Source organism: Paramormyrops kingsleyae, chromosome 3, assembly GCF_048594095.1.
Source record: "Paramormyrops kingsleyae isolate MSU_618 chromosome 3, PKINGS_0.4, whole genome shotgun sequence".
NCBI lineage: Eukaryota > Metazoa > Chordata > Actinopteri > Osteoglossiformes > Mormyridae > Paramormyrops > Paramormyrops kingsleyae.
The window spans coordinates 13,555,593-13,619,467 of NC_132799.1; the positions used below are offsets into that span (position 1 = coordinate 13,555,593).

A 63,875-nucleotide genomic window follows, 5' to 3' on the forward strand; every position below is an offset into this window, starting at 1 on the left:
GAGGCACATGCTACCGCGTGATTAGCTGTATAGCACACAACAGGCCTCTTCAAATACAGGTGGCAGTGTCTGGATGCAGCAGGTGGGAAACTGTTGTACAACTCAACCAAGGTTTGCGGCATCACAGTGGTGTGCCATGGCACAGCGGAACAACCTGTTCAGCCCCCAACCTGCTTGATTTGCAGTCATGATCCTGACTTGCATCGCCACACACCTAACGCATCCCATGCCACTCCAGTGGTGGCACCCCATCCAGATGTGATGTGCTGCTTGTGAAGAACACGAGCAATGGTGTACCTTTTACCAAGATCCTTTAATGAAATAGATATTTTTCGCCTAGTAGCCTTTTCATTTCCCGGAGCTCTCTCGTCATCTCTTGCATCGCTGTGATGGTGTCCCTCTGTGTCTGTAGTACTGCATCCGTAAGGACGCGGCCGCTGTTGGCGGCTGTTGGAGCATGTGGCAATGGGATCTGCGTCTCTCGTGAAATGTGCTCGGGATTGAGTACACCTGAGTCCTCCACAGCAAATCCTGCGCCAGGTTCCACAACCATTGCTACACAAAAAGAATTATTTTACAACAATCAAAGCAGTGCCATTCATTTGTTTGATCAATAAAATGCTTATTTGCAGATTTCTTTCAGAAGCGAAATGGCTTTACCTCACCTACCCCATCGGTATCTCCCAAATTCTCTGTCAAACAACTGCATAATAGGACACCCCCTACTATAGATGCCATACGCAAATTTGAGGGTGATGTGGGTTTGCCCATAACGATGGAGAGTCACACAGACCCTGTGCACAGCAAGGCTTTTCTTTCCCTCTGCCTTCATCCATTTTGTTTTTTTTTATTTCAGCTGTAGTGAGTTCTGTAGAGCTGAATCAAGCAAATATTTACCATAGTATACAAAAACAAACAGCCCTACCCCCAACCCTTCACTGAGACAGCCCAAGAAAAGCATACTTTCACACTGAAATTTAGCCCCCGGGACACTACCACAGAGAAAGCCCCCTCACCTTGGCCACACGGCTGCCTTTGGTCCTTCCTGGTGGTAAGATCCAACGCTGTATTTTCATCTGCCATCAGGAGTGCGCCGATGATGGGATTCTGTGCAGGGCCTGGCAAAGACGGCACAGGCAGACTTTGGTCCTTGGTAATAGTGGGAGAGGGTCCTGAGAAGAGCCGTTTTCTGAGGTATACTGAACAAAAATATAAAAGCAACACAACCATTTCAAAGATTTGATTGAAAAGGAATTAATAAATGTAAATCTTACAGTTGAAATGGGTTTATTAGGCTTTCTAGGTCACAGATCCCCAAACAATAAGATGGTTTGTAGAAGGGAATTCCTTTTGTGTCTGATGTGATCAGCATTTCCCTGTGACACATCTCCTTAGAGTTGATTGTTGACTGTGGTCTGTGGAATGTCGCCTCACTGTTCAACCTCTGTGTGAATTTGTCTGAGATTGGTGGGATCTGGAATACTGTGCTCTGGATCTGTATGGATCCAGATAATCCCAGAGATGCTGAATGGGTGACATGTCTGGTGAGTATGCAGCCATTGTGCAGGCCTATGACTGGAAGGGCTACCAAAAGCAGACGAGGCTAATGGTAGAGAAACGGACATTCATGATTCTGACTACAGCTCTACTGGACTGGATAGCCTGCAACCAGGATGTCAGTGGCATTAGGGACTTTGTGTTTCTCAACAAAAACTGCACGTTTTAGGCTTCCCCTTTATTGTGCCCATAAGCAACAGCTATATAGTGATTATGCTGCTCCGTCAGCGTGTTGATATAAAGTTTTTTATTTGGCAAAACCAGAAAAACATATACTCCTTGTATGCCTCCAAAAGTGTGGCAGTGTGGCATATACATTTCGTCCATTCCACAGCAATCATTCGCGGAGTTACTCTGGGAGCGAATAGAGAAACGTAGGGCTCAACGAAGTTTGTACTGTGCGCTGTGCAGACTGGCGAGGAACCTCACATTTATCACTTGTGACATTAATAAGGAGCCACGTTACAGGCGCAGGTTAACATTCTTAAATTTAAAACTTCCGCAATACACTCACTACAAAAGGTGACATTCAGAAAACCTTCCGCTTGCTTCTGCAGTCTGAATTATTCAGTTTTACGGCTTGATGACTATTTTGTCCCAAAAGACCAAGGCTTGACTTTTTGAACCAAAACAAGGCACCAGAGAATACATGCAGAAAAACCCGAAGGCCAGCACACGCTTAACTTTGCAGGTTTGCCAAAGCTTCTTCTCCAGATGCGTGTTTAACGCGCTTCGGTCTAATTAATACTTTAGGGAAAGCCGACTAGCTGCCGCAAGGGGGCACCACTGCTCCGTTCCTTCAACTGAAGATACGAGAAACGGCGTTGCTACCTATTTTATTATTTTGTTCAATAAAAGCGTTTGAATTGTAAAGCGGTGATGGCGTTTTAACGCTTCAAATCCGAAAGCATGGAGCCCAGAAAACGGCCGTCCTTACCGGCAGCGGCGGTCCGGGTGAAAACGCTCCGGATAACGGATCCACCGGCTCCTGCCTACCTGAGCGTCAGCGTGAATGGTATCGGCACGGCTGCGGCTGTTTTGCCTCCGCGATACTCTCCTACATTTTATGTTTAAAAAGAATCTGGGCCGAATGTACTCCGAATGAAAATGTGTCGAAGTGAAACGGCCGAACAACATTTCAGCCAGAGGCTGCAGGCGCGCAGGTCAGACGCCAGCTGCCGACTGGGGGCTTCGCTCAGTTCGCTGAAAGGCGGAGAGCGACACGTCCCGTTGTAGTTTTTAATCTTTAAGGGACAGCGTGCAGACGTGTATATGGTATAGGTTACTAGGTATTATATATAGAGAATCAACTTAACTTTTATCTATCTATCTATCTATCTATCTATCTATCTATCTATCTATCTATGTATCTATCTATCTATCTATCTATCTATCTATCTATCTATCTATCTATCTATCTATCTATCTAACCATCTTTAAATTGCTGAAAAATTAGGCCCTCCGTACCATAATGCTAATCTACAGGATATTTCACAGGTGATCATACTTCCGTAGGTTTAAATGAACACTGAATGCCTTGATGTTGGACAGGAGTACAATATTTAATACTAATCCGGTTCTCATATGTCACATTTGCTGGATGCACACGTTTTGGTACCATAAGCTTCTTTTCACAGTTTAAAATAAATAAATCGAACTTTAAACAATGCATGCCTTTGTCCTGCAATGCAATCTGAAAGAGCATTAGCAATGGCCTCCATACAGCAGACATTTGTGTGTCTTATACAGTACATCCAAGACAAGTCAAAATTCAGCTGCTTAACAGGAATAAATCGATGTCACGTTGGATTGTGCAGTACTGTATGAAGGCAGAACAAATGGGTTAGTTTGAATACTTGACTCATTTATATGCCCAAACAAACACAATTTATAGGATCAGACCACCACAGTTGTTACCCATTGGCATAGCCTCTGATTTTGAAAAAGTATATTTTGTAACCAGAATAAGTATGAAATACATTAATGCTTTGTATATGATGTTTAGTTGAAGTAGCAGGCTTTGACACAAAGACCATATCAGTTTGAGTCATGCTGTACAGCAGCCTCTCTGATGCATGTCTGCTGCTTATGCTGAAACAAAATAGTCTAATAAACTTGTAAACATAATGGCAGCAGCTCTGAGGACAGCTTGGACAAAATCACGGACATATCAAATTTTACTTGTCCATCTTCCATCAATTTCCTCGTAGAAGGCTGCAAGCAGGTGGGGACTGCAGCCTTTACACTTTTAATGTCAGTTTTTATGTTTTATTTATACAGTGAAGCACAGCTCATACCTGATGTTGGGTAAGAAAACTGCAATATTGAAAATTAAAGCAACAAATACGTATTTTTCCATTAACATTTGAGGCCCATCATTAAAAACTCATAAAGTGACTATATTAAAGTCAGATAAAAGTTTTAAAAGTTCTTTTTAGTCTTACAAAACACAGATTATCAATCACAAAATTGTTGTCTTTAAATCTTTACATTCAACTTTAATTTCCTTAAAAAGGATTTTTTAGATCAAACATTGTAAAACACCATAAGCTTAAAGTGTTTAAAAAGGACACAGGTACAAATGTCAAAAACCTACTTCCACAACAATCTTAAAAAATCTGGAGGAATTTCTACAAAACATAGCCAAAGGGGTTTTTTTGGAGAAACTGTACAAATTCTGCCAGACTGACAGCCAGCCCATCATGGGTCTGTCTCCGAGACCAGCTGCCCTCAGCCAGCTCCTACAAGGCTGTGCTGATCCCTGTGCTGATCCCGGCATCCTTTGCCATGCTGTAGAAATGCCCTTTCTTGTGGAGGAGGGCACTGGGGGTGTCAAACTCCACTATCCTCCCAGCATCCAGCACCATCACCCTGCAGAGTTACAGAGAGCATCATGTTTTAATGAGGTACAACACCCAGCCATGTGCTGTGGCCCTTCAGCTGCTTCTCATGTTCGTCTGCATCCCTTTACCCCCTAGTCCTGCTTCCCCAGCCTGGCTACAGTTTGCTGTATGGATGATGGCTAACTCTGGCCTCTGAGCCCCTGGTACAGTCTTCCCTTCAGACTAACTCTAGTTATATGCCTCTTGGTTCTAGGGTCCATGATATCCTCAGAGGTCCTGCAGGTGTCAACCTGAGAATCAATTTATTGCAACTGCAAAACTCTGCCACTAGATGGCACTACATATATAGTGAGAACCTAATACCCACGTAAACAAATGATGGAAGTAGAGCTTGTTAATAAAGGCCAAAGAGTTTAGATGACTACGTTAGATCTGGTGTACAGGTCCGTCTCACCTTGAACTGTCCATGATGGTGTGCAGTCGGTGAGCAATGGTGAGCACCGTGCAATGGGAGAACTCCTGCCGGATGGTAGCCTGGATGAGGGTGTCTGTTTCAAGGTCCACGGCAGCTGTGGCCTCATCCAGAATCAAGATGCGAGACTTTCTGAGCAGGGCTCTAGCCAGGCACAGGAGCTGTCTCTGGCCCACGCTAGACACACACACACACGCGCGTGCACACACACACACACACACACACGTTAGTATTAATATTGTTGTGGGGCCGTCCATTCATTTCTCTGGGTATAACCCTAATCCCAACAATTAACCATAAGTATCCAACCATAACCATAAGTATCCAAAATTGATCACAATTTTTTATAAAATTGAATTTCCTCTTGTGGTACTGAAAGAATGCTCCCCACAATGTCAAAATAACAGGTTTTTATCACATTGTGGGGACATTTGGTCCCCACAATGTAATATATGCATAACCACCCCTCCACACACACACACAATTAAAAACTGGGCCTCAACTTGGAACTCAATGATTTTCATTTGGAAGTGGAGTCCAGGTGGAGACACAGGTATCTGTTCAAAAGCCTTCAGGATGAAAAATTTGAATACAGAGAAGCATTGCTCTTCCAGAAGAATTCAGTGATTTTTGAAATACATTCCAACAGCGACCCCTACTGCACAACTTCACTCCAGTGTTCCAGGCAAATAAAGTTTTTAGCTGCTCTGAAAGAAGTCGGTACCAACAGGGGAAACTGGGGAGTAAGTTAGACACAGACTACATTCTAGAAGCAAATATAAGTGACTAAGTAAAGGTCTGCGATCAGGCCTACCTGGCCGGGCACTGGTTACACCTGGTCATTTGCTGGCATTGGAATAGTCTTAGGAGATCCAGAAGCATACAACCCCATACCTGAGGTTTTCTCCTCCTTCTGTGATCTCATGGTACAGTCCGTCCAGTAGCCCCGCCACAAACTCCTTCAGATGGGACAGCTCCAGCACCTGCCAGATCGCCTCATCGCTGAACTTCTCAAAGGGATCCAGGTTCATCCTCAGCGTCCCTGAGAAGAGCACCGGGTCCTGTGGTGCACCGAACACAGCATGTGCAGTGATGCTGGAAATGCGTCCCCCCTCCCACCCCCCCCACCAGGCAAATGTGAGTGCACGTGTGAGTGTGCACGTATGAGTGTGAGATTATGTCCCTTACCTGAGGGATGATGGTGAGTCTTCCCCTGAGGTCATGCAGGCCCAGCTTAGCGATGTCAACGCCATCGATGAGAATGCGGCCATCTGCGGCCTCGATGAGACGGAACAGGCAGTTCGTGAGGCTGGACTTCCCCGCTCCGGTTCTGCCCACGATGCCGATCTGAGACCCAGAGGTAAAGTGACTCAGTGACAGGCTGATGTCTCTGTTCTCATGTGTCCACACCCTGATAGCCACGTACACCATCGGATACACTTCACACACCCATACCTTTTCCTTGCCGCTGATGTCACACGTGATCCCTTGCAAAACCAGATCCAGCTCAGGCCGGTACCTTACTTTATAGTCTTCAATGTAGACCCTCCCGGGTTCGGGCCACGAGTCCGAGGGGTGGACGTCTGTGACCCACGGCGCCTAGAGAAGCAGCAGCAGAAGCGGGACGGTGAGCCGTGAGGAGGTCCAGTGACCGGAGTGATGGATAATGGTTGAGAGCCCCAAGCCCGGGGAGGCCCACCTCGTTCTCGATCTGCGTGTACTCGCTCACTCGCTCCACGGCCACTATGTTCGTTTCCAGCTCGGAAGTCATCCTCACCAGCCAGTTCAGTGTCTGTGTCACCTGCAGTTACATGAGAGGTACAGTTAGCTAAATCAGATTGATTTGAGTCTCGAGTCACTACTCCAAGACTCATGAGTCCTCTAAATTTTGCACGCTGTCTTTATGCCACAAGATCATCACTGGTCACGGGCCCAAAGAGATCGTAGTTGAATGACACAACTGCTGCCTTACATTGAGTGCATAGGAGATGGATAGTCCCACCAAGCCGCTGTCCAAGCTGTCTCGGGATATCACCACAAAGAGAGCTGAGAAAAACACCACCAAGTTGCCCAAGGACTCCAGGCGAATGGCCAACCACCTGGAATGTAAAGAAGACACGTATAAGCGAGAGAGCCCAATACAACCAGCAAGCGAGGACCAGAGGCTGGCTGGCACACCTGTTGGAGACGATCCAGGCGTAGACGCTCTTGTGGTTCTCATCGATGGTGCGCCTGTTGTGCCTGAGGAAGCGCTCCTGGTGCCCATAGGCCCGGATAACAGACAGGCCCGCCACCGTCTCTCCGAAATGAGAATAGATGGGCGAGCGCGACACGGAGTCTAAACGCCTCAACTGTCTAGAGGTGGCGACATAGAGCCTCTAAGGAGCAGAGCACAAACAGAGAGCGCTGACAGGCGCAATTCTCCTTCATGGACAACAGCAGTGGAGAAAAGCAACAGATCGAAAGAAAAAAACTGATTATTCCCAGTGCAACAGTCTCAGGTTATAACTGCCCAGTGCCAAAATTTTTAGGAGAGGCTTAGCAAGGAAGGCTAGCCACAATGCTGACTAGGAAAATGTACCCTTAATGGGGGGCAGTCTGTATTGTGGTGTTTTAAGGTTAAATTGAATTGCTTTGTTTGCCTGAGACCTAAGCACAATACGTAGATATGACTGTTTGTGTTGATCTGGTAGCCGTACACCGAGGATGGAGTCCCACCCATGTGAGGGAGACCATGGTGACAGAAGGATGCTTTTGCAAGGGGTTTCAAGAATATCACATCACCTGAGAAAAGGCTGCTTCTTAAATCACATCAAAACACATGTGGTCATACCAAACAGTGGGGCTTTGTTAGCATTGGTTATCACTGGTTAGTGATTTGGGCTGCCAGTTGGTGTCCTGGCATTCTCCTGTCATGTGACTCACCATGGATGTTACACGCTACAGGCACACAGAGGCCATCTCTTACCTGCACGAAGTAGTAGACCACAGCCAATGGGACAACTACTGCGGTGAAGATGGGCGTGGCCACGCAGATGACCAATAGGGTGCCGATCACTCCCATCAGACACAGCAGCCATGATCGGAAAGACATGGGGATTGACTCGTCCACTGTGAAAATGTCCTGCAGGGACAACACCACAACAAACAATGACACAAGGAGGATCTGTGCCTCAAACACAAGTCAGAGCTAATTCAAGTCAGTCAAATTGTTTCTCTGGTATGTTTAGTTGGGATCACAGACCTTGGCGAAGCGGTTAACAATCCGGCCCGAGGGTGTGGTGTCGAAAAAGGCCATGGGCAGTCGCAGAACGTTGGCCAGTAGGCGGCTGTGCAGGACGCGTGAGGCGGAGATGCAGCCGTGAGCCATCAACAGGGTCCCCACAAAGAGCAGCAAACCTGTCGGACAGGGCAGCACCCATGTGACAAGCAGTATGGAAATGCACCATCATGCAAAAATGAAGTGTCTGCTTCATTATATATCAGGCTGTGATGTTCTTGTTAGGGTGGAGCAGTGGGTATACCTGTGGCTTCACACTTGGTTATGGGTTCAAGTCCCCACCCCCCTGTCCACACAGTAGAAAACTATCCGGTGTTTTTACTGGCCCCGTGTGCCCTTCAATGGACTGGACACCCATCCATTGAGTCCCCTTGTGCCCTGTGGCTCCGGTCACAAGCTCCAGGGTCACTGGAACCCTATACTGGGCTAGCATGTATAGGAGATGGTGTTCTGATGGGCCATGGTGGTATTTCCCGAAGTCTTACCTTGTGCCACACCAAGGGCCCCAAAGACGCCCACTCTCATGTCACGGACAGAAGCTGGGTAGGTGGCATTGTAATACTTCACGGCATCATTGGTCCAGTCACTGAGCCACAGATTCTGACCAATAAAGGCCAGATTCTGCATGAAGAAGGCCACCAGCACCATGGTGGAGTAGCACCAGCCCACGGCACGCAGGTACAGCAGGTAGATGGAGAACTTCACCTGGGGGCAGCGAGCGTGTCCTCCTCAGAGCTGAAGTCTCAGCCACAATGAGCCTATCCTTAACCCTAACCCCACACCACACCTGCCCCCTGCATCCCCCAGTGCCTCTGTCTCCCGCCCGGCCTCTTGCTGGCCCTCAGTCTGTACTCTAACCCTACCTGGCCTTGCTCCATAGCCTCGTTCTCTATGAGCCGCTGGCCCGCTCTGGATTCCGGCAGCTTCTGACACTCCTTCACCGAGCTGCGGGTCCTGATCTTGACGCTGTCGTGACAGGCAGAAAGCGGGCACCCCGGTCAGCTATGAGGACCCCATGCCCGCTGAGCCATGCCACACCCCCTGAGCCATGCCACGCCCCCTGAGCCATGCCAATGCCTGTAGCCGAGTCACCTGCTGTGCCGCTGGCTCCGCCGCATGCTGCACTCTCTCTTCAGCGTCACGGAGACCACGTCCTCCGCCGGACAGTCTGCCTCTGTGTCCGGGGACTCCGGCAGCGTGTCCACAGGCGTGCCTGGGTCAGCATCTGTCCAGACGGCAGACCGCGTGTTACCCCTAACCTTAAAACCCTTCTGCAGGTATTTCCATCTGCTTACGGGTTAACATAACTATTTAATGACCAGTGTTAATTAGTGAGATGCAATTCACAAGCCTGAAATGAAAACAAAATTATGCATTATTTGCCACATTATTTAGTTTTCACATATCCCATCTTACTCCTTTTTGAGACATATACATGCACATGCATAGCAGGTGACTCAGGTCTGGGTACGACATGCGTCCGGGGGGGGGGGCATAAAGGGCCTTGCTCATTTGCATGAGGAAGGCATGATTAATCCTCTCAGACCGTGATTTGAACTGGTGACCTTCAAATCAGAAGGAAAAAGGGAGTTCATGGTACAGAGAGATCTTGGTCCTGCATCCTCTAGTTGCTTAGACCCACCTCTTCTACAATCTGACTGGTTATTTCACTGAACCAGTCATTTTTCTTTCTGCCCTCAGAACATTTTTGTGTAAGTTAAATTCCACAAAGCAAAACAGGAACCCTACAAGGTGCACATTGCAGGCAAAGAAAACCTAGTGTGAGGGTTAGGTGGACACACCCTGCTGACTCTTGTCGCTCTCCTTGGCGTAGGTGTTCAGGAACTCGGAGAAAGCCCCCCCACTGGCCTGCAGGCTTTGGTAGGACCCCACCTCAGAAACCCTGCCATCCACCAGAACCACTATCTCATCCACGTAGGGCAGGAAGCCAATGCCGTGTGTCACCAGGATGCGGGTCTGCAGAGAGAAACCTCCTTCAGGACGACCTCCTGCGTGGCCAGCCATGGGCAGCAGGTTGACAGCTGCTGCCCCGAGTGCTATGTGTCTGGTGTAAGGTGCATGTGGTCATTACAGAAACAAGAGGGACATCAACTGTAAATGCAGGATGACACTCGGATTAGCATAATAACTGCAGATTTCACGTGTTTTTCGTTGGTTTCCTGTCTTGAAAAGATTATTTTAAGAGCCACTTAAATGTCTATAGACAGAAAACTAACCATTGAATGCTAGTGAACCAGTTTGTACATGTGCATATGCGTGTGACTGTCAGGAATACAGGGGCTTTGCAGCACTGACCTTGTCCTTGAGCAGACCTCGTGGTCCTACCACCCTCTCAAAGAGGTGCTTCCCCACGTGGGCGTCCACAGCAGACAGGGGGTCGTCCAGCAGGTAGACGTCGGCCTGGCTGTAGACAGCCCTGGCCAGACTTACCCTTTGCTTTTGGCCACCGCTCAGATTAATGCCCTGGAAAGATACCATCGGTCATCATGCCACTAGGCGGCGTGGTTAACAACCTCCTGAGACCTCACACCATATGAGTCAAACCCAAAATGTCCCTCTCACCTTCTCTCCTATCTCAGTCATGTCTCTACCAGGCAGAAGCTCCAGGTCAGGTCCCAGAGCACAAGCATCCAGCACCTTCTGGTAGCGCTTGTCCTCCATTTGGGATCCGAACAAAATGTTGTCCATAAGTGTGGCGTTTTGGATCCAGGCTTGCTGGGGCACGTAGGCCAGGGAGCCCTAAAAGGAGAGGGTGGGCTGCCCTCAGGTGCAGAGGAAAACTGGGAGCTTCTGAACATCTGCACTGCTGCTGCAGAAAACTCAGCAGAGTGTAAACGGAGAACCTGACAATCTGACACGAGCTGCGTATGGGTTCTAGGTAACATTTAGCCAGTAAATGAGCAAAAGTGCTGGTGCCCAGTGTAGAAAAGCGTGCGTGTGGGACTAACCACTGTACCTGGATATTGATGTGACCCTTGATGGCGTGCATCTCTCCCAGGATGGCCGACACCAGCGATGACTTGCCAGCGCCCACAGCACCAACCACAGCCACCAAGCGGCCGGGCAGAATGTCCAGAGACACACTGTAACACGCAGGGGCACCAGCATCCCATTACATCAGGAGGTTAGCAGGATAACACAATTATTACTGTCAGAGAAGTAGCATCGGCCACATTTTCTCCAGGACCTTTTACTAACGGTTCACTCTTACAGTCTAGCTTGGTGTAATTGAGCAGAGTAATTAAGGTTTGATTAATAAATAAATGACTAGTGACAGGACAAGTTAGCCAGCCTGTGTGAATTATTATTATTATTATTATTAGTTAGCCAGGTGGTAAGAATAAGCAGGGGTCACATCAAAGGTCACGGCATCGTAGCAGAAGCAAACACAAGGGCGGCGCCACACTGGTTGTTTCTGCCAGCTGCTGTGACTGGGTACGCGGATGTTATATATGGGGGCATCTGCCACGGGTGCATCTGGGCAGCCAGTGCAACCAGCATAGCTGGGGATACAATCCGCTGGGCTCTCATTCTGCGTTCATGAGGCCCTAACCCTTTAACTGACACACAGACAAGACCAGCGTTATATAACCCAGCAAGGAGTACAAGGAGCTTACCTAAGAATGACTGAAGGACAAAAGACTGACCACAGCCATTGCTGTAAGGGAATGACAGATTATGGATGGATGTCTCCTGACAAGGAGAAAAGGTGCCCACTAATGGACAGGATAATAGTGCAGCTGTTGTAAGCACCTGCTTATCCAGTCACACCATTTGGAGGGAAGAGTCACCATCACAGACACTGAATCAAGGAGACCCACGCAAACATGAGGAGCAATGAAAGAACCTGCAACCCTGAAGTGCCACTCAGGACGGATACAGTCATTATTATACAGCATCTAATTGAGCAATTGCTAAATGAGAGTGTGAGACCATGGTTCTCAGCCGGAAACGGGTGGTTTGCCCTCTTCGGGTCAGGGAAGACGTACTGCCTCAAGTGGAGGAGTTTAAGTATCTCGGGGTCTTGTTCACGAGTGAGGGTAGGCGAGATCGGGAGCTGGATAGACGAATCGGTGCGGCGTCTACAGTTTTGCAGGTGCTTAACCAGTCCGTCGTGGCTCAGAAAGAACTGAGCCAAAAAGCAAAGCTCTCGATCTATTGGTCCATCTTTGTCCCTACCCTCACCTATGGTCATGAGCTATGGGTAATGACCGAAAGAATGAGATCGCGAATACAGGCGGCCGAAATGAGGTTTCTCCGCAGGGTGTCTGGGCTCTCCCTTAGGGATAGGGTGAGAAGGTCGGATACCCGGGAGAGTCTCAGAGTAGAACCGCTGCTTCTCCACGTCGAAAGGAGCCAGTTGAGGTGGTTTGGACACCTGGTGCGGATGCCTCCTGGGCGGCTACCCGGAGAGGTTTTCCGTGCATGTCCTACAGGGAGGAGGCCCCGGGGCAGACCCAGGACTCGCTGGAGGGATTATATCTCTCGGCTGGCCTGGGAACGCCTCGGTGTCCTCCCATGAGGAGCTGGTAGAGGTAGCTGGGGAGAGGGAGGTCTGGGTGCCTCTTTTGAAGCTGCTACCCCCGCGACCCGAACCCCGGACAAGCGGTAGATGATGGATGGATGGATGGAGTGTGGAGGGTGCATTAGGGAGAGCTCTCACTCGCTCAGAATGGGCTGGGTGTCCTTCTCCCAGGTCATCGTGGCTCCACACACACTCACGGCGCTCTCTGAGGGACAGCAGGGACAGTCGTGATTGGGGGAGGTGCCGGGGAACAGAGACAGGCATAAAGTCACTAATCAGAGACCCTGGCAGAGAAAAGCTTGCGGGGACCTACTGAAGCTACTGTCATGGTGTATCGCACTGGAGTCCAGGTCGTCTCCCCCCAGGAACTTCTCCAAGCGCCTGTTGGACACTGCTGCCTGGAATCAAGCATGCAGCTGTAAGGAGAGCTAGGTGCCTGCCTGCCTGTATGCCTGCCCACCTGTTTAGGTGTCTGTCTGCCTGTTTAGGTGTCTGTCTGCCTATTTAGGTGTCTGCCTCCCTGTTTAGGTGCCTGCCTGCCTGTTTAGGTGCCAGTCTGTCTGTTTAGGTGCCTGCCTGCCTGTTTAGGTGCCTGTCTGCCTGTTTAGGTGCCAGTCTGTCTGTTTAGGTGCCTGCCTGCCTGTTTAGGTGTCTGTCTGCCTCTTTAGGTGCCTGCCTGCCTGTTTAGGTGCCTGCCTGCCTGTTTAGGTGTCAGTCTGTCTGTTTAGGTGTCTGTCTGCCTGTTTAGGTGCCTGCCTGCCTGTTTAGTTGTCTGCCTGCCTGTATGCCTGCCTGCCTGTTTAAGTGCCTACCTGTTTAGGGGCCTGCCTGCCTGTTTAGGTGCCTGCCCACCTGTTTAGGTGCCTGCCTGCCTGTTTAGGTGCCTGCCCACCTGTTTAGGTGCCTGCCTGCCTGTTTAGTTGCCTGCCTGCATGTATGCCTGCCTGCCTGTTTAAGTGCCTACCTGTTTAGGGGCCTGCCTGCCTGTTTAGGTGCCTGCCCACCTGTTTAGGTGCCTGCCTGCCTGTTTAGTTGCCTGCCTGCCTGTATGCCTGCCTGCCTGTTTAAGTGCCTACCTGTTTAGGTATCTTTCTGCCTGTTTAGGTGCCTGCCTGCCTGTTTAGTTGCCTGCCTGCATGTATGCCTGCCTGCCTGTTTAAGTGCCTACCTGTTTAGGGGCCTGCCTGCCTGTTTAGGTGCCTGCCCACCTGTTTAGGTGCCTGCCTGCCTGTTTAGTTGCCTGCCTGCCTGTATGCCTGCCTGCCTGTTTAAGTGCCTACCTGTTTAGGTATCTTTCTGCCTGTTTAGGTGCCTGCCCACCTGTTTAGGTGCCTGCCTGCCTGCCTGCCTGTATGCCTGCCTGCCTGTTTAAGTGCCTACCTGTTTAGGTGTCTTTCTGCCTGTTTAGGTGCCTGCCTGTATGCCTGCCTGCCTATTTAGGTGCCTGCCCGCCTGTTTAGGTGCCAGTCTGTCTGTGCACCTGCCTGCCTGTTTAGGTGCTTGTCTCCCTCCCTGTTTAGGTTCCTGTCTGTTTAGGTGCCTGCCTGCCTGTACGCCTGCCCACCTGTTTAGGTGCCAGTCTGTCTGTGCACCTGCCTGCCTGTTTAGGTGCCTGTCTGCCTGTTTAGCTGCTTGTCTCCCTTCCTGTTTAGGTTCCTGTCTGTACAGGTGCCTGCCTGCCTATTTAGGTGCCTGTCTACCTCCTTGTTTAGGTGCCTGCCTGCCTGTTTAGGTGTATTTCTGCCTGTTTAGGTGCCTGTCTGCCTGTTTAGGTGCCTGCCTGCCTGTTTAGGTGCTTGTCTGTCTGTGCACCTGCCTGCCTGTTTAGGTGCCAGTCTGCCTGTTTAGGTGCCTGTCTGCCTGTTTAGGTGCCTGCCTGCCTGTTTAGGTTCCTGCCTATTTAGGTGCCTGTCTACCTCCTTGTTCAGGTGCCTGTCTGTGTGCCTCCCTGCCTGTATAGGTGCTCGCTCCCATAACAACACCATACCTGCACCATGGCTGAGATGAGCGCAGGCAGCATGGCCAGGGGGAAGCGCAGGATGTTGAACAGAGAGATAGCTGTGAAGGCTTTCTGGGCGTCCAGAACATTGTCAGGGCTGACCGACACAAACACGGCAAACGTGGCCAGTGACACCTGAGCCAATCCAGGGAGGCAGGGGTTAAATCATATCAGCTGAATGATCCAGGAAACGGCCGGTTAGTCATAGCAGAGGGGCCTTACCAGCGCAGGAGCACATGCAAATATGAACACTGAGACGGAGGATAGGTACGAGAACTTCTTCAGAACAGACAGCTCCTGGTTCCTGATGCCCTGGATCTGGGCCTGGAATGATGCCTCCCAAGCATACAGCTTGAGAACCTGAATTAAAAAGGCAGAACATAGAGTCATCAGAGACCAGAGAGAGTCAGGGCATGGAGTCAGCAGAGACCGGACAGAGTCAGGGCATGGAGTCAGCAGAGACCGGACAGAGTCAGAGCATGGAGTCAGCAGAGACCGGACAGAGTCAGGGCATGGAGTCAGCAGAGACCAGACAGAGTCAGAGCATGGAGTCAGCAGAGACCACACAGAGTCAGGGCATGGAGTCAGCAGAGACCGGACAGAGTCAGAGCATGGATTGAGTGGAGACAGAATGCAATCAGAGCACAGTATCAGGGAAGACAGGATGCAGTTCAGGCACAAAGTCAGTAGAAACAGGACAGAGTCTGGGCACAGAGTCAGTGGAGACAGGACAGAGTCTGGGCACAGAGTCAGTGGAGACAGAACAGTCAGGGCACAGAGTCAGCAGAGACAGAACAGAGTCAGGGCACAGAGTCAGCAGAGACAGGACAGAGTCAGGGCACAGAGTCAGCAGAGACAGGACAGAGTCTGGGCACAGAGTCAGTGGAGACAGGACAGTCAGGGCACAGAGTCAGCAGAGACAGAACAGAGTCAGGGCACAGAGTCAGCAGAGACAGGACAGAGTCTGGGCACAGAGTCAGCAAAGACAGGACAAAGTCAGGACAGGAGTGAGTGGTGACAGGACAGCACAATGAAGCTTGTGTGTTAATCCAGAGAGCTGTCCCAAGACTCAAAGCAGCAAAGTGCCTGTTTAAGTCTCCTCACATCCCACCCCCTCTCCATGATTCTTTGTTTTTTGTGTTGATTTTTTTATGTAGTATCCATCCCTTTAAGTGACCCATGCCATTACCTTAATGCCGTTCAGGATTTCATTCATAATTTTCAGGCGCTTGTCCTTGAACTTCATATTCTCCACCTGGAAAGAATCTCACTGATTATATGGTAATAATAATAATGGGGCTGCACTGTGGGTGTGGTCTCTCACTGTGCTGCCTGGCTGTACTCTCTGACAGTGCTACCTGATTGTACTCTCTGACTGTGCTGCCTAACTGTGCCAACTAACTGTGCTCTCTGACTGTGCCATCTGACTGCTCTATCACTGTGCTCTCTGACTGTGCTGCTTAACTGTGCCATCTGACTATGTTCTCTGGCTGTGCCATATAACTGTGCTCCCTGACTGTGCTGCTTGACTGTCCCATTGGACAGTTACACTGTTCATTCGGTGACTCCAGGTACAACCACGAGAGAACAAGAGCTCAGCATGACAGTGAGCTCTGGACCAACGTTGGGAGCAGGTAGGGCCCGGAGGTGGACAGCACCTGGAAGCCACGGCTCTTGGTGGCCAGGAAGCCATTGATGGGCACCATGAGCACCATGACGGCCAGGCCGGCCAGCACAGCGGGCCCCAGCTCCAGCCAGAGGAAGGCGATGGACAGGCCGATCTGCAGCGGGCACGACCACAGCAGGTGGATGAAGTTGGTGACATCGTTGAAGCGCTGAGCATCGGCCGACATCAGGTTGACGGTCTCCCCCACCGTGGACTCCTTCCGTGTGTCATTAGACACCACCAGGGCCTGGGGACACACCATGTGACGCAATGTAGCATATACTGGAATGAGTTCATGTGAAGGGACAGTACTGGGGGGTGCTCTTGGGGGGATGGGGTGGTACCTTCTTGTAGACGGCGGCCATGATGGCAGTGCGCACTTTCATGCCGAGCAGGAAGCAGCGCTGGAAGTACTGCTGCAGAAAGAGTGACTGCAGCATGGCCACCACCACCAGCAGCACTGCATACAGGTAGCCCCACCACGTGTAGATGAAGGAGTCCTGACTGAAGGAGATCATCAGCCTGCATGGACCCACAGACACGTTAGGGGGGGGGGGTGGAGCCTGGCTGTGGGGTTAGGGGTCGGGTGGGGGCACTCACTTCAGCAGCTGGGGGCTCAGGAAGGACAGAAGATCCTGCAGCAGCTTGAAGGCAGCTGACTCAATCAGGACCCTCCAGAAAGTTTTGGCCAGGGACAGTAAGAGCCATGAGCGAGGGTAGTCCTTGTCATCCACGCTGTCTCGGCCGGCTCTCTCTTTGCCTTTGCTCGTATCCGGACCCTTCTCCTCCTGTGGACCACAGAGAAGCACTGAAGACCCCTGCAGAGGGGAACAGATGCCTAGGGGCTGGGTGCAGTTAATAAGGAACCAATCCAACCACTTTATAACCCTAACTAATGAACTGTTTGCATGAGCGTACAGCTCATGTGAGATTTACTTACACAAAAATGCTCTGAGGGCAGAATGAAAAATGACTGGTTCAGAGAGAAAATCAATCAGATTGTAGAGGAGGTGAGTCCAAGCAATTAGAGAAGGTGGGGCCAACCAATCAGATGTCTTTGTCCTGCCTCCAGTAGTTGCTTGGACCCACCTCCTCTGCAATCTGATTGATTATCTCTCTGAACCAATCATTTCTTGTTCTGCCCTTAAAACATTTTTGTGTAAGTAAAACTCCCACGAGCCAGCATATAGCTGCTCGTAAGTTAGCTGCTGTATCTCGCCCTGCAGGAGCACTGAGTGTGGTGCAGGTGAATGTAAAATAGCTTATGAACATGTCTACGCAGGCACCCACCATGACCAGCACATCCTGGCTCACGCCATTGGCCATGCCGCCTCCCGGAGCCCTTTGCCTCCGCAGTGCTCGCTCCTGCCGCATGCGCAGGGTGGCCCTCGCTCTGTGCAGATGCCGCTGCACGTGCGTTTCGAACGTTCGGCAGATGCTCCGAGTGGAGGCTTTCTCGCTCAGCTCCCACAGGTCGTCCTGCACCAGTGGTCGTTTAAAGCCCGTCGCCACCATGCTGCACAGAGAGGAGAGGACAGGGGGGGCATCACATACACACGGGACCGTACGCCACCCTTACCGCGGCGGCCGGGACCCAGCCAGAGCCTCACCTGTTAAACCAGTGAAACGTGATTCGGCTCAGGAAAGAAGCGGAAGCCTCGGGGTTCTGAGGAACAAGCCGGTAGAACGTGGTGAGCTGAACATTCACCTGAAATCACACTGGGATGTGCCTGCCCTCCCTGTGGCAGACATCTGTCTATGTCCAGTAGGGTGAGGCTGCCAGGCAGCAGCCTTAAAGCCTGAAGCTGACCTTCTTTTCCATGCCAGTGGGTCTCTGTGGGACGTCTGGGACGGCGGACAGCACAAGCGCCACCAATTGCAGACCATAGGACACGTAGAACAGGCAGAAACGTGGCAGGTCCGATGCCCCGCCCTGAGGTGACACAAGGGAAGGTTGATGAAGAAGATGAGCGAGAGGAAAGAGCGAACGAGAACAAGAAGGGAGGGGAGAATGGGAGAGGAGAGGGAACAGGAGTGAGAGGAGAGGAAGAAGGAGAGAGGAAAGGTAAGAGGAGTGAGAGGGAGAATGGAAAAGGAGAGGGAAAAGGAGTGAGAGGGGAGGAAAGAGGAATGAGGGGAGAGGGAGAATGGGAGAGGAGAGGGAAGAGGAGTGTGAGGGAGAATGGAAAAGGAGAGGGAAAAGGAGTGAGAGGGGAGGAAAGAGGAATGAGGGGAGAGGGAGAATGGGAGAGGAGAGGGAAGAGGAGTGAGAATGGGAGAGGAGTACTAATGCTTCGATGCTGACCTTCTCAGCCTTGGGGGTGAGAAGAGTCATGAAGAAAAGACAAGTGAAGTGAAGGTGAGTGTGGAAGGGCACTAATATCAGCATTGAGGGTGGCCCCCTGCTTCAGGGACAGTCGCCTGGGGGCCCACACCTGTGCCAGCGCTTGGCGTAGAAGCGTCTGGAAGGGGAAGACTCCAGAGAGCACCAGCAGGACCCAGAAGAGGAAGAGCGCCCCAGAGTCCACGGCATCGGCTGTCCTGCGCACACCCTCCTGGGACAGCAGCACCAGCAACTGGGGAGGGGGCAGCAGAGAGTTAGGCTCTCACGGGGGGGGGGGGGGGGTTGCAAAGCGGGTGGGCACTGCAGAGGGGCATCTGCAAACCTCCTACACACACATGCAGTTAACTAGTGCAACATATATCAGCTTCATCTTACCCATGATGCGGCAAACAGGACGGGGTTGGCGTAGAACATGGGGGGCCGGAGCCCCTCACTCTCTCTGTCCCTCAAAGGCCCATAATCCTCCCCCAGAGTGACAGCAAGGCCAGCGACGGCCGTCAGGAATAAGAGGGCAACCAGGCCCTGAAGAGTCAGGGTAGAATGGGGCAGAAAGGTGAGCAGACCCTGTGTAAGCTCACTATAACCAGGCACCTCCATCCGGGTACCAGTACCTGCTTGCAGATGTAGAGCCAGGAAAAGCCCGATGAGGGGGCGGCTCCTCTGAAGAGCCTGGATAGGAGCCAGGGGGCACAGAGCCACAGGAAACCCAGGGGTAGCCAGACCAGGACAGTCTGCTCCAAACACACAGGCAGGTCCGGGTCTGGGCGCTCCAGGAAGGAGGAGTTCTGCAGCAGAAACAGGGAAAACTGAGGGCATGTGGGGACACACCCCTTCCCAGAGAGCCCATTTAGTGAGTAATAACACAGGCAGATCTACTCTGGCAGCATCAGATGTCCAATCATTCATTAAACTTAACTGCACCACACACCGTAATGGGCCAGTACAACCTCTATAAAATTTCTGCAAATACCAGTAGGTTTTCAGCTACAGGTGATATTCCATGCATTGGTCAAATGAGTGAGGGGCTGCAGACACACTGAAACCCTCATAAAAGCGACTGACGGAGCCCATTCCGGAAGATACCATCCCCCAGCCAGGATGATGACCTGCCGCCCTGCTACCCCTGACTCACTGCAGTTAGATATGTCACTTTTATCAGCATAAATTCTGAAGGACACAGAATACACACATAACATGTATGCTTAGCTGTGCGAGGACACACAGAAGACACCATATATCCGCTACAACATACATGCGACATCAAATACAGAATTATAATATTATAATTTTTATATTGTAAGTTATACACTATATATAGTTTATAAGTTTATTAACACAGGTATCTATGTTTTGACCTCGCTATATTTTAGGAATTCCTCTATGGAAAACAAAACAATCATAATTATATACAGATATAATTATAACAAACATAATGCTGACTAGCATCATTCTTGCTTTTGAGACAAGTTGTTCATGCATATAGAGCAGGGAAAGTCATTTAACACATAGTTGATGGCCCCTCTAAAAGACCAATCTGATTAAACGTGACCCATCAGTTAAAATATATAATGTCAGCTTTCCCCAGAGGAAAAGGCTCACCCAGAACACAGAGCCACAGTAGCGATCCAGCACGGCCGACATGGGGAGGCCGGGCGGAGTCCAGAAAGGGGGCGATCAGGAGCCGGAGGGGCACGCTGCCTTATAGTGGAGGTCTCTTCAGTCGCGATCGCTCATTAACGCCATATCGTCATAACGAGCTCCTTCCGTTCCCCAGTATCACGATGACGCAGCATGTCCCCCTCTCGGCCGCCACTCTGTTTATTCCTTTCTTTTAACAGCACCAGTCTAAAGTCCAGCAGGAGACAGCGAGTGAGAGAGGGAGGGAGAGAGGGAGGGAGAGAGGGAGAGAATCCCACGTATGAAGAGGTCGGGGAAGCAGCTCGCCACAAGCTCGGGGACCTCTTTCGTGTTTGTAGTGTATTAGCCGATTATTGGCGTAAGTCATACAAAAGCAGGAATGTTAGAGAAAAGCAGAAGAAAATGCAAAATCTTTCTATAAGAAAAACCAGGAAAGGACACAAGTTTGGGGACAAAGCAGACTTCAGAGAAAAGCTCTAACGCCTATCTGTCTGTCTCACAGAGAGCCAGGCTCAGGAAACCCACTCCTGAACACTGGGAGCACTGGGAGCACTCTTCACTGCCCTACTGGAGACCAACAGAGAGGCCTTCAGTCCCCGTCTCTCTTTGCTCATCTGCCACATCTCCTGGTGCTCAGAGCAGCAACAGAACCTAAGGTCTGAATACACATCAGCATCATCTCCTGCTGTGAACGACAAGGAAACACTGACCACCGGCATCCCTTCAGAAATGACATCACACCAATACCAGCCACTTCACAAACTACTAACTAGCATCACTAAATTATTAAGATGAAAGAACTGGTTACACCCCTCCCTTTTTCCGTAGCCCCTCAGCAAAGATTGACAGTGAGCCTGTAGCCTCTCTCAGGAACTTAGGGCAGGGGGCACCCTGGATGGGATGCCACACTATCACAGGTCATGCACTCACAGAAACACTGAGAGACACCAAACACTAGGGCTGCACGATATCACATGATATAATCGCGATATTTGTGCATGTGCAATAATCACTGGGGTTTTAGATGACGGACATAAGAATTTGTCTGGACGCCGGATTTTTGGTACCACATGGTGTTTACTAGATTAATAGCACACCTAAAATATTAATGAGAGGCATATTGTGACCCCAAAGGTTAGTAATCTGCATACATTCTGAGTATCCTTATGTTTATTAAAATTCGGGGAAGAGGAGATATTCTGGTTAAACAAGGTAAAAAGATGTTGGTGGTCTGGCGGTACTCTTTGCAGTTTAAAGTAAAAGTTTGTTAAACACAAGGATACGGCAAATTTATGAAGATTACTAACTTTTGGGTGTCACAATATGCCTCTCATTTTAGGGGCACTACTAATATGCTTATGAAATTATAAGCATAAGTAAATGTCTGGATAGTACCAAAAAGTACCAAATTTAGTACCAAAAGGGGCTCAAATTTAGTACCAAATTTTTACGGCCCTTATAATCAACTTATTTGACACATTCTGTAGGTAGACAACAAGATCTGTTTGGGTATAGTTTATTTTGGGTAAATTTCATCTCCTTTTTTGTTTTATACATACTGTATTAAGCACAGATATTAAGCACAGATATTTCAAATAATCATGATGTGACCACATGTTTTTATACTACTAAGGAAAGTAGGCCTAGATGAGCTCAGAGGACACCTACAGTATGCAGACACTGCGAAAATATGAAATCCACACACAAGCAGGAAAAATTTGAGCCCCTGAACACTTCAGCACAAAACACAGCGAATACCCCACCCAATGATCAATAACAAAACAATAGTATTAAATCACAATATACCCCCACATTGTTAAACCAGATTTCATTAAGACACCAGTATACAGTGGGTATTGTAAGCATTACCCCCTGTCAAAAAATCAAGTTTCATTGCTTTACAGCCTGAAATGAAAACACAAAAGAACTGAATTTGTCCAGCTTTATTTACTCAATGCAGTAAAACTTTATGTGAGGGGGCACAAAGTGCAGTATAATGCTATTACACATGTATTAATTAACCACAAACCAGGTCTTAGTTACATGATTTCATGTTTGTTCATCATTAATGAATCATGACACATCTGTTATCTCAAGCAATTGCTATATTTGGGGGAAATAAGTATTGAACACATCAATGTTTTTTCTCTTATATTCCAGCTATCCAGCAAAGCGCTCCATCACACTCTGGCACCAGGTACCAAGTACCCCGAGCACAAAGAGCCACCAGTTGATAAACCATAACTCCCAATTCCCTATAAGGACTTCTAAGTCCCGATTGGTCACAAAACACCAACAATCCAAGCTCAAACGTATAACAAACACAATTCTCCTCCTCTATTGGTTCACCTTGGCAGCAGGGTACATCCACCTATTTTGCTCAATTTTCCAAAACATGTCTCGACTGCTAGACTCCTACTTGAGATATGGATATAGATTTTGATTCACTGTAAATACATGGTTAACATATTGTGGCGCCGGACTGACCGAGGCATCGCGGGAGCAGAGAGTGACAAGGAGACTTGCTTGCTGAGCAAAACATGCTCTTTATTATCAGTCCTTAAAGGGACTACAACAGGCACCCAATGAGCACTGAACCAAATACACGGCTGTCAGACGCCGAACTGTAAGATGCACACACGGTGGGAGATTTACACAACCTAAATACAAGCGAGGATTGGACCGGGTACACACAAGACACGGGCAAACAGACGCGTGACAATAGGGAAATGTAACCATTAACATTAACAACAACAACAACAACAACAACAAGGGCTACTTACAATTGCACGCCGGGCATGCTGGGACATGCGCCCCGCCTGGTGCCACAATATGATTAATGTGATAACTACTTATACATTTGTAGTACCGCATAGCATATTGCGTATGACCTACTGCGACCACTTTATAATTACAACTCTTTGTGCCCCAGTTGGGCCAGCTTCAAATCCCTTCCTGCAGGTGGTTTCTCCCCACCTTCGCCGCTGCCCGTTTCTCCAAGGTCTTCAGGGTCTGCGGAACCAACCCCGTGCCGGCTACCATGAGACAAGGACACACGGTATTCAAAACAATCCCTTCTTGCGTAAGGAGTAAGACATAACAGACCCAATTATGCCTCCCCTTACGATGTCAAATTTTCTTTGGTACTGGTATTGGTTACAGACGTATTTCAAAACTTCTGAATCCTCCAGTAAGCACCACTGGGGCCATTATCCGCAAGTGGAAGGAACATCACTCCACCATCAACCGGCCAGGCACAGGAGCTCCTTGCAAGATTTCTGACTAGGGAGTCAGAAGGATAATAAGAAGAGCAGCCCAAGGGCCAAGGACCACTAAGGAAAGAGCTCCAGAAAGACTTGGAGATGGCAGGTGCACTTGTTACAGAGAACACAATAGGCAATGCTCTCCACCAGCACAGTCTCTGTGTGTGCTCACCCTGCAAGACTCCATCACTGAAGAAAAGGCATGCTGAAGCTCATCTAAAGCTTGCTACAAGACATTTGGAAAAGCCTACAAAATACTGGGAGAATGTTGTCTGGTCAGACAAGACCAAAATTGAACTCTTTGGCTGTCATACTACGCACCGTGTTTGGAGGAGAAATGGCAATGTGCATCACCCAAAAAAATACGGTACCAACCGTGACGTTTTGGGGGTGGAAGCACCATGGTGTGAGGCTGGTTTATCATCTCATGGTACTGGCAGAGTTCATATAATTGAAGGAAAAATTAATGGGGCCATGTACCGAGAGAAATGAATCTGCTGCCATCCACCCGGACGATGAGGATGAGATGTGTGTGAACCTTCAAGCAGGACAACGATCCAAAACATATGGCAAAGGAAACTCTCAGCTGGTTTCAGAGAAAGAAAATCAAGCTGTTAGAATTACCCAGTCAATCACCTGTGTCATTCCACTTTATTACACATAACTTTATTTATGGATTTTAATGTTGAGTTAATACCAATGTCTGGTGAAAATTTCCTCATCGACAATATATTTAGTGAAAAAAATGTTGACACATTCAATACCTATTTCCCCCACTGTACCTGATAATTCTGTAAACACCTTTCTGAAATACTGAAGGGAAAAGTAATGAATAACACAAGTCAAATACTGATCTCATGTTTATTCTTCATTAATGAATCATGACGCATCTTTTATCTCAAGTAGCCACTATACAGTATTTGTTCATGATTTGCACTTCAGAAGTAACTGGGTTCCTAAGTGACAAGTGAAAGAAAAAATCAGCATCAGTCCTGAAAAAATAATGAAAAATTAAAAACAGGAATAACTGAGATTGATAAAGGATCAGCCCCCCCACTTTGTGGAGCCCCTTTTGCTTTAATTACACCCTTGAGTCTTTTCAGACACTCTACAAACTTAGCACACCTAGACGGAGCAGAATATGCCCAATCTTTGCCCGTTAGTGGGCTGCGATCTTTGAGTCATTCCAGATTTTCGATAGGGGCCGGGTTCTGACTAGGCCACACAAAGACATTCACCTTGTTCATCTTCTGCCTCTCTATGGCAAATTTGTGCTTCAGGTCATCGTCATGTTCAAAGGTGAAACATCAGCTTTCTGGCAGAGGGCAGCAGGTTTGCATGAAGAATTTGATTATATTTTACCCTATCCATTTTTTCTTCTCTCCTGACAAGTGCTCCAGTCCTTGCTACAGAGAAACACCCCCAGAGCAGCAGGATGCTGCCCCCCCCCTTGCTTTCCTGCGGGCACGGTGTTCTTTGGATAGTGAGCTGTATTGGACTTCCACCAGATGTATTGTTCGGCATTGAGGGCAAGGAGTTCAGTTTTGGTCTCGTCTGACCATAGTGCCTCTTTCCATTTGGCCTCAGAATCTTCAAGGTGTGTTTTGACCAGGGCTGTGGAGTCGGAGTCGGAGTCGAGGAGTCAGAGTCGGAGACAATTTTGGGTACCTGGAGTTGGAGTCGGAGTCGGCAAAAAGTTAACCGACTCCGACTCCTACTAAATTTAAATGGGAATTAAAAAAGTAAGTTGAAATGTCCCAATTCACAAACAGTCATAATGAACTACTTCTCTGCTGTAAGAATAAAGCCCAATGCATGCAGTGCATAATGTTACCACAAAACGAACATGTCAAGTAACCATGAAGCATGCTTTTCATTGACTGTATGCGTCACTATATGGGATGTAATGCACAGGTAAGGTGCGGCACCGCTTTCCATTGTGTCGTGTTCCACTGTTACAGGGAACTGTGAACCTAGCCTAAAGCCCCCCATACATTTACAGATGCACTGCCGATTTTTCGGCCATTCAAAGAGTTATCACGCGTCAAACACCTGAAAAATCACCTGGTGTGTTCTTAGCTCCGTCGGCTCCCCTTCGCTATGTGTTACCCTTGAAACCTTGTTTTCATTGTGTTTGTCTTTAATCTGGCATTATAGTAGAGTGTTGGCTTCCTAGCCAGTAGTTCTGTGGTGAAATGACATGTATGTTGCCTTCCTTTCCTTCAATGGATGTAGAAAATACATTAGCATAGTATATACATACAGAGGAGTCGGAGTCGGGGAGTCGGAGTCGGAAGATTTAGAAACTGAGGAGTCGGAGTCGGAGTCGGAGCATTTATCTACTGACTCCACAGCCTTGGTTTTGACAAAGCTCAGATGAGACTTAACATGGCCTTTCTTTGCAATCCTGCCATACAAGTCACATTTGTGGAGCACCTGTAGTCACATGCACATAATGACCATTCTTTGCCATAAAGTCCTGTAACGTCTTCAGAGTTGCCTTTGGCCTGTGGGCAGCCTCTCTGACCAGTTTACTCCTCACTCTTCCATCTAATTTGGAGGGACAGCTGGATCCACACAGAACACATCAATTTCATTTATTTTTTTATTTTTCAGTACTGGTGCTAGTTTTTCATTGACTTGAATATTATCAGTTGCACTGAGTAAATAAAGCTAGACATTCAGTTGCGATTTCATTTCAGGCTGTAAAGTGACTAAATGTGATTTTGACAGGAGATGATTCTTGTCTATACCCACTGCAAATTAGCCAACATAAGGCCACAGCACAGTGCATAAGATCAAAGTCTGGTTTGGCTGTATATTGAACTAAATGAGATAACAGTAGAGTCATACTCATGATTATATCAGTAATACAGTGGTAATGTTTTGCTAACAAAATCATACACATTGCATCACTTAACAAAACAAGTGAGTCATTATTTGGATGCTACCCCACAGAAGAATGTAACACAGGGGAGAGGGCCACCGCCTCGAGCTGCCTACACCGCCCCCCGTCACACGGCCGGAGTACACCCCCCCCACCAATCCGGCAGCAAGGTGAGCAGCATGTAGTAGAGAGCTATAGATCACAGTGGCTGGGACAGGGATGGGAGGTAGGAAAAGGTGCTGTGTTTGGGACAGGAGCTAATACAGGCTTAATGAAGCTGAAGGGGAACAACAGAAGTAGTGAGGCAACTGTTAAAGCGGGGACAGGCTTCATGGTGTTTAAAGGGGGGGGGGGGGGGAGCAAGGGAAACCCAACCTATTAGAATGACCAGGAATAAGGAACAGTGAACTGAATGAGCACCGCAGAGACCTGACAGATCCATCACCACTGACCCACGAGGGATTAACAGATAGCTCGACGTGTAGCATGTAATCCGTAAAAACTCAACCCAAGTGACCAACATACATCAAAAAGAGGAGCAAAAGCTTTATTAAGTTCAATCAATGGAAGCCATATAACAAGCGTCAAAATTTGTGTAGCATGGATAACACCCAGATGGTAGAGGAAGCTTTATTCTGTCATCCAGAGTCCCAAAGTCCAGCCTCATGTGCCTCACCCTCCACCTAGTGGCTGTAGATCTAGTTAATAATTGCTGCCAGCCCGATAACATCACATTTCTACATACATCATGGTAGATACTGGGAACGTGAGCTGTTTTAAGGGGGCTTTATGGTGGGAGTGGGGGGCATTGCACACTAATAGATGACGGGCACCATAAGCTCCTGTCAGGAACGAAAGGCAGAGGGAAGGAGGAGCAAGATGAGGGGATGACAAATAAAATAGACCCATCCACCAGGACAATGTGCCAAGGAAGCACAAATGATCCAGCAAGAGCCAAGCAGAGAAAGGAGCAACAAAAGCTGACGGAGAAACATAATTCAGTCTTTGTCAAATCTGCAAATCCTGGTTTAAAAACATATTAAACTCATCAGATAATGGCAACAGGTTCTGCTTCAATAACATCATGAAATTCAATGACACACCTCAGAAGTCACAGTCTAATTTTTTTATGGGCTACAAATCAAGATGACATAAAAATCACAGAAAAATAAAGTGGTACTATGTTGAGCAAATGGCAAAATATGAACCGGAAGGAGACTGAACACACTGTGGAGAACGACAGATGAAAAGCTGTAAAAAGACAACTGGGATCTTGCACTTCTCAAACAGACAGTGTGTGACATGATCACGGATAGCAAACCAGAAACGGCAGATGGGCCATCCAGAGGAGCTCACCTGATCAAGCATGGTGCTATGACAGGACTCTGAGCATCAAGCCTCCCGTTTCTGGAAGCGTGGGGTCTGAAATGACCCCCAAGCGTGCAACGATCACATTAAATCACAGCCTCTGGCAGTCAATCACTTCAGTCGCCGGGATTAAATTCAGCAAGAACTCACACCTCTCGATTTTTAACCTACGTTGACATCCACCAAAGTGCGGTCATCAGGTAAACACAGTCATGCCGGTGGTGATGGTTGTTTGTAGTCTGCCAGACTCTTCAAACACCGCGTTTGTGCGGGGCTCAGGAGGACAGCGGCCCAGATCATTGCACGCTGGTAAGACGGACGCCATTTTACGCTGCCCCAGATGACTCTCTGGGGTGCTGGGATCCTGGGATCCTACAGGGTGTTCTTGGCAATGGCGTTCAGAGCTCGCACTTTAGCAACGTCGGCCACCTTCAGGCCGTACTCTGGAGCAGAGAGCGAGGCGCCCATGGACACGTGGGGGTTCCTACGGGGTGGGGAGGAGCTGATGAACCCACAGGATCGACCACAAAGCACAGCACTGCTGGGGCATCACACACAAAAACAACCGCAATCAAGCCGGGTCAGACACAGCTGGATGGATCACCTGAATTTCATGTTTGAATCCCTGTTGCAGCGTGCAGAGCAGTGGAACTCCTGGGCCCCAGAACCTTCCAGAATCCTCTGCAGGTTCCGTTCACTGATACCACCTCCTAGCACAAGCACACAGAGGATCAGCAGATCCATCTACACATTCTGTCTAAGGTATGTCCAGATCTAGACAGCAAGCAGTTTCTGCGACCGGCTGTTTCATTCTTTTCATTCTTAACATGGCATCTGTGTCGTGTTGTAGTGATTGCATAGGTTGTACTCACCGGGCATGACGGCTATTCTGCCCTTAGCCTGTCAATGCAAGAAGAATGAATTCTAGTTAAACATCTGCTGAGAGAGAAGGGCGGTAAACATGGCTTATGTCCATCTGGCAGAGAGGTGGCTGTCCCCACAAGAACTGTGACGAGGCCCAGACTGGGATTACAGCGAGTGCAGGTGCGACCAATGATTAACTGTGTTTTGATTAATTCATTAACATCGTGCGACTTAGACCAGTTTTTCTGTACCTGATACAAGTATGTTAGGCACCAGGAGCAAGCAAAAATACACTCAACTAAAGGATTTTGTGTTCATTTTGTGTTTATTACATACTTTTGGGTAGTGTGTGTATATACACTCACCTAAAGGATTATTAGGAACACCATACTAATACGGTGTTTGACCCCCTTTCGCCTTCAGAACTGCCTTAATTCTACATGGCATTGATTCAACAAGGTGCTGAAAGCATTCTTTAGAAATGTTGGCCCATATTGATAGGATAGCATCTTGCAGTTGATGGAGATTTGTGGGATGCACATCCAGGGCACGAAGCTCCCGTTCCACCACATCCCAAAGATGCTCTATTGGGTTGAGATCTGGTGACTGTGGGGGCCATTTTAGTACAGTGAACTCATTGTCATGTTCAAGAAACCAATTTGAAATGATTCGAGCTTTGTGACATGGTGCATTATCCTGTTGGAAGTAGCCATCAGAGGATGGGTACATGGTGGTCATAAAGGGATGGACACGGTCAGAAACAATGCTCAGGTAGGCCGTGGCATTTAAACGATGCCCAATTGGCACTAAGGGGCCTAAAGTGTGCCAAGAAAACATCCCCCACACCATTACACCACCACCACCAGCCTGCACAGTGGTAACAAGGCATGATGGATCCATGTTCTCATTCTGTTTACGCCAAATTCTGACTCTACCATTTGAATGTCTCAACAGAAATCGAGACTCATCAGACCAGGCAACATTTTTCCAGTCTTCAACTGTCCAATTTTGGTGAGCTCGTGCAAATTGTAGCCTCTTTTTCATATTTGTAGTGGAGATGAGTGGTACCCGGTGGGGTCTTCTGCTGTTGTAGCCCATCCGCCTCAAGGTTGTGCGTGTTGTGGCTTCACAAATGCTTTGCTGCATACCTCGGTGGTTATTTCAGTCAAAGTTGCTCTTCTATCAGCTTGAATCAGTCGGCCCATTCTCCTCTGACCTCTAGCATCAACAAGGCATTTTCGCCCACAGGACTGCCGCATACTGGATGTTTTTCCCTTTGCACACCATTCTTTGTAAACCCTAGAAATGGTTGTGCGTGAAAATCCCAGCAAATACTCAGACCGGCCCGTCTGGCACCAACAACCATGCCACGCTCAAAATTGCTTAAATCACCTTTCTTTCCCATTCTGACATTCAGTTTGGAGTTCAGGAGATTGTCTTGACCAGGACCACACCCCTAAATGCATTGAAGCAACTGCCATGTGATTGGTTGATTAGATAATTGCATTAATGAGAAATTGAAAAGGTGTTCCTAATAATCCTTTAGGTGAGTGTAATATCTCTCTAATATCTAGAGATCCCTGAGGACTGGACTGAGAAACACTGCTCTGCTGGATACACACACTTGCGCATGTTAACCTAAGTCACATGCTAACCACTTCTGGCACATTTCCACTGGCATACAGGAACCAAACTGCACCCGACCCGTACCGCGAAGAGAGACAAGGTTCAGCACGGTTCCAGCTCACTTCGTTTTTCCACTACAGAACGGTCGACTCTGTAAAGGCGTTGGAAATGTTCAAGTTCAGAGTTTTCAGGAATGCTATCTCTGTGCATTTCAATTGGATGGTGGTGACGCAGCCAGCTGGGTTCAGTCATGCTTTTGGCCCTATCAGCACAGGTACAATTCAGGTGCGGCTCACAAAATTTACAATGGAAAACCGTCACTTTGCGGTACAGCTCTTTGCAGTTCTTTTTGGTAATGAAAAAGCGCCATTAGAGGGGCAGGCCACAAATCCCACCCCCCCCCCCAAGCAGACCCCCATCACCTGCTCCACCATCCGCTTGATAAGGGGAAGCCCCTCAAGAGCTGAGATGTCACACCCGCTTGTCAGTACTCGCTCGAAGCCCAGCGAGATGAGGGTCTCCAGGGCCACCACAGGGTCACAGACCATGTCAAAAGCTGGAGGGTACAGTTTGAACAGATCTGAGATCAGTTTCTCTCTGTCTAGGGGTAAATTTTTTCTAGATGAGAACAATCTGACAATATCGATGGATGCACAAGTGGCTCATGGAAGTTTTGCTTACACAAAAATGTTCTGAGGGCAAAAGTAAAAATGATCAACTAGAGGAGGCAGGACCAAACAATCAGTGCCCTGTACTACGAATCGGGGTTACTGGCTTAACAGGGTAACTTGTCAGATTTAAGGTACCCAAGTTTAAACGGACTTCATATTTGTTCATTACATTTCGCCTAGACTTAAATCCGACAAGGTACCCAGATAAGCCAGTAACCCCGCTTCGTAGTACAGGCCACAGATGTCCTCCAGAGGCACCTCCTCTACATTCTGATTGGTTCAGTGGTTCTGCCCTCAGAACATTTTTGTTTAAGTAAAACTACTACGAGTACAAAAGTGAACCCAAACTTTGGCAATTATCATCTGTAGTAAGAAGGTAAGATGCTGGTATTTACCCCTGTGAAAAGTGACCGGTAACGGGCGACAGACCGCTGGAAAAAGGAACAGTTGGGTTAATCACTCCAACACACCATAAGATGGTACTTCACTGAAAAATAAATACTCCTAGACTGGGTGAGGAACGTGATACAGCAAAGCTCAATTCCTCGGGTCAGTGATGTTCACATTTACAACACCTTCAGAGAAACGGTACAAGCTTCACACAAAATAGTAATTGTAGCTGCTTGCCCGCTCATGACACAGTACCCAGGTGCCGCCTGACCCCAGCCTGACCCCTGTGACTTACACAGCAGCTCCACACACAGCTCTGTATCAATGCGCCCGTCCTCTGTCAGGGTGCCCAGCACCAGGCCATCTGCCCCATGACTCTTCATCAGTTCAATGTCCACCTTCATCACCTCCACCTCGCGGTCTGAGTACAGGAAGTCTCCCCCACGGGGCCGGATCATAGCGTAGACAGGGATGTGAACAAACTGCTTCACCACTCGCAAAAGGCCTGGAATTTGGATATCAGGGCAGAACCAATAACACACATTAGCTCTTCCTCACTTTAGAGAGGGTGACATATCAGCTTATACGACACAAACATATATGTTCATTGTGAACATATTATAGATACTACATAATGTACATTGTGCTAAGATATACAACTACACTTGTGTGTTACTTTTAGTAGCGATTAAATTTAAATGCTAATTGCATGCCCATTTGCGAGCACACTCCGGTGAACAGCTCACCAATGCTGGGGGTGATTCCTCCCTCCAACAGACTGGAACAAAGTTCAAGACGACCTGCACCTGCAGAAAGGACATTCACAGACAAATCACTGCTGTCCTCACTGAACATTGTGGACATTAACCATCCAATCAAAGTTGTCTTCATTGGAGAGTGTGGAGATTCACCGTCTAATCAAAGCTATCCTCACTGGATAGGGGAGACCAGCATATTCCACTCACCATAGGTGTTTCTTAACACCAAGAACACAAAGATTATACTTGTGGTCATGACAAAAGTGGTCTTGCTAACTTTCCTCCCAAGAATGAACTTGGGGCACAATGAAAAATGGGATTGTTCTTATTTGGTGAGGATGCAAACAATGCATCCATGGTATTTGGGGTGAGGCAAGAATTAAATCTGTAAATTTTTTTACTGTCCTCTGTGCTTCTGCTCTTACTATTAGAACTGCTCTTTGGCACTGGAAAATGACGTAAAATGGGTTCACGAGAAGACAAGTATGGTGAAGTACACATATTGAGAAACACCCTTTTCCAAATGGCAGAACAGTGAAATATGGCTCTTCAGTTTCTTAATATTACATTAAAAAGACAAATAATTTTTAAATATTGCACAAATCCTTGTCTTGGAAGAAATGAGCTGTTTATTTCCACTCTGACCACTAAATAACTGAGTTTAGCTTGGGACCTAACAAACTAAAGCTTTATCTGTATACTTTATTCTCATCCATGCTCATTGTACAAACACACAGTGCTGCAGGGAAAGGGGAAAAAACAAGTGTTTAATAGATCAACGATGAGCTTGAGAAACTGTCAGCTTTAGTCAGAGAAATTTTCGAGGGTTAGTCCCCCTGAAAGGCGCCAGTGAAATGTTTAGTTTTATATATAGTCAAAAACTATAGGTGACTTTGGATAAAAATATTAAAGAAACAACTATAAAAGTGTGTATGTTGTAGATACAGCTTTAAATGAAGTGTTGAACACAAAAGTGCCTTTGGCTTAAATGCAAGAATCCAAGGGCTTTTGCAGTGTCGAAATGCTCTAAGTAGTTCTGCTTGCAAGTACGAGAAATGAGCATACAGTACCTCCCCTCTCTGCGTTAATGGCAGATTCAACCGAATCCACACACACTTCCATCAGAAACCCGTCCGACATCCTGCACGAGAAAGAGCAGATCATGCATGAGAAAAGACGCCTTAACGACGCACATGTGCCAAGCTAACCGGACCATTCCGGCTATTCCCCGTTAGACAACGCTTCGTATGGACATGCACACATTTCCCACTCAGACTTGACAACCGCACCAAGAAACACTGCACTGTTAACCCCGACAGCTTTACTTTACCTCAGTATTTTTAAAACGCCAAGAAACATAGAAAGTGCCTTAATGGATTACCTGAGAACTTTCTTGTCTTATATTTAATAACCTTTAACCTCACTGACATGATATCGAGCCAACTGCTACCGCAGTTCGCCGTTTGCTGAGGAAACTTTAACTTCTCTTATTAGTTCCGGGTTTTCTTGCGCCCGATAGCAGCTACATACAAAACATGCGTGCAACCATACTATTCTGATTTGCATTGTGTAAGAGCCAGTTCATGTCGTTTTTAGAAACTTTTATCCTCAAGACAAATTAGATTTAAAAGTACATAAACTGTATTGATGGCAATTTGTCATCGATTGGTACAATGTGGAGCAGTGAATATTATATATCAGTCTGTTAAGTATTCCGGCGTTTATCGCACGGTTTTGCCTACTGGGACAAGGCGAATGTGATGTTTATAATGGAGATCTCCACTCGGCTTCCCTGCCAACCTGCACGCCGGACTGCTGAGCATGATGAGTCTCACCCACCTGCAGCACACAAGCAATCGTCCAGACGCGCTCTGGCGCCACGGGACTGAGGGGTGAAGGGCCGTGCTTGTCTTTTTCAGTGTTTTTAATTTCTTATTTTCTCACACAGCACAACAACGTTATTTGAACGTTAAAATGTATAGCACGATACTAAAGTGAAAATGTAACAGTCGGCGATTGCTAGTGACATAGCAGTCGGAAGTGAGGCAGCCGTGTTGTGCCCGATGCGTGCCGGCTGCACGATCGATTCCGCGCATGCGCGCTCACTCGAAAAGCCGCCATGTTGCTGGCCGATCTGTCCCTGGTTGTAAAAGCCTGTCGTCGGTTAATTACCATATAATCATATAAGCCTCTCAATATTGGGCAGATAATTAATTATAACCCAATTAGCTGATACTACTATTTTTTACAGGATGAAAAGCAAATTCCTTTAGCGATTGAAGTCGTACATGAATTTTCCAAAGCTTCTGGAGTATCTTTCAATTTGACTAAATGTGAACTTATGGCTATCAAAGACTGTTCTGAATCTTATTATTGTAAAATCCCCGTTATGACAGATATTGTTTATTTAGGAGTTACTATCACTAAAAACAAATATAGAAGAAGTTCCTTAAACTTTAATCCTGTTATTCAAAAAACTGAATCAGTGGCTATTGAGGGACCTGTCATTAAAGGGTAGGGTCCTAGTTTCAAAGGCAGAAGGGATCTCACATTTAACCTATCTTGCACAGTCATAAGAACTATACAAACGAGAGGAGGCCATTCGGCCCATCGAGCTCGCTTGGGGAGAACTTAACTAATAGCTCAGAGTTGTTAAAATCTTATCTAGCTCTGATTTAAAGGAACCCAAGGATTCAGCTTGCACTACGTTATCAGGAAGACTATTCCATACTCTGACTACACGCTGTGTAAAGAAGTGCTTCCTTAAATCCAGTTTGAAATGTTCTCCCGCTAATTTCCACCTATGGCCATGAGTTCTTTATATCTTGACAGGAATGTATGTAAAGAAATTGACAAACTGTTGCTTAATTTTTATGGAGGAATAAGACAATTTACATTAAAAAGACCAGTTATTATGAATGGTGGACTTAATTTGTTATATTTCCCTTCTTTAAATAACACACTCAAAATTAACTGGATTAACCAACTGTTAAGAAATGCAAACTCTATTTGGAATATCATTCCATTTCATATTTTAATTTTTAATGTAATTACAATGTCAATAAAATCCCTATTAAACATTAAGACTTTCACTGTCAGGCCTTTTTAACATGGACTTTAATTTACAAAGACAATTTCTCACCCCATACATACTTCATATGGAACAATCAGCATATTCTATATAGTATAAGTCTCTTTTTGTAGAACATTGGTTTTCCAATGGCATTATATTAGTGGATCAGTTATTTAATGTTAATGGCTTTTTCGTATGATGAGTTTTTATCTTAATTGTTATGGTATTGCTGTAACACCCGGGTAATATGCAAAAGTCCTTGGTGCTATTCCATCAGGGGTATGTGCATTATATAAACATCAGACACGATTAAATAACACACAACTTCCATCCCTTACTCCAATACACTCTCCTGTTGGTAAAATTTCTCCTCCTATCCATCTAAAACTAATAAATCTGTTACATCTTTATTTCAAAAAGATGTGGTCACAATGAATGTATCAGACTAGTAGATAATATTGAATGGAAAAAAGTGTGGCGTATTCCTCGTCGTTTTTTAATTACAAATAAAGTAAAAGAAGTGTAATTTAAGCTTATCCATAAAATTTACCCAGTTAAATATTTTTTTTTCTAGATTTAACAAAAAAAATTATATAGATTGTACATTTTGCAACGATTGTCCAGAGACTCTTGTTCATTCATGTTGGAAATGTCGTTATGTAAATTCTTTTTGGCAAAATGTTTGTTATTTCTGTGGCTATTATGGTTGATTTTGCTGTTTTGTGGAGACGTATTATTTGTGATCATCAAGAATCTTCACAGTCCACATGAGTACTTGATGAATCTCATTCTTTTATTAGCCAAGTTTCACATTCATAAAAGTAAATGTCTTCATAGGAAACCCTCTTTTACTTCTTTTCAGTTAGAATTGAAGCATTATATAGGTTTAAGGTATTAAAATGGGCATGGAAACCTGCCTTCTCATTCATACCTTTGTGCGCTATAGTATGACATTACTTGTTTCCATCTGATATTTAAAGTATTAAATCAGTCTGGGCCAGGACAATGTCACTTTTCCTATATACTAATATAGTGGGATACATGACGTGTACTTAGAAGTTGATATTTGCCTGACTGGGTATATTTCCGGGCCTGATTGGAAGTGGAAATACGTTTGCGCTTGTCCCATTTTCTGATAAAATACACACATACTATTACTGAAACTGCCCAGATATGTACTTTCCTCAAAGTGGCAACAAGTAGAATTGTGTTCAGTTAATACGAATCGAAAGCCAAACGAAGTTCTGAAGGTAACCGTCGCTAAATGAGCCCCACCTACAGGCGCAATCGTGTCATTGCATTAATATTTTAATATTCGCCGAATAAAACTGCATTCGCTCCTCTCAATTAAAAGAGAACTAGACAGCGCGGGGTTGTTCGGAACTATTGAAGCGTATTAGAGATTTAAAAAATAACGCGGCTTTTTTTTTTTATTATTACTACAAATAACTTTATTTTCTATTTATTGTTTCCTCAACTGTCGTTTTTTTTATTTTTATTTTTTTTTATTGCTTTTATATAACGCGGCTTCAGATGGCACGTGGCCACTGGGCCACGTCACGATCGTTCTAGAACTCCTGGACAGCCGTGATATTTTTTTAAATCTCTAGTACGCTTCAACAGAGACTCCGGTCTACATAAAGCGCACCTGTGAAGAATTATTCAGTCTGATCCGAAGACAGCGTTGAGTACAGTCCAACTTATATGGTAATACTGTTTAACTGAGAAGAAAATCTTTTAGAGAAGCAGATTGATATGGTCAATAATGTTTTAAATAATACTTAAATATACTACGTTTCAATAGCTCAGTATATTGTGCGTAATTAATATGCAAAATATGAATGGCATATGAAAGGTGCATTGGCTCACTGGATAGCTTCACACCTCCAAGGTTGTGGCGTCCTGTGGTGGCTCTGCATGTTTGCAGTTTGCACACTCATTTGTGAGGGTGCCTAATTAGCAGAGTCTTCGGTTTAGGACAGGTCGTAAATGGCTGCTTGTCTTGTACCCTCAGATTCATAATGGAAGTGAAAACTCTGAGTGATTTCTTGGAGGAAAGACGAGAGGAGAAACTGAGAGAGATGGTGGATTTCATACTGGATGAATTAGAAGATTTAGAAAATTCTGGTTCTGAGCTGGAAGTGGAAATCCAGCGGTTTTTGAATAAGTGCACACAAGAAGAGATTGTGGCCATGAGAGAGAAAGAGAAGAAAGACAAGGCAGAGGAAGAACGTGTGACAAAAAATGAGAACATGAGTGGAAGGAGAGAGGAGGAGAAGAGGTGTGAACTAGGAGAACAGATGGAGATGGAGAGTGAGGTCTACTCATACAAGAGGAAGGGATCAATGAAAATCCCACTGATAGTTGACCTTGAGGAGGACAAAATGAGGAGGAAGGGGACTGGCTTTTTTAAGAAGACACTGAGGTTACTGAAGAAGTGTCAGCCAGTAAAGTTGCAAAAGACCGAGAGGAGAAGGACTGACATTTTAGGATGGCCGATAACAATGTTTCAGCGCTGGAGCAACAAAATGAGAGGGTACAGTCAGCTCAAGACAGAGACGTCAGAGCTCTCAGATGTACTGCCAAGAGGGAAGTCTAAACTATGGACAGGTAAGGGAGCGGGAGGTGCTAGAGGGGGACTTTGACTGGAAACTAAAGCAGAAGTCATGGCAGGCCTTAGAGGCACAGTGGAAGAGAATGAGCTTAAAGGAGCACATCTAGCTGTATGGGGAGGTTGGGCAGCCAGTGCTGTATAGGTGTGTATATGGTCTCAGGCCAGGCAGGGGGGGCAGCAGGTACGGGGTGGCAGCAGCAGCAGTGAGGGATCGACGTTGATTTCCCAATGGCCACACGGGGGGTGTATGTGGATGTTGTATTCCTTTATGTGTCACACTAACCAAGGACATTTTTATTTCTGCTTTTCAGAGCGCTCCACCCTGGAGGCCATATAAACATGGTGTCCGTGGATTGTGACCCACCCCACCTCCTCAAAGCGACGGCCTCTCTCCTGGGCCCTTAAATATTTTTTGTTTTGTTTTTTACTTGTATAATTGTATATAGAAATATGAACATATAAATAATAAATAAACTGTAAATAATAACCTCTGTGTTCTATGCCTCCTTGCTTACCACTTTAAAGTGTTCTAAATAATCCTAAACTATATTTGAATGTTTCATTGGATTCAGCATGAACAGTTGGATTCACCATTATCTGAGGTCCATCCTTTTGTCTTCCACACTGAGACCTTGCACAGGTTTGCACTTTGTCTAGAGCAGGGGTCACCAACATGGTGACCACGGGCACCAGGATGCCCCCAAGGACCACATGAGTCGCCCGTGGACTAAAAATTCACAACTCACCAGTGAGCAGTGTCTAAAATTGAATTTTATCCTGTTGCTATTCTTCTTCAGTCACATTTGCAGTCATATAGATTTGAAAATTACGATATCTAAAAAAAAGCATTTAAAACATGTTTATTATACATGAAGTTTAGATAAGTTTAGGAGGGTGTTTCAAACTGGTAGTCCTTCGTATGGCTCAGTACCCGTGAAGTAGCTCTCAGTTTCAAAAAGGCTGGTGACCCCTGGTCTAGAGACTAACCCAGCAAACACAAGGAAGTTGTGAGCTTCTCAGAGCTGGAATGTAAGGCAGGGCTGCTGTTGGGAAACTGCTTTATTTTGTCCATCACTTTTATTTTACAAACAAATAAATGTTATTTGCCTCTCTAGACATAAACATCCTTCTGATCGTTGTCCTACCTGGAAGATATCCTTCCCAAAACAAATAAAGTAAACCAATCACTACTATTTTAGCTGAAAAACAGTAGAAATGTGGATGAGGGCTATGTCACTTCTCCAACTTTCTTGACAAGAAACACAGTTCTTGTGGAAGTAATGCAGGTTCTCTGGGAGTGGTTGACCTAGTCAGTAAATATAATACAACAGCAAATAATTCCATCTGCAATTTACTTATAAAACATTCACTTATGTGCAATCAAATCAAATTCGTTGTAATAAGAAAACCAGGCACAGCACTGTAACGTCAACATTACGACACAGAACAAAGTAATGGCTTAACGTAATAAAACAATATTAAGATAGCCGAGTGTATACAATAATATATGATGAATAATAAGCAAGCGATTTACTGTATGCTTTTACTTACCCGAGAATACACTTTTTTTTGTCCACACTTTTTCCTCTTCAGCTCATACGTCAATGTTTTTATTATATTTTAGAGTAAAAATAAACGAAATATTAACACAAACCAGATGCCATCCAAATTTGATCAAATTTTATCAACACAGATTTAAAAAAAAAAAAATAACTAAAAAAGTTAAGTACCCAGACAGAGTGGTGGAAATGAAATGAATCTGCATGTGGTGAAAGGTCATGTGACTGTATGGCAATAATTAGAATATCAGATTAACAATTATACAATTATAATTAATCTGAACAGCTTTTAGTTTTGTTGATTTCGCCATATGTTGCTATTTAGTACAGTTAAATGGAGTTTTAAACCCCTCTAAGGTACGAAATTACTCCAAACAGTGTGTTAGGGTACTCCTTACTACAAAGTGTGATTTCTGGTAAGAGATGTACATTGCTGCTGAAATTTTCAAATTTTTACTCCTCTGGGGTACATTTGCAGCTAATAATTTAATTTGGTATCTAGCCTGTGCGCTTTTTGTGTGTTTTGGATTAAATGTTATAATTGTTCATTTTTTAAAGGTGTTTATGGCAGTGATTTGACTCGTATTTCGCCATTGACATATGTGGAATCAATTTTACTGCTATTGACAGTCTGTGCTTTTGTCACACAGAGGCTGTGTATTGCACAGACTCTATTGTTGACCTTACAGCAACAGAGAGGATCCTTCTGCAAATGTTGGGGGTTGCAGAGCCAGGTCCAACACCCGACAGAGATTGTTACCCAAAGACCTCCATTTTTGGGTAACAGTCCTGCAGACACACCATTAACAATGGCAAGTGCACTGTACAAAATTGCTTTATGATCTATTTTAATTAAATTATTTTAGATTGATTTTGGAAATGTTTATTTTTTTTCCCCTAGTCTAAATAATAAAGTTTCAAGGTGTATTTAAGTTTATATTTCATACCAATTATATTTCTAAGTGAATTACTATTAACTCAATTACAAAGATTTTTAAAATACTTTTTACAGGTCTTTCTATAAGAATCTATTATTTTTTCAGTGTGCAGAGGATGGTGGACTTCCACTGTATGACATTGAGGAGCTGAAGAACATTGAAATGCAGTTGTGAAATGTTGACTTTAAGAACAAACTGGTATGATTATGGTTTTAGAAAACTACCTTATACATAGCTAATACATGGATACTAAGAAATATAATATATACTTATTGTCAGCCTCTAACAAGAAGGGAGAAGGAGATCCAGGAATGCAGGGGTAAAGGAGCTTTAATAGTAGCACCGGAAGGCGGGGACAGGAGGAGATAGGCTTCTTGCCGCGGAGGAGCGCAGCCTCCTCTGCCGAAGCGCAGGGGGAAAGCGCTGTAGGCGAGGGAGCGATCTCTCCGTCAGAGAGCCGATGGCACGGGACCGAAGGGGCGAGCAGGAATCGGTGTCGTTGTCCGTAAGCTGGGTTCGTTATCCGGGAGATCCGTCCGACAGGTAAGCACGAGACCGGGACACACAAGGAGGGGGGAACAGGAGATGCTGGGCTCAGCGGGAAAGGCAGGTCAGGTACGGGAACGGGTCTGAGGAGGGAAGGCAAGTGGGTGAGGATCGCACAACAGGATAACAGGTAAGGATGGGAGAAGCGGGCAGACGAGAGACGAGAGAAATGCTCGATATGGCTGCAAATCATTAGCTCAATACTTCGCGAAGCATAGCGGGTCCCGTTCTGCTTATAAAGGTAGTCAGTCCTTTGTGGATGGGCTACACCTGTCGCGTCCCGCCTCCGTGGGCGTGACAGTACCCTCCCCCGACGGCCGCCTCCCGGAGGCCGACGACGTTTGCGGGGACGACCCCGGGGACGGGGAGCCAGCTTATCAGGATGGGCTCGATGGAAAGCCAGCTTCATCTCCAGGTCTGACACCGCGGCAGCAGGCACCCAGCTTCGTTCATCCGGACCGTCCCCCTCGCAGTCCACCAGGTATTGGAGCTTCCCCAAGCATCTGCGGGAATCCAGGAGGGCTTGAATCCGGACCGAGGGTCCTTCGTCCGCCACCGGAGGTAGATCCTCCTCAGGGTTGTCGGGAGCCGGTCGTAGCGGACAGGTTTGAGAAGAGATATGTGGAATGTAGGACAGATCTTGTATATGCGGGGAAGTTGCAACTTTACCGTCACAGGTCCCACTCGTTTGAGGATCCGGAAAGGGCCGATAAAACGAGCTGAGAGCTTCATACACCCGGGAATCCGTAAATTCTTGGTTGACAGCCACACTTGTTGCCCCACTCTGTATGGGAAGCCAGCACGGCGGCGACGATCTGCCTGGACCTTATGTCGATCTGCTTGGTTAAGGAGAGCGGCTTGAATTTGACGCCAGGCTCGCTTGCTGTCTTGGTACCAGGTCTCCACTCGGGGCACGGTTCCCGGAGGGGAATCCCAGGGGAACAAGGGTGGTTGGAAGCCTAATACACATTGGAAAGGAGTCAGTTTAGTGACCGGACTCACTCGGGAGTTAAGGGAATACTCAACCCATATTAGATGGGAGGCCCAGCTCGCTGGATCGGTCCTGCTCAATAAGCGGAGGGCTTTTGATACCTCTTGATTAGTGCGTTCGGCTAATCCGTTGGCCTGGGGATGGTAAGCAGAAGTGAGACTGAGAGAAACCCGCAGTTTGGAACAGAACTCCCGAAATACTCTGGAGGTGAACTGAGGCCCCCTATCGGAGCTCGTTAACTAAGACCTCAGCCAACTCGGAGGCAGAAGGCAGTTTCGGGAGGGCAACCAAACGACACATCTTAGAAAATCTATCGACAATGGTGAGGATTGTGGTTTTACCCGAAGATCGGGGTAGATCTGTGATGAAATCCATGGCCACGTGCGACCAAGGTCGAGAGGGAACCGGCAGAGGCTGGAGAAGACCAGCGGGACTTAGGGTAGGCGACTTACACCTTGCGCAATCAGGACAGCTGTCCACAAAGGATTCTACCTGCTGGCGCCAACCAGGCCACCAATACCGTCAGGCAACCAGCGTCTGGGTGGCGGGCACCCCGGGGTGCCCGGTCCCTGGTTGAGCGTGAATCCAGCGTAGCAGATCCTGGCGATGAGCTGAAGACACATACAACAAACCAGGTGGACAGTTCGCCGGGGGCGCCCGATTTTCGTTCTCTATCTTAATGGTGTCTTCTAAACCCCAAGTGATAGAAGAAACAAAGCATGAGGGAGGAAGAATCGGGTAAGAGCTTTCTGTGCTTTCCGGAGGGTCGAACTGCCTGGACAGAGCTTCAACTTTCACATTTTTACTAACAGGCAGATAACTGACCCGAAACGTAAATCGAGCAAACCACAGCGCCCAGCGAGCCTGACGGGAGGTAAGTCGTTTAGCTTAGTGCAGATATTCTAAGTTACGATGGTCTGTTAATACCACAAATGGGTGTCGAGCTCCCTCCAGCCAGTGGCGCCACTCTTCTAAGGCTAACTTGATGGCGAGAAACTCCCGATCCCCTACCTCATAATTTAGTTCCGTGGAGGTTAGCTTTTTTGAATAATATGCACATGGATGTCGTCGACCGGTTTCTGGTTCCCGTTGTATCAGGACGGCTCCCACACCAGCCTCGGAAGCATCCACTTCGACCTCAAAAGGGAGCTCCGGTTTGGGTTGTTTTAACAAAGGAGCCGAACAGAAGACTTGCTTCAACCGGGCAAAAGCTTGGTCAGCCTCAGGAGTCCAGCGGAGCCGAGTTGGTTTTCCCCGGGTGAGTGAGGTGAGAGGGGCGGCAATTTTGCTATAATCACGAATAAACCTTCGATAGAAGTTGGCAAACCCGAGAAAACGCTGCAGGTCCTTGATAGTTTTGGGCTGGAGCCACGCTTGTATTGCTGATATCTTTTTGTCATCCATCGCCACAGCTCCTGGTCGAATGACATACCCAAGGAACTTCACCGAGGTTTGGTGAAACTCGCATTTCTCCCCTTTCACGTACAGATGATGTTCTCTCAACTGCTGCAACACTTGCCTCACGTGACGCACGTGATCCTGCTTAGAAGGCGAGTAAATCAGAATGTCGTCAATGTAAACCACCACGTACTTGTATAGCATGTCCTGGAACACTATATTCATGAACGACTGAAAAATGGAGGGACTATTAGCCAACCCGTAGGGCATCACGAGGTATTCGTATTGCCCCCTACTGGTGATGAACGAGGTCTTCCATTCATCGCCAGATCGAATTGTCACCAGATTGTAAGCGCTGCGCAGGTCCAGCTTAGTGAAAATCACGGCCTCTCGCAGCTGTTCCAAGGCGGATGGAATCAGCGGCAGTGGTTCTCTCCTCTTCACTGTGACGGCATTCAGGGCTCGGTAGTCCACGACCGGTCGGAGTCCTTCATCCTTCTTCTTGATGAAGAAAAACCCGGCCGTCACGGGTGAGGTGGACAGCTGAATAATCCCCTGTTTTAGTCCCTCACGGATGTAGCTCTCCAGGGACTCCTCTTCCTGTAAGGAAACAGGGTACAACCTGCCACGGGGTAAGTTAGCGCCCTCTAGGAGTTCAATGGCACAATCGCACTCCCGGTGAGGGGGGAGATTAAAAGCCCTCTCCTTACTGAAGACATCTTTGAAGTCTTGATATTCCCGCGGGATAATTTCAAGGTTCTCTGGTTCAGGGCTTTCTATCCCGGTAGCTTTCAAGGGGAGAGACATACAGTTATGTCAGCATTGTTCAGACCATGCTACTATCTCCCTGGTCCGCCAATCCAAGTGGGGATTATGCTTTCTCAACCAAGGAAGCCCAAGGATCAGCTGATCCTTCGCTTGAGGGAGGACAAAGACCTCAATTTCCTCCCTATGTAGAGCCCCCACCTGTATCACCATAGGGCCAGTATGTTGATGGATCGTTCCCCCCACCATCCGCTCCCCCGTGACTCTGTGTACCACAATAGGGGAAGTAATCCTCTGCAGGGGCAGGCCCATTAGGTTAGCGAGATCAACATTTATGAAATTGCCCGCGGCCCCACTATCGATCAATGCATTCACCTTGCGTTGTTTGTTTCCCCCTTCCAAGAACACCGGCACTGTGATTTGAGAAACCGACACCAGAGGTAAGAAAGACACACCTACCGGAAGAGAGGTTTCTTCGTGATCAGGCCGAACAGGGCAGGCGGAGATGGCGTGTCCGGCTCCTCCACAATAGACATAGACCGCCTTGAACACATCTCCGTCGCTCTCCTGAGGTAAGGGGGGACCGGCCCACTTGCATAGGCTCAGGAGCCTCGATCGCGAGGAGCGGGGACCCTCGAGAGGCTTCAGGCTGATGGCGTCGGCGCCGCCTGTCTCGCACGGTGTTATCTAGCCGAACCGCCTGTCGGACCAGGGGCCTCATGTATAACGACGAGCGTAGAATTCACACTAAAACAAGGCGTACGGACAAAACTAGGAATGTGCGTAAGCAAGAAAAAATCCAGATGCATAAAACTGCGTAAGCACAGATCTACGCACATTCCCTTTATAAATCCCAATGAGCGTGAAATTTAACGTACGTGAACGAGCCCACAGCCACCCCCCCGACCCGCCCATAATTATGTATATTTGCCAGAGATGGGGACAAGTCGCATATGATCAAGTCCAAGCAAGTTTCAAGTGTTAACCATCAAGTCTCGAGTCAAGTCTCAAGTCACAGTTAAGACAAATCAAGCAAGTCAAGTCAAGTCAAGGGTTCACCCTAAGCAAGTCAAGTCGAGTCCTGATAAGTTTCAAGCCAAGTCAAGTCAAGTTGCAGTACTAAAACAAACAGAGGTTAAATTTTCGATACATGTTTATTTTTCCACAGAAAAGATGAACTTATATACATATATTATGTATCTTATTTGCATTGCTATATTTAAATTATATGCATATCTGTGCTACATTAATATAGCCCAGTGATGAAGTTATGAAGCTTAATCGTCATCTCTGCGGTGGATACGCACTATACACGTTTCATACATAATATATAATCTGATATATTTGTTTTCTATTTGAACTGGTTTCATTGTTATACAGCACACAACATTTTGTTGTTATTGTGAGTGTACACAAAAAAATTATAGACACTTAACGTAACCGATTCGAACGATGAAATTATTCTTGTCTGTATGACCAAAAAGTTTTGAATGAGTTATTGAAGAAGTGATTGCACCGACGCTTTCATCTTAGATTTTCATGCAGTATAACGTTACACGAGCTGCCATTCAACTAACCACACGCAGTCAGTCCATACAAACGCTTGAAAATGCGCACATTTAATATAGACATTATAGTTTACATGTAATATCGAGAAGCCCTTTCATTTCAAGTTGCACTCAACATTAAAATGTGGCTACGCCACTGGTAACCCAAATTACACATTCCCAAGAATCTTTACATCTCAAGGAATCGTATTGTGTTGTGATGAGTTGGTAGAACAGATGATAACCTGGGTCAAGCCTGCACGTAACGAGGCAGTATGTAACTGGCGGTCATTTGTGAAAATATCTAGCATGATCCTAAAATGTGGTATCTGGCTGGCGGGGCTGACTAAGTCTACGTGCAGCTTTGTCGCGTAGTCATCAAACGCTCCACTTTGCGTTAACATGAGAAACACAAGCCTGAGCACTATACGGCGATCACGTAAAGGCATAAACTAAGAGGTATAACTCAGAAAAACAACAATACAGACAACTTTTAAACGGCACAAACTATTGCGATCGGTTTGGTCGAAATCAGACGCAAATGGGAGGGGGGACAACATTTCAAACATTAATATCTCAGAAACTAAAGCAGCACAAAGGACAGTTTTACCGGCACAAACGCAGTACATACGATTGCGATCGGTTTGGTGGAAATCAGACACAAATGGGGGGCCAACTTCACGCTGGTGTCACGTGACCATGTAAACAAACATTAATATCTCGGAAACTAAAGCAGCACAAAGGATAGTTTTAACGGCACAAACCAGCACAAACGCAGCACACACGATTGCGATCGGTCTGGTGGAAATCTGACGCAAATGGGGGGCCAACTTCACGCTGATGACGTCACCATGTAAACACATTTATATCTCAGAAACTAAAACAGCACAAACAAAAATTTTAACGGCACAATCCGGCACAAACGCGGCACATACGATTGAGACCAGTTTGGTTGAAATCTGAAACATATGGGGGGCCAACTTAACGCAGGTTCTCTACCTTCCCCTGTTCATCCTACCTGCTGTGTTCTGCCCTGCTGTTTCATCTACCCTGCCTGCTTCTCGTCCATCTTCGACCTGCCCGATCCCGTCCGACCTGCCCTTCTGCCCTGGCGATCCAACCCTGCTTCCTTCGTCATTTCCCCGTCCCGTCTCTCCGTGTAGGACTGACTCTCCTGGTTATCGACATCGGCCCGTTTTACGACTACCCGTTTGAATTCTCCCTTTGGCTCTGATTGTACCCGGCTTTCCAAATAAACCTGTCTCCTGCATTACGGGGTTCGCCTGTTCCTTGGCTGTACAGCGTAACTTCCGGGAAGTTGCGATTGGCTTAAATAGGTAACGGATCATCCTGCTGATTAAGCTGCGATTGTCTACCATTGTGTCGCCCTGCCCCAGTGGGCGTGACAGTAACGTTATAGCATTTTATTTATGAGATGATCATCACATTTCTGATAAAAAAAAAAACATGCAACCCAGGCCAAATTATGACAAACAGAAAAGATTAATTTAATTAATTAGTAATCGTTTTATTAAATTGACTATAAAGAATTTGACTTTCTTACCTTTCCTTGTGGTTTTTGAAGTGCCGGATGAAATTTGATGTTGTGGTTGTCGTGTCTGATACTCTCGCGTTGCATTCTCTACATCTGGCAAATCTTGTTTTGTTAGTACGGTCTAGTTCAAAGTCCTTATAGCCAAACGTGACTATATGAGGAGCTCGACTATTGTCTGCCATGTTTGGCGTGGTTTGAGTTGTGCAGCGTTCTTCTTCTTCTTGGTAACATTAAGAGTTGTGCAGCGTTAAGGGCGCGGGCGCCGATTATGGTGCTGCTGAGTCATAATAATTTTATTAAATTATTTTATTTTATTAAACGAATTATATTTAAAAGTTCAAGTCATTGTCGAGTCTTCCACTTTAAGTCAAGTCAAGTCTCAAGTCACTTACTCTCAAGTCAAAGTCAAGTCAAGTCATTTTCTTACTTCAATCAAGCAAGTCTCAAGTCCTGAAAATTGTGACTCGAGTCTGACTCGAGTCAAGTCATGTGACTCGAGTCCCCCATCTCTGATATTTGCATATGTAAATCTGTATAAATGCCCGCTTTGTTCTATGTTTTTCTTAAACAACAATGAATAAACCACGTGGGAAAAAGAAGTATTTCAGTGAGTGCAAAGTGGAGGTCATGTTAACAGAAATCAAGAAAAGAAAAGTGATATTATTTGGTGGTATAAGTGGCATCAGCAATAAACGAAAGTTGACGGAGTGGCACAGCGTGGCAGAGTCAGTTAAAAGTGTTGGTTCCGAAAATGGCACAGTGGCCGAAATTTAGAAGAAGTGGTCGGACATTAAAATCGACGTGAAAAAACGAGCGGCCGCTCACCGTAAGAGTCTTCAAAGCACAGGCGGAGGTTGCGGAATTCCCTGAATTCCAAGGAAAACTCAGCGGCCGAACGGTTCCCTTGGCGACACTCCAACAGCCTGAATCCGGGTCTTCTCCCCACAGCCGGATGGTCAAAAACCTCCATCACCGCGCGATGGAATTCCCTCCCGGAGTCTAGGAGGGGACTGCTGTCCGCCCACAATGCCGTTGCCCACTCACGAGCATGACCCGTAAGCAGGGAGATAGTAAACCGTACCTCTGCTCCTGGGCTGCGGAACATCTCGGGGTGTTCCTCCACATAGAATCCACACTGCATGAGGAATCCCCGGCATTGGTCTGGATTCCTGTCGTATCGCTCCGGCATGGCAATCGGCACAGGGGCTGTGGGCCGTGGGGGAGAGTCAGGAAGGGGTACTCGGGCGGCTTGTGAAGCGACCAGTTGCTCCAGGGCGGCCATGCGGTTCTCTAGTGCCCCTGCTGGATCCATCGTTAGGCGAAGTATTCTGTCAGCCTCGAACAAGATCCACGAATGCAGGGGTAAAGGAGCTTTAATAGTAGCACCGGAAGGAGGGGACAGGAGGAGATAGGCTTCTTGCCACGGAGGAGCGCAGCCTCCTCTGTCGAAGCGCAGGGGGAAAGCGCTGTAGGCGAGGGAGCGATCTCTCCGTCAGAGAGCCGATGGCACGGGACCGAAGGGGCGAGCAGGAATCGGTGTCGTTGTCCGTAAGCTGGGTTCGTTATCCGGGAGATCCGTCCGACAGGTAAGCACGAGACCGGGACACACGAGGAGGGGGGAACAGGAGATGCTGGGCTCAGCGGGAAAGGCAGGTCAGGTACGGGAACGGGTCTGAGGAGGGAAGGCAAGAGGGTGAGGATCGCACAACAGGATAACAGGTAAGGATGGGAGAAGCGGGCAGACGAGAGAAACGCTCGGTATGGCTGCAAATCATTAGCTCAATACTTCGCGAAGCATAGCGGGTCCCGTTCTGCTTATAAAGGTAGTCAGTCCTTTGTGGATGGGCTAAACCTGTCGCGTCCCGCCTCCGTGGGCGTGATACTTATATCATATTATATATATATATACACACTACCCAAAAGTATGTAATAAATTTTGTATGACCAAACATCTGTTGTCACCTCCAGGTTTCCAAACTGTCACTGGCTGGGGTCAAACACTAAAGAAAACATTCTGGAAGGTCTGTGGAAAGGTCCCCAGTTGGCAGTTCATTTAAACTGGTGTGGCAGAGGGGACAAAACACCGATGAGGAATACAAACATCATAGATGTGATTATCCGTAAGTAAAACTAATGTTTAAGCAAAAGTAAAATTTGACCTTTCAGCAGGGCTTGTCCTTTAAGGTGCGCAATTGCGCGTGCACGCCATCACGCGCCTAAAATGGTGAAGAGCTGCGCAAAGAAATGAGCGCCTATCAATAAAAAAGAATTAAATTGTACGCGCCTCATAATTTGTCACGTGACCAATCGAAGACACTGGCTAACAAATGCAATTTCAGTGGAGAAACAGAATTTGGCTCATACAAATTATTGGATGCCATATCTAAGTTTTGGCCCATATGATCTTAATATTATGGTGCTCTTCCCCTCTGAGCCTTCTGCAGCAAGTGTTATGCAAATTGAGGACAATCTCCAAAGTATTGATGCAAAAAAGACTGAATTCTGAATTGCAAATTTTATTCACCAATAAAAAGTGATTCACTTTAAATGGGTTTCTACAAAATATGTTAAAGCATTAAAACTAGGACAAAATTCTCAACTAACACGACAAAAAACAGAAATATGTACAAATACAAGTACATTTTGACCCATTGCACCAAAGTCCAACCACATTTTAGGCGCATAGAAAAGGTAAAATTGTGCACCTAGCACTTTTTAGGTGCACAAATTTGTGTGCGCCTGCATTTTTCAAAGGACAAGCCCTGCTTTCAGGATAAAGTTTTTATCCTAAAGGTTTAAACACAATATGGATTTAACCTCCCCATGCACGTTACATAATTCTTTCCCATAGTTTTCATTGGTTTTAATGCCCAAAGTTGCTTTTTTTCAGACTGCAGATAAAAAGTGAACAATCACAACGTAAAGAAATAACAATAAACTCACCTGTTCATGATTGACATTTCCATTTAATAAGGTCTAATGTAAGTGAATTGTGTCTGATCTGTTTTTTAGAGTCTGCATTACGAAACCCACTGGTGTCTAGTCCAAATGAGGCTGAAGCTGAAACGACCATCAAAGAATGGCTCATGACAGGCTGACCAGGCCTGTCCGATAGCTCTTTTTCTTCAGTTTTTTTATGTTTCTGTATTTTTTATTTTTGTAACATGTGCATTTTATATATATATATTTTTTTTTTAAATAAAAGCTCTTAACGAACATCTTTGTATTTTTTATATATATTATAAATAAAATATATTAGCATCAATACGTGTTCAACACTAAAGCAAACATTGAAATAATTAAGAACATAAGAACTATACAAACGAGAGGAGGCCATTCGGCCCATCGAGCTCACTTGGGGAGAACTTAACTAATAGCTCAGAGTTGTTAAAATCTTATCTAGCTCTGATTTAAAGGAACCCAAGGATTCAGCTTGCACTACGTTATCAGGAAGACTATTCCATACTCTGACTACACGCTGTGTAAAGAAGTGCTTCCTTAAATCCAGTTTGAAATGTTCTCCCTAGGGGTGCACCGATTGCAGTTTTCTGGCCGATCAACGATTACCGATCCTTAGGCAACCTTACCTGCCGATCTCGATTTTTTTTTGCCGATCTTGTTTCTTTCATAACTAAAAGACAGTTACTTCAATGTTTCCATTTTTATTGAGTAAATTCATATGAATACTCACAAAACATGAGGTAGTGTCCTCAAATATAAACGAACATATAAATGAGCATTGCTGTTTGAACTACAAAATCATATTTTTTCTTCCAGACTTTAATTTCTCTAATTTTGTAAAAAAAAAAAATATATATATAGCTGTTATGACACACTTGTCCAAAAAATAGGGAGGGAGGCAGCCTGCACTGCACCTCTCTCGGGAATGGGAGAAAAGGCTGATTTAACCCTCTGGGGCCTAGGGGTAGGAAACACACTTTCACTGACTGGGGCATGATCACACATTTCATCACACTTAATTAATGGCAAATAAATTATTTCTTATATATTTGTTTTGCCAGTACACTCATCTTTATTTTAATATATATTGTAAATATGTCAGATTTTTGTTAAGTTTGAAATTTGACATCAAAGTATAGACATTGCAAAATGCAGTTTGGAACACTTGCAGAAACATTATAAAAGTACATAGTAAGCAATGCTGGCAGTTTGTTTTGATCCCAGATATCTGATCACCAAAGTCTTGGCTACATGAAGATGACTAAATGGTGTAGATGCAATATTAATTTGGATAAATAAATAAGAAAAACCTAACTCATGTAACTATTTCTGGCTCCTTTAATTGAATATGTAGCAACTTTCATGTGTATGAATGAGCCATTGTCACCTGGCCACGTCCCCAACCCCCTTTTATGGCGCTGAAGGGGATGTATCTGGATCGCGTTTCACCGTTGCGCTGTTAATCAAATTACCATGCGAATGCGATTTGAATACGCGCTAATGCGGCTATTTAGAATGTGAATAGCGATCTTCGGGTGAGAGCGGTACTACACGCCCCCGATGCAGGTAAAACAAAGTAAGATGACATGGTTTACTTTTTTGCCGATTTAACCTAATTAAAAAAACTTTAATACTTCCGACAATGGACGTTTTGAAAAGAAGACAGATTACGGATTTAGCCAGCGTTTTTTTCATGATTATACATTAAGATTTCAGCGAGATATTTATAAACTGAAATAGACGCGAAAAGTACGCGAAAAGTACGCGATGTCGTCGACGACATACTCGACCCCAAAGAGTTAAAAGCATATAACTAAGATCGGTGGATCTCATGGGAATATGGTCGATTTCTGATCCCCTCAAATTAACGTGATCGAGGCCGATCGATCGATCGGTGCACCCCTAGTTCTCCCGCTAATTTCCACCTATGGCCATGAGTTCTTTATATCTTGACAGGAATGTATGTAAAGAAATTGACAAACTGTTGCTTAATTTTTATGGAGGAATAAGACAATTTACATTACAAAGACCAGTTATTATGAATAGTGGACTTAATTTGTTATATTTCCCTTCTTTAAATAACACACTCAAAATTAACTGGATTAACCAACTGTTAAGAAATGCAAACTCTATTTGGAATATCATTCCATTTCATATTTCATCTAAATTGGGAGATTTTTAATTTAATTGTAATTACAATGTCAATAAAATCCCTATTAAACATTAAGACTTTCACTGTCAGTGTCACGATCCGCTCCGTTCGATCCCGATGTGTGCCACGCCCACCTCGTTACCTCGTGTCCAGCCCTGATTGTGATCACCTGAGTCCTGTTATGTCTAGCTTGTCTTTTGTATTTAGTCCTCGTCTGAGTCAGTCTTCCCCAGATCCGTCATTGTATTGTTTGGATGTTTGTTCTTGTCAGCCTTCCCGCGCCTAATAAAACCCCGTTTGTCCATATTTACGGCTCCGATCTCCTGCCTTCCGGCTCGCTTGCCAGCGATCCTAACAGAATGACGGATCTCCGCGAAAACACAGCGCAGCAGACCGAGCGCCAACGGCTCGGTCTGCTGCAGGAAGTTGTGTACTGGCTGTCCCAGCCAGAGGTCCAGGAGGACCCCATGGCACGGGACTTAGCCAGCCGGAGTGGGGACCTCTTGAGTGAGGCACCCCCACCCGGAGACGCGTACCCCCTCCGCGAGGTACACGAAAACCTCCGACAGCTGGTCGAGAGGATAACGGAGAGGCGGCTCCAGCCACTCGCTTGCTCCCCGGCCGCCCCGCCTCAACCGACCAGCCACAACCGGAGGAAAAAGAAGAGGAGAGGACAACACCAGGGACAGGAGCCGGCGGTCTTCCTAAGGGCATGCTCTCTCTCCTGCTTCTCACGCAGTCACCCCGGAAGTCACTGCCGCTGCCTGTCTGGAGGTACCTTTGCGGGCAGCTTCCCCCTTCCGGGGAATGTGGCTAGCCCTTAAAGGGGCCAGGGCCGTCTGGGAGGCGATTCCCCGGATCCCTAAGGCCCTTAAAGGGGCAGCGCCTGTACGCCCGGCGCCGATCCTGGCGCCTATCGCGGACCTGCCTGCTCCGGACGTGCCTGCAGCACCAGCTGCTACGGCCGCCGCTCTGCCTGCAGCACCGCCTGCTGCTGCTGACGCCGCTCTGCCCGCGGCACCGCCTGCAGCACCAGCTGCTACTGCCGCCGCTCTGCCCGCGGTACCGCCTGCTGCGGCTGACGCCGCTCTGCCCGCGGCACCGCCTGACCCGCCAGTCTTGCCTGACCCATCTGTCCTGCCTGTGGTTGCTGCAGCTGCTGTCACAGCTCTACCCGAGGTGCCTACAGCGGCGCCCCCTGCTGGCCACGTGACGGCGGCGCCCGCAGAGGCGCCCCCTGCTGGCCACACACCCGCGGCCATGCCTGAGGCCGCCGTTCCCGTCCTGCCCGCGGCCATGCCTGAGGCCGCCGTTCCCGTCCTGCCCTGCTCATCGGACCCGCCTGTTCCTGACCCGGCTGTTCCCGTCCTGCCCGCAGCTCCAGCCACCGCTCGTAGCGAGGTGCCCTCCGAGGCGCCCCTTGCTGGCCACGTGACGGCGGCGCCCGTCCTGCCGGTACCGGAACTGCCCGTCTCGCCTGTCCTGCCGGCTCTTGACCTGCCCGTCTCGCCTGTCCTGCCGGCTCTTGACCTGCCCGTCTCGCCTGTCCTGCCAGCTCCTGAACTGCCCGTCTCGCCTGTCCTGCCGGCTCCTGAACTGCCTGTCTCGCCGGTCCTGCCGGCGCCTGAACTGCCTGAGGTGGCCGCGGTTGCGCCCCCTGCTGGCCGTGTGATGGCGGCGCCCGCTGTGGCGCTCCATGCTGGTCGCGTGCTGGCGGCGCCCACCGAGGCGCCCCCTGCTGACCGTACGCGCGAGGCGCCTGCCCAGGCGGCCCCTGCTGGTCGCACGCCTGCAGCTGCCTCCGCTCTGCCTGAGGTGCCCGCCGAGGCGGCTCCTGCTGGCCACACGCCCGCGGCCCCGTCCGAGGCCACCTCTCCCGTTCTGCCCGCGGCCGCCTCTCCAGTCCTGCCCGCGGCCCTGGCTGCCCCGCCTGCGGCCACGCCCGCGGCTCTGGCTGCCCCGCCTGCGGCCACGCCCGCGGCTCTGGCTGCCCCGCCTGTTGCCTCCTTAGAGGCCCTGACTCCCTCGCCCTTACCCCGGCAAGGCCAACGCCCCCTAGGACCCCGCCTGTCGGTGTCCCCCCCTGGATCCTCGGTGCCGGTCCTCGGTCCCGCCTCCATGTCGGTCGCCTCCGGGCCCCCCTGCTCCGGCTGGGCGTCGGACGGCGCCTTCCCCGGCTTCGGCTGCGCCTCCGCCTGCCGCGGCTTCCCCCTCCTGCCTGCCTTCACTGGTGTTCCCTCCTGCTCCCTCCGTGTCCCCTCCGTCACTCCCTCGTCCCGTTCCCTTGGCCCCTGGGTGGTCCCCTCCTGCTCCCTCCTCCCTCTCGCCTGCGGCCCCTCCGGCCGCTGCCCGTCGCCCGCCTGGGTTCCTTCGGGCTCCCCTGGTTCCTCCTCCCTTTCTCCTCCGTTCCCTTCTGGTCCCTTTGTCCCTCCTGTCTTTGCTCCTCGTCCCTCGGTGTCTCCTGTGTTCGCTCCTCGCCCTGTTGTTTCTCCGTTTCCTGTTCTTTGTCGTGTCTTGTCCTTCTTCTCGTCTCTGTTTCTGTTTTGTGTCTCGGTCCTGTTTCCCTGGTCTCGTTGATGGTTTTGTTCTTGTTTTCCAGGTCCTGTTTCCCCGGTTTCGTCTCCTTCATCGCCTCCCCTTGGGGCACGCCCGGAGTGCGCGCCTTTGGGGGGGGGTTCTGTCACGATCCGCTCCGTTCGATCCCGATGTGTGCCACGCCCACCTCGTTACCTCGTGTTCAGCCCTGATTGTGATCACCTGAGTCCTGTTATGTCTAGCTTGTCTTTTGTATTTAGTCCTCGTCTGAGTCAGTCTTCCCCAGATCCGTCATTGTATTGTTTGGATGTTTGTTCTTGTCAGCCTTCCCGCGCCTAATAAAACCCCGTTTGTCCGTATTTACGGCTCCGATCTCCTGCCTTCCGGCTCGCTTGCCAGCGATCCTAACAGTCAGGCCTTTTTAACATGGACTTTAATTTACAAAGACAATTTCTCACCCCATACATACGTCATATGGAACAATCAGCATATTCTATATAGTATAAGTCTCTTTTTGTAGAACATTGGTTTTCCAATGGCATTATATTAGTGGATCAGTTATTTAATGTTAATGGCTTTTTCGTATGATGAGTTTTTATCTTAATTGTTATGGTATTGCTGTAACACCCGGGTAATATGCAAAAGTCCTTGGTGCTATTCCATCAGGGGTATGTGCATTATATAAACATCAGACACGATTAAATAACACACAACTTCCATCCCTTACTCCAATAAACTCTCCTGTTGGTAAAATTTCTCCTCCTATCCATCTAAAACTAATAAATCTGTTACATCCTTATTTCAAAAAGATGTGGTCACAATGAATGTATCAGACTAGTAGGTAATATTGAATGGAAAAATTCCTCGTCGTTTTTTAATTACAAATAAAGTAAAAGAAGCGTAATTTAAGCTTATCCATAAAATTTACCCAGTTAAATATTTTTTTTTCTAGATTTAACAAAAAAATGTATATAGATTGTACATTTTGCAACGATTGTCCAGAGACTCTTGTTCATTCATGTTGGAAATGTCGTTATGTAAATTCTTTTTGGCAAAATGTTTGTTATTTCTGTGGCTATTATGGTTGATTTTGCTGTTTTGTGGAGACGTATTATTTGTGATCATCAAGAATCTTCACAGTCCACATGAGTACTTGATGAATCTCATTCTTTTATTAGCCAAGTTTCACATTCATAAAAGTAAATGTCTTCATAGGAAACCCTCTTTTACTTCTTTTCAGTTAGAATTGAAGCATTATATAGGTTTAAGGTATTAAAATGGGCATGGAAACCTGCCTTCTCATTCATACCTTTGTGCGCTATAGTATGACATTACTTGTTTCCATCTGATATTTAAAGTATTAAATCAGTCTGGGCCAGGACAATGTCACTTTTCCTATATAGTGGGATACATGACGTGTACTTAGAAGTTGATATTTGCCTGATTGGGTATATTTCCGAGCCTGATTGGAAGTGGAAATACGTTTGCGTTTGTCCCATTTTCTGATAAAATACACACATACTATTACTGAAGCTGCCCAGATATGTACTTTCCTCAAAGTGGCAACAAGTAGAATTGTGTTCAGTTAATACTGTGGTGACTTTGGGTTTTGTTATTTGAGTTACATGCTTAAAATGCTGAATTATTGTTGTTCTGTTCTTTCGCCTGTGATTATCTGTGTTGCGATTGGGGGGGTAAGATGCAGTATGGGTGGGGCATGTGAGAGTGGGGGTGCGCGTGCGGGTGGAGAGAGAGCGTCGGGAGTAAAAAAAGGTTGGTGATCGAGTGCTGTGAGTGCGGCAGAAAACGACAACGCTTTTGTTACGAGCCGTTTAATAAAGAACTGTTAATTTGAGTCAGACCTGTGACTGGTTATCTGGCCGCTCGCTACATTTTGTGTTTCAGAAGTACGGATTCGCCCCGGCGCCGGTGAAATCCTGACTGAGATTCACGCCGCCATGGACTGGCCCACGAGCACCCGAGTCAAGGTGGAGAGACAAGACAACACGGAGTGCGCCATAAACATGCCTGAGGAAGGGCGGACAGTGTTGCCGGCTGAGAAATGCTGTAGCCCGCCATGCCATAACGCTGCTGTTTCGCGCCAGTCGAGCACTGCGCGGGCTGCATCAGTGACACGTCACAGCTGCGGGGTATCCTGGGATGTAAACAAAGATGGCGGCGCCCTACGTCTCGCTTCAGCTGAACTGAAAACGCCGAAATTCTCCGGTAAGGGGAGCTGGGAGGCATACCAGTCGCAGTTCGAACTGTTAGCTGCTGCGGCGTGCTGGTCAGAGGAAACGAAAGCCTTACAGCTGGCTTTAGCGCTGACGGAGGACGCATTAGCATGCTTGCTGCTGCTGGGCCCGGAGGAGAGGAGCGATTATGCGACCCTAGTTGGGGCACTGCAAAGACGCTTTGGGGAGTTTAACCTACGAGATTCCCTGCGCAGTGAGCTCAAGCGTCGCGTCAGGCAGCCTGGTGAGCCACTCCGCATCCTGGCTTATGACATTGAGAGCCTCTGCAGACGTGCTTATGCCACCATGCCATCTACTATTCAGGGGGAACTGGCCAGAGACCAGTTCATAGAAGCTCTCGCGCCGGACAAGCTCCGACTGCATGTGCAGCTCGCCCACCCCTCATGCCTGAGCGAGGCTCTACAGCTGGCCATGGAGAGAGAGACTGCTGTTGGTGCCACGAAGCAGACATCTCTAGTGGTAGCTGCTGCTGCTGAAGCACCTCCACAGAGGCCAGCGTGGGTGGAGGACATTATGCGGGCCGTGGTGACACGCCCAGCACTGCCCCAGGGGGATAGCATCTCGCACAGACGGCCAGTCATCTGCTGGGGGTGCGGCCACCCCGGTCATGTGCTTCGCCTCTGCCCTAAAACTGGCCATCAGCAGGGAAACGAGAGGGGGCCCGTCTAGCCCGGAGAGCGCGGACCCCATCAATTAGCTGCCGGGAAAGGCCTGCTGAATCAGTTGTGACGGTGGAGTGGACTATAGTGGGTAATCTGTGCCACGTGCCTGTCCTAATAGGTTCTATCCCCTGCACGGCCCTTGTAGATACTGGGTCCACAGCCACATTAGTGGCTCACTGCTAGCAACCATGCGACCTCAGCAGCAGGGTGCTCACTCACCTCACTGTTGCATGCCAACGAACTGCACCAGAGTGATTTGTCGCGAACCAGGGGGGGCAGCACAGTTATACTTCACACTCCATCGAACCACGCAGCCCTGGCTGTCGGTACGCAGCTAGCTGGGAGCGACATTGTCTCAACCCCAAGTGCTCAGGCCACCCCCTCACCAGCTGAGGATGGTGTGACCGCACCCCCATGTCAGCCACAACAGCCAGAGGTAGAGGGCAGCCAGCACACAAACCGGCTGACCGCAGTTAGAGACATTTGGAGGATGAACTGTGCTGGCTTGGATAGCCAACATGGACTTGTGGCAAGTTCTATGTGAGTATAGAGACGCTTTTGCTCTAACTGACAATGAAGTGGGACTCACACACTTAGTACAGCACCACATTGACACTGATGAGGCCCGGCCCATTAAGGTGCGTCCCCGCCGCCTCCCCATGGTGCAGCAGGAGGCAGCTGATAGAGAAGTGGGGATCATGCTGGAGGCGGGCATCATCGAACCCTCTAACAGTCCGTGGTCTTCTGGGGTGGTCATGGTGCCAAGGAAAAAAAGCCAGAGGTGGGGATTTTGTGTAGACTATAGACCCCTTAATAAAGTGACCAGAAAAGACTGCTACCCCCTCCCTAGAGTTGACGACACTCTAGACCTTGTAACAGGTTCCTCCTGGTTTTCCTCCCTTGACCTGCGCACCGGATACTGGCAGGTTCCCCTCTCGCCTGAGTCCATACCAAAGACCGCATTTAGCATCGGCAGGGGACACTGGCAGTTTAAGGTGCTAAGCTTTGGCTTGTGCAACGCACCAGCGACTTTTGAGAGGCTGATGGACAGTGTGCTGGCCAATGTTCCCCGCTCCGAGTGCCTGGTGTACTTAGATGACACCTTTCACGTGGACTCAAGACTTCCAGCTCGCATTCGCCACACTGCAGCAGGCCCTTTTCAATTCCCCTGTCCTGGCTCCACCTGACCCCAGTCTGCCTTTTGTCCTGGATACGGATGCCAGTAATGTTGGTATGGGGGCAGTGCTCTCTCAGATAGGGGATGAAGGGGAACGTGTGGTGGCTTACTTTAGCCGGGTCTTCGACAAGTGTGAATGGCGCTATTGTGTGACCAGAAGGGGCAGAGGTAGCGGGGCAGTCAGTGGCCACCAAGGGACTGTGGTGCAAATATAGCGCGCTGCGCTTGTGGGATGGTGTGCTGCAGCGGGCATGGAAAGAACCTGCCACGGGGGAGGAGAGGTGGCAAGTCGTGGTGCCTAAGACCCTTAGAGATGCTGTGCTGGGGGCATGTCATGGGGGGGGGGCGGTTCAGGGCACTTTGGAGTTGCTAAAACCCTCCGTCGCCTCCGTCAGGGGTTTTATTGGGGGCAGCACAGGCGTGATGTGGAAGATTTTTGTCGCCGGTGCGATGTATGTGCTGCGTATAAAGGGCCCCCTGATCAGTCACATGCACCACTTCAGCAGCGGGCAGTTGGGGCACCCATGGAGAGAGTGGCCGTGAATGTCATGGGCCCTTTCCCTGTCTCTGACAATGGGAACAAATATGTACTGTGTGCAATGGACTATTTCACCAAATGGCCGGAAGCCTATGCCCTCCCAGACCAGGAAGCGGAGACGGTGGCAGATGCATTGTTGGAGGGCATGTTCAGTCGGTTTGGCACAGCCGAGACCATCCACAGCGACCAGGGCAGGAATTTCGAGTCTAGGGTTTTTGCCGCCCTGTGTGACCGGCTGGGCATGCAGAAAACACGCACTACTCCACTGCATCCACAGAGCGATGGCCTAGTGGAGAATATTGAGGAGCAGCAACTGGCCATACTTACTGCTGACCACCAGCGTGACTGGGACAGACACCTTCCCCTTGTCCTGATGGCCTACCGCTCAGCGGTGCAGAGCTCCACCAACTGCACCCCCGCACTGCTGATGTTGGGGAGAGAACTGCGGACGCCAGCGGAGCTGGCTTTTGGGAGGCCACCGGACACTCCAGCCGGGCTGCCAGGCCCAGAGTATGCCCGTAAGCTGCAGGACCGCTTGGACAGTGCTCACGCTTTTGCCCGAGACCAGCTGGAGAAGTCAGGCCTGCGACAAAAGCGTTATTATGACCTGAAAAATAGAGGGAGACATTTCCAACCTGAGGAGCTGGTTTGGGTCTTCACCCCCAAGCGGAAGAAAGGGCGTTGCCCTAAGCTGGACAGTTACTGGGAGGGACCATGTAGAGTTGTGGAATGGATGGGGGAGGTAGTTTACAGGGTGCAGGTTCCTCCGAGGGGTAGGAAAGTGGCCCTCCACCGAGATAGGTTAGCCCCTTACAGGGGTACGGCTGTTCCTTCATTTGTACTGGGACCAATCCTGCAATCCCCCCCTGAACCTGTCCCAGATCCAAACCCTGTGCCCAACTCCAACCATACATCCACTGACCCCACTAATCCTGTTTCTCCCTTGCCCCAGACCCCTCTTTCCCTTGTGTCCCCGAGTTCAAGGCCGGATAGTGCCCCGGGAAGACCACAGAGACAGAAGCGGAGGCCCACCCGACTTAAAGACTTTATTGTGTCCCCTCGTGGGCGAGGGGCTTCATAATGGGGAGGGCAGTGTGGTGACTTTGGGTTTTGTTATTTGACTTACTTGTTTAAAATGCTGAATTATTGTTGTTCTGTTCTTTCGCCTGTGATTATCTGTGTTGCGATTTGGGGGGGTGAGATGGAGTATGGGTGGGGCATGTGAGAGTGGGGGTGCGCGTGCGGGTGGAGAGAGAGCGTCGGGAGTAAAAAAAGGTTGGTGATCGAGTGCTGTGAGTCAAGGTTATAATAGTTTTAGATTTTTTATTATAGTTTAGTTTTATTTAGTTTTGACCTTTTTTCCCTCTAATTTAGTTAGTTTTAATTAGTTTTTAGAGCAGGTTTGCTAGTTTTAGTTAGTTTTAATTTTTTCTAAATGCTTAGTTTTAGTTTAGTTTTTATTAGTTTTAGTATTAGTTTTCATTTTTTCATACTTTGGGTTATTTGTCAGGTGCAGGATTCAAAAAGATCAGTAAGTATTGTGTAATAAAACTCAACAAAGGAAACCATTTCAAAAAGTGTATTCAGTTACTTTTGAACAACCAACCATCCACAACAACCAACACTGTACAAGAAAGCAGCTTATGTGCAAAATGTGTGTGATACTGCTTCTGATGTTGGATACAGGTAGTGTGCCTGGTACAAATCAAAATAGCCAATATACTAAAGACACACATGAACATAAGAATATAAACCCATTCACGAGGCACACATCACATTTCTTGACAGCCAGGAGTCTCAGGGAGCTCAATCTGAGAAAAACATTAACAAACTCAAAAACCATTGCACAACAGGAAACCCAGACTTCCCTCTCTCCGGCCACTTCCTCCAGCTCCTCTGGGGAAATCCCGAGGCGTTCCCAGCCCAGCCGAGACATATAGTCTCTCCAGCGTGTCCTGGGTCTTCCCCGGGGGCTTGATGCTGATGTGCTTTGCTTTTCTATGTTAACCATACGTCCAATATTATAAACAAAAAGGAAATGAAGTCTTGTGGTGTTCCTGCGTATTTACTAACCAGCAGCTGTTTGGTTGTCGGTGAAAGCAGTTCATTATGGTTGTCTCCTCCTTCCCGGTGCTACCTGGCCGGGATGTTGCTTCTTTTTCGGGGGAGCTAATCAGAGAGGCTACTTGGTCAAGGTACTCGCGATTAGCCGTCTTATGCGAGCTTCTCAAGTGGACTTTCAGATTTTGTCACCTGTTTCTACAATGCACCTGCTCTTAACTGTCTCGCTGTCATAGTCAAAGAAATTCCAGATAGGACTCTGCCGCCGTCTCCCAACTTTTGTCGTCGCCATTTTTCCAGGTAACGCGGTGAGCAAAAGCCGACTGTAAACAAGAAGTGACGGACAGAGAGGTGCCATACGGTGCTGCCAGCTCACGTAAAACTGCTAGAGCGAAATAAACCGACTTATAAATAAATTGACAAACACGAAAACGAAGGACATTTCATCTATAATTTCAGTACGTTATAGTTAGTTATCGTTTTTTCTTTTAATTGTCGTTTTTATTTATTTCAGTTAACGAAAATGTTTTTTCAATTGTAGTTTTCGTTATTTCGTTCGTTTTCGTTGACGATAATAACCTTGCTGTGAGTGCGGCAGAAAATGACAACGCTATTGTTACGAGCCGTTTAATAAAGAACTGTTAATTTGAGTCAGACCTGTGACTGGTTATCTGGCGGGTCGCTACAATACGAATCGAAAGCCAAATGAAGTTCTGAAGGTAACCGTCGCTAAATGAGCCCCACCTACAGGCGCAATCGTGTCATTGCATTAATATTTTAATATTCGCCGATTAAAACTGCATTCGCTCCTCTCAATTAATAGAGAACTAGACAGCGCGGGGTTGTTTGGAACTATTGAAGCGTATTAGAGATTTTAAAAATAACGCGGCTTTTTTTTTTTTATTATTACTACAAATAACTTTATTTTCTATTTATTGTTTCCTCAACTGTCGTTTTTTTAATTATTTTTTTTTATTGCTTTTATATAACGCGGCTTCAGATGGCACGTGGCCACTGGGCCACGTCACGATCGTTCTAGAACTCCTGGACAGCCGTGATATTTTTAAAATCTCTAGTACGCTTCAACAGAGACTCCGGTCTACATAAAGCGCACCTGTGAAGAATTCTTCAGTCTGATCCGAAGACAGCGTTGAGTACAGTCCAACTTATATGGTAATACTGTTTAACTGAGAAGAAAATCTTTTAGAGAAGCAGATTGATATGGTCAATAATGTTTTAAATAATACTTAAATATAGGCCTACTACGTTTCAATAACTCAATATATTGTGCGAAATTAATATGCAAAATATGAATGGCATATGAAAGGTGCATTAGCTCACTGGATAGCTTCACACCTCCAAGGTTGTGGCGTCCTGTGGTGGCTCTGCATGTTTGCAGTTTGCACACTCATTCGTGAGGGTGCCTAATTAGCAGAGTCTTCGGTTTAGGACAGGTCGTAAATGGCTGCTTGTCTTGTACCCTCAGATTCATAAAGGAAGTGAAAACTCTGCGTGATTTCTTGGAGGAAAGACGCGAGGAGAAACTGAGAGAGATGGTGGATTTCATACTGGATGAATTAGAAGATTTAGAAAATTCTGGTTCTGAGCTGGAAGTGGAAATCCAGCGGTTTTTGAATAAGTGCACACAAGAAGAGATTGTGGCCATGAGAGAGAAAGAGAAGAAAGACAAGGCAGAGGAAGAACGTGTGACAAAAAATGAGAACATGAGTGGAAGGAGAGAGGAGGAGAAGAGGTGTGAACTAGGAGAACAGATGGAGATGGAGAGTGAGGTCTACTCATACAAGAGGAAGGGATCAATGAAAATCCCACTGATAGTTGACCTTGAGGAGGAAAAAATGAGGAGGAAGGGGATCGGCTTTTTTAAGAAGACACTGAGGTTACTGAAGAAGTGTCAGTCAGTAAAGGTGCAAAAGACCAAGAGGAGGACTGACATTTTAGGATGGCCGATAACAATATTTCAGCGCTGGAGCTACAAAAGGAGAGGGTACAGTCAGCTCAAGACAGAGACGTCAGAGCTCTCAGATGTACTGCCAAGAGGGAAGCCTAAACTATGGACAGGTAAGGGAGCGGGAGGTGCTAGAGGGGGACTTTGAGTGGAAACTAAAGCAGAAGTCATGGCAGGCCTTAGAGGCACAGTGGAAGAGAATGAGCTTAAAGGAGCACACCTAGCTGTATGGGGAGGTTGGGCAGCCAGTGCTGTATAGGTGTGTATATGGTCTCAGGCCAGGCAGGGGGGGCAGCTGGTACGGGGTGGCAGCAGCAGCAGTGAGGGATCGACGTTGATTTCCCAATGGCCACACGGGGGGTGTATGTGGATGTTGTATTCCTTTATGTGTCACACTAACAAGGACATTT

General features: G+C 47.4%; 2 protein-coding genes and 3 long non-coding RNA genes across 9 annotated transcripts in view; 2 read left to right on the forward strand and 3 right to left on the reverse strand.

Annotated features, from left to right (window-relative positions):
• Positions 1 to 294: 294 nt before the first annotated feature.
• Positions 295 to 2,883, reverse strand: LOC111849577 (uncharacterized). 4 transcript variants are annotated; one of them, XR_002839576.2, is made up of 4 exons: positions 2,495 to 2,883; positions 1,017 to 1,199; positions 670 to 876; positions 295 to 555 (listed from the first exon to the last, which is right to left on the reverse strand). It is a non-coding gene; the product is annotated as an uncharacterized lncRNA (long non-coding RNA). The 4 variants fall into 4 exon arrangements; XR_002839575.2 differs by having other exon boundaries at positions 666 to 876; XR_002839574.2 differs by having other exon boundaries at positions 661 to 876.
• An 833-nt stretch (positions 2,884 to 3,716) lies between these two features.
• On the reverse strand, positions 3,717 to 20,540 carry abcc2 (ATP-binding cassette, sub-family C (CFTR/MRP), member 2). The gene is made up of 32 exons (XM_023822470.2): positions 20,307 to 20,540; positions 19,319 to 19,492; positions 19,083 to 19,229; positions 18,799 to 18,939; positions 18,174 to 18,296; positions 17,974 to 18,029; positions 17,654 to 17,879; positions 16,964 to 17,151; positions 16,708 to 16,885; positions 16,356 to 16,610; positions 15,887 to 15,952; positions 14,920 to 15,057; positions 14,686 to 14,832; positions 13,012 to 13,096; positions 12,837 to 12,903; positions 11,130 to 11,256; positions 10,736 to 10,912; positions 10,469 to 10,636; positions 9,955 to 10,129; positions 9,245 to 9,377; positions 9,016 to 9,118; positions 8,638 to 8,857; positions 8,117 to 8,271; positions 7,841 to 7,996; positions 7,051 to 7,250; positions 6,845 to 6,971; positions 6,572 to 6,673; positions 6,328 to 6,471; positions 6,061 to 6,219; positions 5,767 to 5,933; positions 4,855 to 5,049; positions 3,717 to 4,428 (listed from the first exon to the last, which is right to left on the reverse strand). The coding sequence occupies exons 1-32, from the start codon at positions 20,346 to 20,348 to the stop codon at positions 4,299 to 4,301; spliced, it is 4,671 nt and encodes a 1,556-aa protein (XP_023678238.2). The 5' UTR covers positions 20,349 to 20,540; the 3' UTR covers positions 3,717 to 4,298.
• A 6,477-nt stretch (positions 20,541 to 27,017) lies between these two features.
• Positions 27,018 to 34,264, reverse strand: cutc (cutC copper transporter homolog (E. coli)). Of its 2 annotated transcripts, none has more exons than XM_023822633.2 (9): positions 34,012 to 34,264; positions 33,243 to 33,313; positions 32,161 to 32,220; positions 31,710 to 31,919; positions 31,420 to 31,455; positions 30,776 to 30,909; positions 28,736 to 28,763; positions 28,468 to 28,573; positions 27,018 to 28,347 (listed from the first exon to the last, which is right to left on the reverse strand). In XM_023822633.2, exons 2-9 carry the CDS (start codon positions 33,310 to 33,312, stop codon positions 28,236 to 28,238), a joined length of 756 nt encoding a protein of 251 aa, XP_023678401.1. In that variant the 5' UTR covers position 33,313; positions 34,012 to 34,264; the 3' UTR covers positions 27,018 to 28,235. The 2 variants fall into 2 exon arrangements, with proteins under 2 accessions (XP_023678401.1, XP_023678400.1); XM_023822632.2 differs by lacking the exon at positions 34,012 to 34,264 and adding an exon at positions 33,554 to 33,967.
• Positions 34,265 to 36,791: 2,527 nt separating this feature from the next.
• Positions 36,792 to 38,309, forward strand: LOC140588182 (uncharacterized). Its single transcript, XR_011989485.1, has 3 exons — positions 36,792 to 36,952; positions 37,260 to 37,855; positions 38,171 to 38,309. It is a non-coding gene; the product is annotated as an uncharacterized lncRNA (long non-coding RNA).
• A 24,677-nt stretch (positions 38,310 to 62,986) lies between these two features.
• LOC140588355 (uncharacterized) overlaps positions 62,987 to 63,875 on the forward strand; it is a 1,085-nt gene continuing 196 nt past the window's right edge. Inside the window, exon 1 of the long non-coding RNA XR_011989709.1 lies at positions 62,987 to 63,578. This is a non-coding gene — a long non-coding RNA (uncharacterized lncRNA). The remainder of the gene's footprint in view (positions 63,579 to 63,875) is intronic.

Excerpts from the sequence above, each read along its gene's own strand:
- abcc2 (XM_023822470.2), bottom strand. The coding sequence starts at position 20,348 with ATGTCGGCCGTGCTGGATCGCTACTGTGGCTCTGTGTTCTGG. Across the intron at positions 11,257-12,836 it reads ACCCAGCCCATTCTGAGCGA|TGTGTCTCTGGACATTCTGC; the intron begins GTGAGAGCTCTC and ends TGCGTGTTACAG. Across the intron at positions 8,858-9,015 it reads AGGCTATGGAGCAAGGCCAG|GTGAAGTTCTCCATCTACCT; the intron begins GTAGGGTTAGAG and ends CGCTGCCCCCAG.
- cutc (XM_023822633.2), bottom strand. The coding sequence starts at position 33,312 with ATGTCGGACGGGTTTCTGATGGAAGTGTGTGTGGATTCGGTTGAATCT. Across the intron at positions 31,920-32,160 it reads AGGAATCACCCCCAGCATTG|GCCTTTTGCGAGTGGTGAAG; the intron begins GTGAGCTGTTCA and ends TCCAAATTCCAG. Across the intron at positions 28,348-28,467 it reads GATTCAAACATGAAATTCAG|GAACCCCCACGTGTCCATGG; the intron begins GTGATCCATCCA and ends CCCACCCCGTAG.